Below are 61,712 nucleotides of genomic sequence, written 5' to 3' on the forward strand. Positions count from 1 at the left end.
AAGAAAACACCTTAGGAAATTTGGTCTGTTCAAAGCATGTACAGAGAAAAGGCTCTTTCTGTGGGGTGGCTCTACAAGTTAGATATCAGAAGCCATGCTTAAGTATAGTCAGATTTGTTCATCTTTTATTGTAAGCCTTCTGGGCTTTGTCTAATTCAGAGAAGGCTTCTCTAATCCTGAGCTGCTGCTTGTGGTTTCCTTTTTCCTTTCATGGAGTGATTGTCTTCCATTCAATTTTTGAACTTCAGGGGATTCCTGCTTGTGGAAAGTCTGAGAGATGTATCCAAGCTTTATTTCTGTCCAGTTGGATTTCCACTCACTGCAGTCATCTCATTGAATAAACACATAGACTAGTGTTTCATTTCAGAGGAAAGCATGGGTCAGTTTATTGAGTACAGGCTAAAAATCTCCTTTGCTTTTACTTAGGTTTCTGATGGTCACGAAAAAGCAACGAATCTGTCGCATGAAAATCTCATGATGCAGGATGAAATTGCCACATTAAAACGAGAAATAGACACAATAAAAAATGAGAACCAGGAAAAGGAAAAGAAATATTTAGAGGACATTGACATTGTAAAACAAAAGAATGATGAACTTCAAAAGACAATAAAACTTAATGAGGAAAAATTGACACAGACATACAGTGGACAGCTTCATGATCTGACAGCTGAGAATACAAGGCTGAAGTCTAAACTGAAGAAGGAAAAACAAAAGACAGAAAGCCTGGAAACAGATGTTGCGTTATATTGTTCCAAGCTGACTACTGCCATGAATGACCATCAGCAAAGTCAGACATCAAAAAGAGACCTGGAACTCACCTTTCAGAGAGCAAGAGGTGAGTGGCTATGCTTCCAGGACAAAATGAATTTGGAGATGTCTAACCTGAAAGATCACAACAAGCTACTTTGGCAGCAATTGTCTGAAACCCAACGTAAATTCAGTAGCCTAGACATTGAGATGCATCACACGAGAGATGCTCTCAGAGAAAAGTCTTTGGTGTTAGAAAACAGACAGAGAGAACTGAGCCAAGCACAGTGTCAGAAGAAGGAAAGTGAAGACCCATGTCAATGTGAACAAGGCAAAGTGAGGAAATACATGGGCAAGCAGGAGCGCTTGGAGAAGAGATTAGCCCAACTAGAGAGTGAAAACCTGTTGCTGCGACAACAGCTGGATTATGCACAAAACAAAACTGACAGCAAAGAGAAGAAGGTAATTGATAGCCAAGAACGGTTTCAGGATATCCTGAAGAACCTTCCAGACGAAAGGGAAGAGGAAAGTCTGATGCTGGAGGAAAGCCTGATGCTGGAGAAAAGCCTTAAGAAGTTAACCAATGAGCTTCATCTTCTCAAGGAGAAACTGTCTCCTGCTGAAAATGTGAAAACACAGAGAGCAGTAAGTATCCAGAAAGAGGAGGGATTCTCAGACTTGCTGAAGGGAAGTTCAAAGGAACATTTATGATGACCACAACGGAATCTAGTTGAATGTCAAAACTGATATCTATATGTCTGTATATCTACATAGATATGTATATGCTATCAATCAGCTTAAAAGCCTACCTTGTAATCAGCAAACAAAAATTAGACCTGAGAGGTGCTTGGCTTTGGGTAAAGACATTGTGTCACCTATGCAATTGTAAGAGATGATGGTATAAATTGTTCGTGATATAGACGTTTGTTAACGATGTACTGTTACGGTGCCAAGACGATAATTTCTGTCTCTGTGTCACCACATTGTGAGATCTTGATGGAGAAGATGAATGAAATGCTCATACCTCAAATGAGTATTTTGATATTAAGATTCGGTTGTGTGGATGACCTTGCCAGCCCATCAAGATTTCCCAGAGGGACTCATGTATGAGTGCTGTGTCTCATAGTTCTTTTCCTTCAGTAGCTTTTCAGACCTTTCCCTTTGGTATAGTGTTAGTTTTATTCATGTCCATTTGATGTAAGTTTGGAAATATTTCAATCTCAAATCATGTATTCTTATGGCATCTCAACTCTTTAAAGGCATCTCCTTTTCATCAAACCATAATCTGGCACCCATGGGGTGAGTTTTGGCAGACCTGCATTTGACTTAATCTTCCCACTGCTACTTATAATTTACTTTGGCCATTTTTACGAATGATTGGTTCCTCATTCTCATTTCACGCCTGAGCTGCTCTTATTTGATAGGAGTTTGTCCAACCCAGATTGAACTGTAGCTCTCTGATTGATTAGTTTGGCATTGGATTCCCATTTTCAGCCTAATGCAAGGTGGCAGGATTCATGAGGAGCCTGCATGGAGTGGGTGGGGGGGAGGGCAGCAGGGGCTGCAGTCAGGGAGGCAGGTGGAGGCCAGGTTATCAAGGGCCCTGGAGGCCATGGGCATGGCCTCATTTTTATTCTGAGTAAGGAATCCACTGGAAGGACTTGAGCATGGGATTGAATGTGTGAGGAACTCTGTTTGGGTTTGGTTTCATTTTTAATTGTAGTGAGGTAGAGTTGATTTACAGTGGGAAATCGGAAGGTAATTGGAGCCTCTAAGAAAAAGGAAGGAAGGTGTTACACAGCATGGAATTTACCATTACTCATTCTACCTATACACCTATTTTTTTCTATTTCTTTGGGTTTCTTGGCGGGGGGGGGGGGGGGGGGGCAGGGGCGGTAGACCCAAAAAAATCACTTAATTTGGGGAAATATAAATCCCTCAATGTGTTGAGTCCTGAAACACAGCTTTTCCTATTGTTAAATTTAGTACAAGTAGGAGTTCCTGTCGTGGCACAGTGGTTAACGAATCCGACTAGGAACCATGAGGTTGCGGCTTCGGTCCCTGCCCTTGCTCAGTGGGTTAACGATCTGATGTTGTCGTGAGCTGTGGTGTAGGTTGCAGACGCGGCTCGGATCCCGAGTTGCTGTGGCTTTGGCGTAGGCCGGTGGCTACAGCTCCGATTCGACCCCTAGCCTGGGAACCTCCCTATGCCGCAGGAGCGGCCCAAGAAATAGCAACAACAACAACAACAAAGACAAAAGACAAAAAAAAAAAATAATAACTTAGTACAAGTAGAAGAGGTAGCTTTTTCCTATTCCAGAGGGCAAACTGTTGACTCTCTTATGTCTTGAACCCTGGCCTGTGACCTGAAGTTGAACAGCACCCCATTACTGACCCCAAAACATCAGCTGTTTTTTAGTGACAGCGTTATTGAAATAGAAGCCATTCATTTAAATTGTACAGTCCAGGGACATTTAGTATATTCCAAGGGTTATTCATTTATCACCACAGCCAATTTTAGAACATGTTCATCAGCCTCAAATAAACCCTCTACCTCTTCGCCATCCCCACGTGTGAGTTTCCCATTCCCCTCTCTTCCCAGGCCTTGGGAAGCACAAGTCTTCTCCTGGTCTCTACACATGGATTTGCCTTTTCTGGACATTTCATACGAATAGAATCACAATGTGGGGTCTTTTGTGGCTGCCTTCTTTCATTTAGCATGTTTCCGAGGTACATCTGTTTTGTAGCATGCACTTCATTTCTTTTCATTGCTGTATGTTATTCCATGGTATGGACATACCACATTTTATCTAGCCAATCATCAGCTGATGGACCTTTGGGTTGTTTTTACTTTTTGACTATTGTTGATAATACCACTGTGAACATTTACGTCCAGGTTCTGGTGTAAATATATGTGTTCATTTCTTTGGGGAATATACTTAGGACCGGAATTGCTATATCACATGATAACTCCCTTTCACCTTTTGATAAACAGCCATAATGTTTTTCCAGAGTGGCTTCACCATTTTACATTTTTATCCAAAGTGTGTCAGCATTTCAATTCGATACATGCCTGTCAGTACTTAGCATTCCCCGTCTTTTTTATTACAGCTGTCGCAGTCAGTGTGAAGTGGCATCTCATTGTGGTTTTGATTTGCATTTTTCTGATGACTCATAAGGTTGAGGAGCTAGTCACAAGCTTATGACCCATTTGTGTATCTTCTTTGAAGAACTGTCTGTGCACATTTTTGCCAGTTTTTAAATGGGATTTGCCTTTTATTATCAAAGTGTAAGAGTTCTTTTTGTTTCCTAAATACAGTTGTGTTTTCCCAGATACAGGACTGTCAGATGTTTTCTCCCCTTCAGTTCCTCACCTGTTCACCTTTTTCACAGCATCTTTTGAAGCCCAGAAGCTTTTACTATGTATGAATTGAAGATAATCTCTTTTTTGTTTATTGGTGTCATATCTAAGGAACAATTCTCAAATCCAGTCATGCAAATAACACACCTAGGTTTTCCTCTAAAGAATTCTGCAGATGCAGCTCTTCACTTTGAGTTAGTTTTTACATATGGAATGAGGTAGATGTTTCATTGTCTTCTTTTGTGTGTCAGCATACATTTATCCCACTATCATTTGTTAAAATCAAATTCTTTTGTCACTCTTACTGATAGTCAATTGACAGTAAACATGACGGTTCCTTTTTAGAGCCTCAGTGGTAATGCATTAATCTGTATGTGCCAGTGCTAACTCACATTTTATGAGAACTCTTTTGGTCATCTTGCAGGTTCCCAATTGTTTTCTGTAGTAATAAAAAGCCAGAGTAGTGGAATGCCTTTAAACACATCTGTGGAGATTTTCTGCTTTGGAAGGAACTGTGACCAGCTTCTATGTTGCTGATGCTGTGACGTGATGGGAAGTAGGCTTACAAAGATAAATTCCATTTCTTTTTGCCCCTCAACTCAAACATTTATTCTCTCACCCAGAGCCTCCCACTTTACCCCAGTTTTCATCAAATCCTAGTCACAGGATCTGCTGCCTCAGTCTACTATATACTTCATTATGTTTAACTGTTATAATTCATAGACTCATCCATAAACTTTGCCAGTTAGGAGAAGATTAACTCTGGGCTGTCAGCTTTCCCCTTGGGAAATCTCTTTAATCCAGCATCTTGCAATTCACAATGAAATCATCTCTTGATTTGGTTCATGTAAAACACTGCTCTGACCTTGTTCTTGGCATAGATCCTGCTCTCAGAATCCACAGCCCCTTGAATCTACCTCCTTTTACCTAACAAGAAAGAGATGCAGAGCTATACTTTATAGCGTAATACATAATTAATGGAATAAATATTTCATGCCATCCAAAGAAAAATTATCAAGGGTGCAGCTGTTAAAAGTCAGGTAATATCCAGAATTCCATTGTGGTGCAGCAGTTTAAGCACCCGAGGTTGCTGCTCTGTCACAGGCTGAATCCCAGGCCCAGAAAATTCCCCCTGTCACAGGGGAGGCCCAAACACCACCACCACCACCACCACCACCACCACCACCACCACCACCACCACCACCACAACAGGTAATATTCAACCAGTTTACCAGAGACAGACAATAAATGAGCAGTTTGTACTTCACAGTTTCACAGCCTATCTGTGTGATATGGAGAAGCGTTGTGGTACAACCTAAGATGAGAGCATTTTACCTCCCCATATGGATGAGCCTTGAGGAAAGTAAAGGGAAGACTGTACCGCCCTTAGAGACGGCCAAAGGACTCTCCATTTGTTTTACTACTGAGAAAATTAAAAATGCTTCCACAGGGTTTTATTTCCTCTCTGAGGAAAGGGAACTGAGGATTGAGTGCTAGATTATTAAATACTCAAAGCTGCCTATCTCTAGAATTTCAGTTAATTGAAATGAGTTTGCAAGTCTGATTCTGGCTATTCAATGGACTATTTCTAGTTGTTTCTCAGTTGCTGTACTTCAAATCATGTGTCTCCTTGCATACCAGTCTTCTTTATCCTCAACCATGAGGGGAAATTTTAAGGTGGCATCCCTGTCTGTTTGTAAGAAATTTAATTGAAGGGAACCCTAAACACACTTCTTCCTCAGTAGTTCTTAGGTGTTTCTTCTAGTTATCTTCTTCTTCTCTTCAGTAGAGTTTGTCATTAAGAAATCAGTTGCAGCACTTCTTAGATTCCAGATTACAGGAGACCAGTCTCTACTGTATTTATGTTACATATCTTCTGATCTTTTTTTTAAATCCACTTTCCTGTTTATCTGTATTTCCCTGAGAAACTCTCCAAAGTGCAGTGGTTTAAAGGAACAATGTGTATTTTGTTCACAGTCTACATTTGGGAAGAATGTGGCCAGAACAGCAGGTCTCTGTTCCCCTCAGCTTCATCTGGGGGCTAGAATCACTGGAAGGTCTGTTCCCTCACATGCTGATTGTTGGTATTGGTGGCTGTCTGGACCTTTGGTTGGGGCAGGCAGGTGGAACAACTGCCCTGAATGCCTGGCCTCTCTCTGTGGCCTGAGCTTCCTCACAACAGGGATATGGGATCCAAAGTTTAAGGTCCAGGTGGAAGCTGTACTGTCTTTTCTAACGTAGCCTTGCGGTTCACATAACATCACTTCCACCATATTGTGCTCATTAGGAGCAAGTGACTAAGGTTACCCCGTGTCCCACCATTTTTAGGAGATGAATTTTCTAACACTTATGTTTACATTCAGAAACCAGCGTTATCTACTCGCTGGCCACAATGTTTCATATTCCATCCACGTGAAAATACACTGAACCTTACCAGTTCTCCCATAAGTCTCAACTGTTAGTGTGTCAGGCTCAGGCTCAAGTCCCAGATTTTACCATCTTCATCAGGTACAGAGAGGGACGAGTCAACTTGGTGTGGTTTCTAGAGTTTATCCCTATGAGTGCAGTCCTCTCACCATGAAGACTTGGGAACTATAAGGGTCACGTTATCTACCACCCACACACCCAACATTCTGGTAAGCTGCTCAAGGCTCTCCCATTCTGAAATGGAAAAGGAGAGGCACAGTGGACTACAGCAGTTCTGAAATACAGCCTGATACCTGCTCTTTGATTAGGACTTGGTCCTAACCATGGGAGCGATTCTCCTTTGCTCTACCCTCTGAGCTCTTAGTTCTGTCCTTTTCATGAGCAGTGACCTGGGTTTGTAGCTAAGTAGTTTTCTCAGGCAACTTCCTCCTCGTAGAATTGCTAAGGAAAACCTTTTGAAGTCCTCTTCACATTTTGTAAGGTCTTGGTCTCTTTTAGTCCAACTGTGGTAGCAGTGTTTTTGTTTCCACAGCTCTCTTTATAACTTTGAGTTTCCTGTGAAATTTATTGGGGTTCATTCCTTCAAAAAAGCTACCGTCACAAGAATCTTTTTGAGATAACTCTTCACCTTGGGCTTCCTGTGAAGTTGTCATGAGACAATACCTTTCAAATGCTTATGCTTTTAAGATCCTAAAAGAAGGAATTTGAGGTAGACCTTCAATCTTCCAAGGTCTTAATAAAGTGTTTTACAGACTTGGCTTCATCTTTAGGTCATGTGTTCCTGGGAGCACCCTACATATGCTCTTAGCCCAGAAGCCATTTCTCTATTTTAGTTTTGCTTGACAGGTGGACATGTGGAGGTACTATCAATGGGATACAGATATTTGAACCCAGTGAACCTAGTTTCTTTATGCTTAATAATCTTTTTTTGTTGAATTATCCTTCTCATCAATTTTGCTTTCATCTGTTGCATAGCACACGTCCTGTATGTGTGTGTGTGTGTGTGTATATATATATAATATGTGTATTTATATACATTTTATGTGTGTGTATATATATATATAATATGTGTATTTATATACATTTTATGTGTGTGTATATATATATATAATATGTGTATTCATATACATTTTATGTGTGTGTGTGTATATATATATATGTATACACACACACACATACATTTTCTCACATTATTCTGGCTGCATAGCAGAAGGAATTCTATCCAGCCTTTTGTGATGGAAAGTGAGGGAGGACAATGTTAAATTTTATTTTTCAATTTTTTAAAATGAAAATTGATCCTATGATTCTTTATATTTTCAGATTACATGAGTACTAATATAAGAATGATTCAATTTTGATAATTCAGTTGACATTGATGATAAATATTTTAAGGTTCAGCTTTTTTTTTCGCCTTATTTACAGCTGCTGTCTGAAACATTGACTCCAAATTAAAGGGAGCAAATATACCAGAATTACTAGTTTATAGTTATTTTTACAATGTATTATTTTCATTTGCTTTAGAAACAATCAACATCTCAAGAAACCTTAGTGAAGTTATGGGAAAACAAATCTGTTACAACGAAAAGTGAAATGGAACTCAGAACTAGAGATCTTGAATCTGAACTCTCAACAGTGAAAACTTGTACAGACTATGCTAAGGAAACAGAATTGAAAATGTATAAGCAACTCTACCTAGAAGAAGTAAAAGTTAGAAAGTCATTAGACAATAAACTAAACAAGTAAGTTAAAACCTAGAGTCAGAATTTAAGGGTTTTTGAAGCTTTGCAATTTATTTATTTATTTATTTTAAATTTTTTAATTTTTTTGCCTTTTCTAGGGCTGCTCCTGCGGCATATGGAGGTGCCCAGGCTAGGGGTGGAATTGAAGCTGTGGCCGCAGGCCTACGCCAGAGCCACAGCAACGTGGGATCCGAGCCGCATCTGCAACCTACACCACAGCTCACAGCAATGCCAGACCCTTAACCCACTGAGCAAGGCCAGGGACCGAACCCGCAACCTCATGGTTCCTAGTCTGAGTCACTCTGGTTCCTAGTTGGATTCCCTAACCACTGTGCCACAATGGAAACTCCAGCTTTGCAATTTAGACAGCAATATTATTATAAAATTTCCTTTTGGAATTACTCTAAATAGCGACATTAACACATTGAACTATTTTTTTGGAAGATGACCCCTTCAACTGAAAAGGTCACATTCTAGCTTTTGGTAAATTTAGCTTCTTGATTCTGATGTTCGGTACCATCACTGGATAGCACCCTGAGGCAAACTCTGATGTATGCTGTTAGGTTTTCTGCTCTACACAAAGGTAGGCTTGTGAAATAGGGGAACGTTAATGTAGGGGTGAAGGGCAGCATACTTCACTTGGTGGCTGAACATAAAACAGCGTCCTGCCTAGGGGCATGTGCGGAACACGGAAAGGGCAGATCTCACCTGCAGGTCTTTGGTAAATACTGTTAGAAGGTACAGGATTCCCCGCATCCAAAAGCAGTGGGTGCCTATGTTTGTTTCTGTTTGTTTGTTTGTTTATTTTTGTTTGCTTTTCAGGGCTGTTATTTACAGTATAGGGAAGTTCCTGGGCTTGGGGTCAAATCAGAGCTGGAGCTGCCAGCCTACACCACAACCAGAGCAATGCAGGAGCCGATCCACATCTGGGATATACACCAGAGCCCACGGCAATGCCAGATACTTAACCCACTGAACAAGGCCAGGGATGGAACCCCCATCCTCATGGGTACGAGTCAGGTTCATTCCCACTGAGCCACTATGGGAATTCCGCCATGAAATCTCTTGTAAAACCCAAATGACATAACGCAAAGAAGCAGTGAACTGGAGGACATATCTTGCTAGTGGGTGCCTAAAATAAATAAGCATCAAGAAAGCACAGGTGCTCCCAGGACAGTTCAAAGCTTCAGGGGCTTGATGCTGAGATGCTGAATGTACTTCCTGGGGGAAGAGCTTGGTGGGTGGGCCTGTTCTCCCTGCTTGGGGTGTGGTGCCTCTGAGATGACTCTGTAAAATGCACACTGACTGCTGCTTTGGCTTTTGGCCTTTGTTCCATAACATTAGAAATCCTGTTCAGATTGTTTTTCAGTTATCAAAAACATACTGATGTAACCCTTTCATAAGAGCGAAGAAACATATACTTTCAAGAAGCAGGGGGTATGTTTAGCTTCCTCTGCAGCTGTTTCAGGTCTTTGGGATCACCGACTCCACTATGGCATCCTCCCCTTGAGGTTTGTTGCTCTAAATCATTCCTCTGGGCCACGTGCTTCATTTCTCCAAAGTCATGAATGAAATGTGTGTACAGTGGTGGTGAACACAACCGTTGACCATGTCTTTGAGGGATGGTTTATTTTTTATCCCTGTATTTGTTTACTTAAGAGAAGTTTGTCTAAGTGCAGGCATTCCAGAAGGCAGCAAGTGTCACCTATTACGCCACCTCCATCACTGACATCCTTTCTCTCCTCTCCTGACTTTGAATTACTTGTTGGTTAAGAATCCCTTAGGGGCAGGGGATCTCTTGATGTCATGGTGGCTTAAGGATTCTGCATTGTCAATGCAGTGTCTGGGTCCTGACTGTGGCGCTGGTTCAGTTCCTGGCCAGGGTGCCCCCCCCCCAAAAAAAAATGTCTTAGGCACATATGTACTTCTGCTCTGATACACTTTCAGTGCTAGAACACAGTTCAGTGCATATCATTTAGGAATCATTTAGAAAAAATGAAATAAATGAAATACGCATTTTACAATCTTCACAGGACTGAAGAGAGGCTGGCTGAGACCACTGCTCAACTTCAGGTGGAGACAGAGCTAAATAGACTTCAAACTTTGACTACAAGACCAGTCCTGGAGCCACCTCGTGCTGGAAATCTTCGTAACATTTCAGTGTTTCGTGGAAATCTTACTCCAAGAGAAAACTCAGTGACTTCTACCGCACATTCACATCCTCCAAATAACAGCATCGATGCTTTCTTGACCAAGGTTAGTTATATTATCCTTTCTGTCTCGGGTTTCATATTTCTGATGTAATTCTTGTTTTTAAGTGGTGGAATGGTGAGTTGTTTATTTGACTTTTGCACACTAAGGAAAAGCCATGTTATTGGTGCTAATCAAGAAAGGAGACACATTTTGTAAATTTTTTAAGTCCCTGGATTTCTCATTTTTAAGAGATACACATATCATTAACTTTATTTCAATGAATGTAACTGATTGACAAATTTTAAATGTCTTGAGAACTTGCATTAAAATAACTTTTTTTTTTTTTCTTTTTAGGGCAGCATGTGCAGCATCTGGAAGTTCCCAGGCTAGGGGTCCATTTAGAGCTACAACCGCTGGCTTTTGTCACAGCCACAACAATGCAGGATCCAAGGTGCATCTGTGACCTGTCACAACGCCCTGCAAGACTGGATCCCTGAGGCAATGAGGGAGGCCAGGGCTCAAAAGCCCTTCCTCATAGCTGCTAGTCAGGATCATTACCACTGAGACACAGCAGGAACTCCTTAAATTCCATTTTAGAAATTAAATATTGTTGCCTAATAACCAAAGAAATACTTTCAGATGTTTGGCATACTTTCTAATTGATTTCAGTTTTGCCATAGTTCATCATTTTCAAGTTTGTTGCACTCCAGTTTTTCTACCCCTAAACATTAGTAAATGATTGGCATCCAAACACTTAAGCACATACGGATGTGTTTTACCTTAAAGGAAGCTAAGATAAACCCTTTTAAGAATCAAAAAAACTTGTAACACTGAATAACAAGACTTAGTTCCCATTGTGTCTCAGTGGGTTGTGAACCTGCCACGGTGTCTGTGAGGACGCAGTTTCAATCCCTGGCCTTGCTCATTAAGGATTAAGCATGGCCCCAAGCTGCTGGCATAGGTCACAGAGGTGACTTGGATCAGGCGTTACCCTGATTGCAGTGTAGGCCTCAGCTTTGGCTCTGATTCAACCCTTAGCCTTGAAATATCCATATGCCTCTGGTGCAGCCATAAAAGTACAATAAAATAAAAGATTCACATCTGCTTTTTCTTTTCTTTTTGGCTACCCCACAGCATATAGAGTTTCTGGGCCAGGGTTCAGGTCTGAGCCACACCATAGCTACACCACAGCTACGGCACTGCGGATCCTATAAATCTCTGTGGGGTCTGGGGATTGAACCTGCATCCCGAGGTTGCAGAGATGCCACCCACCCCATTGCACCAAAGCGGGAACTCCTTCACTTCTGTTTAAGTTAAAGCTTTTGTCATTTTCTTATATGAGGGGTACACTCTTACTTTCTATTTTACTTATATCACCTTTAATGCAACTTCTATAAAATGTCTTCCTGAACAATTGTAGAACATTTCTAAGTATGTAGCTAAATAAAGCAAATTTTTATTATTTTTTCATGATTTGTATTTTTGTCCATTCTAGCTGCTTTACAGTGTTCTGTCCATTTTCTACTGTACAGCAAGGTGACCCAGTCACCCATATATGTATACATTCTTTTTACTCCCATGATCACGCTCCATCATAGGTGACCAGGCATAGTTCCCAGTGCTATATAGTGGGATCTCATTGCTGATCCATTCCAAAGGCAAGAGTTTCCATCTATTAACCCCAGACTCCCAGACGTTCCCACTCCCTCCCCCTCGGCAATCCATAAGCCGTTCTCCATGTCCATGATTTTCTCTTCTGTGGAAAGGTTCATTTGTGCCAAGTATGAGATTCCAGATATAAGTGATGTCATGTGGTATCTGTCTATCTCTTTCTGACTTACTTCATTTAGTATGACAGTCTCTAGTTCCATCCGTGGTGCTGCAAATGGCATTATTTTGTTCTTTCTCATGGCTGAGTAGTTTTCCATTGTGTATATATACCACAGCTTCTTAATCCACTCATATATCAATGGAGAGTTAGGTTATTTCCATGTCTTGGCTATTATGAATAGTGCTGCAGTGAACACATGGGTGCATATATCTTTTTCAAGGAAAGTTTTGCCCAAGAGTGGGATTGCTGGGTCATATGGTAGTTCTATGTCTAGTTTTCTAAGGTAGCTCCATACTGTTTTTCATAATGTTGGCAACAACTGACATTTCCACCAACAGTGCAGGAGGGTTCCCTTTTCTCCACACCCCCTCCAGCATTTGCTATTTTTGGACTTATTAATGATGGCCATTCTGACTGGTGCGAGGTGGTACCTCAGTAGCAGTTTTGATTTGCATTTCTCTAATAAACTGTGATGTGGAGCATTTTTTCATGGGCTTGTTGGCCACCTGTGTATCTTCTTTGGAAAAATGTCTATTCAGATCTTTTGCCCATTTTTCCATTGAGTTGTTGGCTCCTTTGCTGTTGAGTTATATAAGTTGTTTGTATATTTTAGAGATTAAGCCCTTGCCAGTTGCATCATTTGAAACTATTTTCTCCCATTCTGTAAGTTTTATTTTTTTTTTATGCTTTCTTTGGCTGGTGAAAGCTTGTCAGTTTGATTAGGTCCCATTGGTTTATCTTTGCCTTTATTTCTGTTGCTTTGGGAGACCGACCTGAGAAAACATTTGTAAGGTTGATGTCAGAGAATGTTTTGCCTATGTTCTCTTCCAGGAGTTCGATGGTGTCTTGTCTTACGTTTAAGTCCTTTAAGCCATTTTGAGTTTATTTTGGTGCATGGTGTTAGGGTGTGTTCCAGTTTCATTGATTTACATGCAGCAGTCCAGTTTCCCCAAGCACCCCTTGCTGAAAAGACTGTCTTTTTCCCATTTTATATTCTTGCCTCCTTTGTTGAAGATTAATTGACCGTAGGAGTCTGGGTTTATTTCCAGGTTCTCTATTCTGCTCCCTTGGTCTGTATGTCTGTTTTGGTACCAGTACCACACTGTCTTGATTAGCATGGCTTTTTAGTATTGCCTCAAGTCTCGGAAAGTTAGGCCTCCTGCTTGGTTTTTGTTCCTCGGTATTGTAAACAAAGCAAAACTTGTCCTCATAACCATTATGGGCAGGATGCCTTGAAAGGGTTCTTATAAAGGTGTTGTTGACAGAATTCTTAGTAAGAGTTACAGAAAGTATGTGCCTTCTAGAATTGCTGGGGATGTAATTATTTCTAGTAGGAAAAGACTAATCCTCAGAGGTGTTAATATACTGTCTAGAATGATAGAAAGGGGTAGGTTTTGATCAAGGAGCTGAAAAATTAAGTACAGCAGGACCTCATTGCTTATCCACTCCAGGTGCAATAGTTGGCATCAACTAACCCCAAACTCCCCATCCATCCCACTCCCATTCCCTCCTCCTTGGCAACCACAGGTGTGTTCTCCATGTCCAAGAGTTTCTTTCTTTTCCATAAATAGATTCATTTCTCCCATATATTAGATTCCAGATAGATTCCAGTGCTATCGTATGGTATTTATCTTTCTCTTTCTAACCTAAAGATGAACTTATAACATGACACAAAACTGTGTCTCAACAGAAGATTGAGTCCCATTTCCTTTATAAACAAAATAAGCCTCCTGTTTAAATCACCCAGGCAGTGCCTTCCACTCTGAATTTTAAGTCTGGTCAAATGATAACAGCATGAAACTAGTTTCTCAGACGGCAGAAGCAGAGTTCAGTAAACCAGGTTATTGTTTCATTTCTGTGACTCACACACTCTCTCATGTCCCCAATTCACTTTGTCCACATAGACCAGGGAGGAGGCATTTTATCTTTGAAAGATAAGGGTAATTACTGCAAATTCTTCCAGTTATTGTTCACTTGTTTTTTTTCCCCTCTGTACTTCATTTTTCAGTGCCTTGATCAACAAAGTCTTCCCCAGTACATTTCTGTGCAGCAAAATACACGTATTTATGTTAACACACTGACACGTGTAATTTCCTTCACACAGTACCCTATTTACACTTGGGTAATGAATTGAAGTGGCTGAAATGGCTTGATTTTTACTACATTTTCCTAGGTGCATTTACTTTTATAACATTCAAAATAGAATGATATCAAAGTTTAACTTAAAAGTATCAGTAATTACTGAAAGTATATGAACTCTGGGAATGAGTGTGTGTGTGGGTGTGTGGTGTGTATGTATTTATCAAATTGGTCTCTAAAAGAGGACAACATTATTTTCCAGCCTGTCATCTCAAGTACCACTTAATGGTAATACAATATGGTTGAATGAATGAGCACCCTATTTGTACTTTCTGCCCTTTGTATTGTGACTGGATCCAATATATATCTCTCTAAAATAGTCCTTTCAACTTCTCCCTGCTTTAAAATAGGGGTGGTGGAGTTCCCCTTGTGGAGCAGCAGCAACAAACCCGACTAGGAACCATGAGGTTTTAGGTTTGATCTCTGGTCCTTGCTCAGTGGGTTAAGGATCTGCCATTGCCATTAGCCAAAGTGTAGGTTGCAGATGCAGCTCAGATTCATGCATTTTGGTGGCTGTGGTGTAGGCTGGCAGCTGTAGTTCTAATTCAGTCCCTAGCCTGGGGACCTCCATATGCTTGCTACAGGTGCAGCCCTGAAGAGCAAAATAAAATAAAATAAAATTAAATAGGGATTGGGATTTCTATGGATCCCATAAGCTCTAGGATAGGTTGCAGCATGCGGCTCAAATTTGACCCCTAACCCAGGAACTTCCTTATGTCCCAGGTGCAGCTAAAAAACAAAGGGGGTTGGGAGAGTATGGGTTGTTTGGAACACTGTACAGTAATTATAAAGTCAGGGAAGAAGAAGACATTTCTATGAGTGTTGTCTGGTCATCGTCCTTGTGGGAGCTGTAGTGGGGTAGGTGGCAAATGACACTTGTCTTGTTTTGTGAGGACAGAATGTGGGAAGGAGTCAGGCAGGTGGAGATCAGCTAAGTAGCTTCATCGCCTACATGTACAGATGAATTGGAGGATGCAGTTTCGATGCTGCAGCCACAGTGGCCATCCGAATACTTCATCCCCACTTGGGCCCTTCCCCTTGGAGGCCTAAGCAGAGGAAGCAAACCTTGACACCTGTCCTGGGGGCAGGCTGCTTACTGCAGATGTGAGACCCAAGTTCACAGTGCTCTGGGCAGACACATGTTTTCAAAGAGATTCGGATCCACACAAGGATTCCTTAGTTCCTTCTTGCAGCTTCAGACTTTGGGTAAATCTCCTCTCCTCTCCCAAAGAGGGTTGAGGGGGTGTGAGTCCTCATGTGGAAACCGGAGGCCAAGGAAAAGAAGTCCACCTGTAATTTCTGACTGACTTCAATTACAGTTGGGCTTAAGCTTCTATCTTGTATACATAGCAGGTAGTGATGAGCGATTGGAGAGAAGGATGCTAGGTGGCCAAGAGACATCTGTTTTGTGCTCTCAATCTTGCCATAAATAAGCCCCAAGGTGGATATTCCTTTGCTGACTCACTCTGGGAAGACAAATTTGACTTGGAGGAAACAAGTATTCTTTTAAGGAAGAATCTCAGTTTTGGTGAGCTTTATTCAGCTAAAGCTTTTCTCCTTCTAGTCCTCTATCCTGTGCTTCAAAAGCTCGGTGCTTCATAAATTGAGCATGTTCACTGCATATAACAGGGGTTATGGTTAATAACTTATTCTTGTTCGTGCCTTCAAAACATAGAATTTAGTCAGAAAGGTACCATTTCATGTCTCGTGCCTCAAATATTATTGAGCTACATGACAGTCTTTCCATACTTATTTTCTCTAAATTATTGTTTAAAATCTGTGTGTTTTGCCCTAATCTGATGAAGTCGCTGGCATACAACTCTAGACAGAGCAAGAAGGCCTTTGGCTTTGTGAGCCCAGGCAAGCTGCATTCTCGCTGGGCCTTTGTTACCTTTTGTCAAGTTACAGGCTGAGTAAATCGATGACTTTTCAACTTTGTTTTTTCAAAAAAAAAATCTGCCTTTTTAAAAAAGAATATACTTTTTTGCATGAAACTGTATTATACAGAACAAAGACAAGCATGGAGCTGTCTAGCCAAAGGAGGGAAGGAGCCTCTGAAGCTGAGACTTCTTTGTCCCTCAATGCTGCAGTGCCCCCATGCCTTTTCAGTGGGACACTGTTTGGAAACTATAGGTTAGGAGGGAATCCTTCTAGTTAAAAATCTTTAGAATTATAACTTGCAGATACAGTCTCTTCCTATCTAATGTTCTCAGCTTTCTTTGTTTTTGTTAAGTGGGAACATTTAAAGAACATTGTGGGTGTGTTCTCTTTGTTAACATTGGATTTCAAACATCTTCCTTCACCTGAACACCATCCTCCCCTAGATATCAACCTCAAGGTCTCAAAAGTACATATTTAGGAAGAGAGCTCTGGGTGGAAAAGATCATGGTCTTACATTGGTCTGTCCCTAATTCAACTCCTGTATAAATGTGATCTACATTTTTGCATAGTGTTTATTAATGTAATATAAAGTTATTTCAATAAAGTGTTCTCCCTTTATCTGTTAGAAGCTATGGCTTTCACAAGATCTATCTAGGAAAGTTGTCACATTATTCATTTTATTCGGCCTCTCTGTAATGCTGTTGTAAGAAAAATGTTGTGGAAAACATTCTGAAAATATTGGAACCTATGTTAGCTAAACCAAGGGTGTTGTCTATCATGTTGTCACTATCAGCACAGTGTTAGGTTCAGGATACTATTTTAGACACTGTTTAGTGAGAGTGCCTTTCATGAGAAAAACCTTAAAAAGGACACTCTAGGTAGAGACACTTGTAATATAGTTTGAAATATTCCCACACATTACAAAATGAAGTAGAGAGCTATCATTTGATGTTGCCGAAAACCGGCCCTAATTTCTAGAATGAAACAAAGTTACAGGTAAAGAATCAAAGAATCCTGTATTGTTTTCCTTGTTTCTAATTCTAGAAAGCCATGAGTCCAAAACCCAGTTTGAAAACTGGTTTTAGCTCCTCTTCTTCCTTTCTTCAAGCAGATTTTTATTTTCATGTTTATTTATTTTTTTGCCAGTAGAGTTTTCACATGCCATTACAACAGAACCACTTTCTTCATTTTATGGATTTAAGATTCGGTGTTGACAAGTTCTTAATTGACATAGGGCATGCCTTAAAATCTTAGTTCCATAAAAGCAGAGGGACGGAGAGCTCATTTTAAGGAAAACTCCTTTGGTTAAACTTTTATAAAGGCCAGTTTTCCTAAGAATTGCAAAGTAAAGCATTTGTTGAAACGCCCTGATACCAGAAAGATCAAACAGCATCCTCTGAAATTATGTATATTCAGGTTGACCAATATATATTGTACTTTTTATCAGATTAATCTTAACAGCATTACATATGTATGTTCTCTACTATCTACAATCCAAATAAGTGGGAATTTATTTTAATTTATTCATGTGACTAATTTTCTATTTGAGCAATCTCTAAGTTAGATCAACTGCTCTAAAAGCATTATTTATAGGCCACATTTCATAAGCTATATGTCATTTATATGATAATGTCTCTTAACCTAAACATTTTAAATACTATTTGACTTATTTCACATTTACCAGGAGTGGGAAGAAAATTTAACCAGAGGACTAGCAGAAGGTATGTTTTCAACATTTATGAATTAAATTTAGATAAGGATTTCTGAAATCAACTGTAAACAGTAAATGGCACCTCAGTTGTTTGCAGAACAGATACTGCATTAAATATTTTCTTATTACCTCATGAAAAATGTGAACGTAAATATTCATCATGAAAAATATTCTTATTACTCCTTTATTCACCATGTTCCATAGCTTCCAAAAAGTCTAGATATTTCTTTTCCTTCCTGGCTATATCCTTCTTCTACTTCTGCCATCCCCATCGACCTGTCGCCTGCACTCTGACACTGTCCTCAGAAAGCATGGGGTTCACCAACTTCTCAAGTTTCTGGTAGTGATTAAGGCAAAAAAAAAAAGAGAGAGAGAGAGAGAGGCTCAGGCAATCAGAGTTCATGCAGCTGTCTCTTGGTGGGTGACATTTACGTTTCCTGTCATTGACTTTGTCATTGGTTTAGTTTTTGCCCTCAGGAAAAATTCTAAATCCCTTAGCATGGAATAAAAACACCCAAGTCAGATTGGTTCCTGGGGAAGTATTCAGCCTTATCTCCCTCCTCCCCGCCTCTGCCCCTTTCCTCTGGCTGGCATCCAGTCAAATAGACAGCTTACAATTCCAAACAGCTCTACCCATTTTTCCTTATCCTTCAGGTATCTACTTCCATATCACCTCCACCAAAAAGCTGTCAATATTAACACCTAAGCTGGATGTCCCTTCTGAGTGTTCCAACTGTGCCCCTTTTTGCACCCCTCATAGGACTTATGACTCTATATGGAAATTCCTGTTGGTCTATTTTCCCAGATTATAATGTGGGATTCTTCAGGGTGGCCCTGTGTCTCCTTCCACTTGTAATTCCAATGCTTGTCACAGTACCTTAGCCCATGGCTGTTAAGTAAATGAGTGAGAAATGAGAAAACCAGAAGCTCTGATACCCAGCCTGGAGAGCAGTTAGCTCAGCAAGGAAACACCAGGGGCGGGGGTGGGGGAATGATGAAATAATCATGGTGTATTTTGTGTTATAGTTGAATATAGATATTTTTTCATTTTTCTTAACATGTTTAAAGGTCTCAGCTGTTCTTACCTAATTTATATTTAGTTAAATAGGAAGTATTTTAGATAAAGGATGTCATTCTTTTTCTCAACAGATGCTAGCTAAATATGGATCTGAACCTTACAGAACTCCCCTCCAAGGTCTCTGTCATGAAGATGGACTTGAAAGAGCAGGCAAAGAATATGTAGAGATACTGAAGAGAAACTACATGCTCTGAATAACAGTGACATTTTTCTGGTTTTACTCCAAGTGTCAATTATAATGTATGGACTCCTGAGTTTTCTATTGGAAAATGACTATATGTGAAATTCTTCATGATCATTTCTCTTTGCACATACCGGCACAGTCAAGAGATGTCTCCAGAGTTGAAAATAAATACTTTTATGGTTCATGATGCCCTAGTTTGAGACTTGGAAATATCTAGCAGCTTTGTAGTTGACTCTAATTCAGATAGGTGCTAGAGTTGTGGTTGTGTCTGAGATGAGAAAAAGACAGCAGCAGGTGGATTTCCCTCTTCGTGAGGTAATAATCGCACATTTCGTGGTTTAGGCTTCATTCCAACTGAGATTACTGAGAGTGATGCAACCAGTTTTACCGCTACACAACGGAGGTTTATTTCAAGGGGCAAGATTCACTAAAAGTTTAACTGCTTTTAGAGTGTAACTCCCAGCACACCTGAAAAACAAGATCAACCACCACCACTTTTCTAGAGCAGGGGTTGGCAACTTCTGGCAAATAGGGCCAGAGAGAGAGTCAGTGTTTTAGATTTGACAATTTCAGCCTCTGTTGTATCTAATCATCCCAGTCATTGTGGCCACAAAGCAGCCACAGATGGAGGGTAAATACAGGAGTAGTAATTGTGTTTCCAGAAAACATTATTTATAGATAATGAAATGTGAATGTCCCATAATTTTCATGTGTTGCAAGGTAATATTTTTAAATTACTTTCAACCACTTAAAAACATAAACCATTCTTAGCTTGTAGATCCTACCAGCACAAGCCAGGGATGGAATTTGGCCCCTGGGATGTAGAAAGCCATGGCCTGTCTAGAGAGTAACCCTGGGACCGCCCCTCCTTAGACACCAGCTTTCCAAAACCAATTGACTGTACTAGCCCTGTGCCAGAAAATATGAAAATTAAATCCAAATGTCAACAAATCACCAAAAGCTGACCAAAGTGAGGAAGGCTCAAGTCTTCCCCTGGAGGGCCCTCACCCCCCCCCCCCAACTGCTCAGCATCTTGGCTCCTCCCTAGAGGAGACTAGAGGGTAAGAGGGTGGTTACTGCACAAATAACTGGGGTGAACAGTCTTAGCCTCTCAGCAAAACCCATACCCACAGCCACATTCTGCCCACCCAGCCCGTCTATCCTAATGTCTGGGGCTCCTCCTGTCTAATCCCTGTGGCAGGACAGCTGCCCACTGGATTCCATGACTGCTCAACAGGGTCCTCTCCTGGCTCACACCTGGTTGTGTGGACCCCACCTGCCCTTCCCCACCTCCTCCTCCATGAAACTGCCCTGACAGGATGTTACCTACATGGAGTCCTTTCCTTGTTTCTTGCTGCTGAACATTTAAGACAGCATTGTTCTAGGCCCATCTATTATGACCCATACTAGTACTCTCATCAGTTTATTATTAGGCAGTGGTGTTTTAGGGGTTGGTTCTCTTATGAACTTGTTAAGAAGCTTCCTTTTGGGGAGGTGCACCTGCAGCATATGGAAATTCCTGGGCCAGAGATACAGAGCCTTGGCTACTGGCCTAGCCCATAGCCACAGCAACATTGGATCCAAGCTCCATCTGCAACCTATGCCACAGCCCATGGAAACGCCAGATCCTTAATCCCCTGAAAAAGATTTTGGTCTCAGAATTCCAGCTATGAGGCACTGGGTTAAGGAAGTGACTGAAAAACCGAGCACAAGGCAGGGATGCCCACTCTCACCACTGTTACTCAACATCTTATTGGAAGTCCTAGCCACAGCAGTCAGACACACAGAAGAAATAAAGGGCACCCAAATTTGAAAAGAAGAGGTAAAATTGTCACTGTATGCAGATGACATGATAGAATGTATAGAAAACCCTAAGGACTCCATACAAAAACTACTTGACCTGAGCAACGAATTCAGCAATGTAGCAGGATACAAGATGAACATTCAGAAATCGGTTGCATTTCTGTATACTAACGGTGAAATATGAGAAAAAAATATGAAAATACAATAACTTTAGAAATCGCACCCCCCAAAAAATAACTGTCTATGAGTAAACCTGACCAAGGAGATGAAAGACTTATATACTGAGAACTATCAAACATTAATCAATGAATTAAAGAATATTCAAAGAAAGGGAAAGATATTCAATGCTCCTGGAATGGAAGAACTAATATCGTAAAAATGGCCATACTGCTCAAAGTAATCTGCAGATGCAATGCAATTCCTATCAAATGACCCATAACATTTTTCACAGAACTAGAACAAGCAATTCAAACATTTATATGGAACCATAAAAGACCCAGAATTGCCAAAGCAATCCTGAGGAACCAAAACGAAGCAGGGGGCATAACTCTCCCAGACTTCAGGCAATATGACAAAGCCACAGTCACCAAGACAGTGTGGTACTGGTACCAAAACAGACAGATGGACCAATGGAACAGAACAAAGAACCCAGAAATAAACCCAGATGCCTACTGTCAATTAATCTCTGACAAAGGAGGCAAGAATATAAAATGGGAAAAAGACAGTCTTTTCAGCAAGGGGTGCTGGGAAAACAGGACAGCCGCATGTAAATCAATGAAACGAGAACACACCCTCACACCATGCACCAAAATAAACTCAAATGGCTTAAAGACTTAAACATAAAACAAGACATCATCAAACTCCTGGAAGAGAACATAGGCAAAACATTCTCTGACATCAACCTTACAAATGATTTCTCAGGTCAGTCTCCCAAGGCAACAGAAATAAAAGCAAAAATAAAGCAATGGGACCTAATCAAACTGACAAGCTTTTGCAAAGAGAAGGGAACCATAAAAAAAAGGATAACCTATGGAATGGGAGAAAATAGTTTCAAGCAATGCACCTGACGAGAACTTAATCTTGACTAAAACATACAAATGACTTATACAACTCAGCAGCAAAACAAAAACAACAAAAACAAAAACCAACTACCCAATTGAAAAATGGGCAAAACACCTGAATACACATTTTCCAAAAAAGGTATACAGATGGCCAAACAGCACATGAAAAAAAAAACAAAAAAAAAAACCTCCACATCACTGTTTATTAGAGAAATGCAAATCAAAACTACCATGAGGTACCACCTCACACCAATCAGAACGGCCATCATTAATAAGTCCACAAATAACAAATGCTGGAGAGGGTGTGGAGAAAAGGGAACCCTCCTACACCCTTGGTGGGAATGTCAATTGGTACAACCACTGCGGAAAACAGTGTGGAGGTACCTTAGAACTACCGTATGACGCAGCAATCCCACTCTTGGGCACATATCCAGACAAAACTTTCCTTGAATAAAATACACGCGTCTGTGTGTTCATGGCAGCACTATTTCACAACAGCCAAGACGTGGAAACAACGTAAATGTCTATCGATGGATGAATGGATTAAGGAGAAGTGGCATATACACACAATGGACTATTAGCCACAAAAAAGAACAAAATAATGCCATTTGCAGCACCATGGAAGGAACTAGAAACTCTCATTCTAAGTACGTCAGAAAGAGAAAGACAAATACCATATGATATCACTTATATCTAAAAACTAATATATGGCACAAATGAACCTTTCCACAGGAAAGAAACTCATGGACTTGGAGAATAGACTAGTGGTTGCCGAGGGGGAGGGGGAGGGAGTGGGATGGATGGGAGTCTGGGATGCAAACCATTCATATTCTTCCAGTTTAAAACCATGGAAACTTTTTTCCATTTATGTGTATCTTCTTCAGGTTTATCATCCATGTTTTGGTTTCTTTCAGTGTGTGGATATTTTACCTACTTGATTTAATTATTAGTGAATGTTCTGTTATTTCTGATGCCATTTTAAATATGATTGCTATTTTTTACTCCATGAATTTTATTACACTTACAGGTGTACAAAATCATCAAGACCCAGTTTTATAGCATTACCGTCCCTAACCCCCAGCCCATCCCCCCACCCCCCAAACTGTCTCCTTTGGAAACCATAATTTTTTCAAAGTCTGTTAAGTTTCTGTTCTGCAAAGAAGTTCATTATGTCCTTTTTTTTAGGTTCCACATGTAAGGGACAGCATATGATGTTTGTGTCTCACTGTCTGACTAACCACACCTAGCATGATAATTTCTAGGTCCATCCATGTTGCTGCAAATGCTGTTCTTCCTTTCCTTTTAATGGCTGAGTAATATTTCATGGTGTATATGTACCATGTCTTCTTTATCCACTCCTCTGTTGATGCACATGTAGGTTGTTTCCACGTCTTGGCTATTGTAAGTAGTGCTGCAATGAACACTGGAGTACACATATCTTTTCGAGTCATGGATTTCTCTAGATCGATGCCCAGGAGTGGGACTGCTGGATCAAATGGGCATTCTATTTTGAGTTTTCTGAGGAATCTCCATACTGTTTTCCACAGTGGTTGCACCAACTTACATTCCCACCAACAGTGTACTAGGGTTCCCTTTTTTCCACACCTTCTCTAGCACTTATTGATTGTAGATTTTGATAATGGCCCTTCTGGCTGGTGTAAGGTCATACCTCATCATAGTTTTGATGTTCATTTCTCTAGTAATTAATTATGTTGAACAACTTTTCATGTGTTTTCATGTGGCCATCCGTATCTCTGCTTTGGACCATTGTCTGTTTATATCAGAAGATGCCCATTTTTGGATGGGCTTTTTTTTTTTTTTTTGGTTTTGAGCTATAGGAAGTGTTTATAAATTTTCTAAGTTAATCCCATGTCTGTTGCTTGATTCTGTGCGTTGTCTTTTTGTTTTGTTTCAGGTTTCCTTTGCTGTGCAGAAACATCTAAGTTTAATTAGTTCCCATTTGTTTATTTTTGCTTTTCTTTTTTTTTCTTAATAATGATTTTTATTTTTTTCCATTAGAGATAGTTTACAGTGTCCTGTCAATTTTCTACTGTACAGCATGGTGACTCAGTTACACATAAATGCATACCTTCCTTTTTCTCACATTATCATGCTCCATCATAAGTGACTAGACATAGTTTTTATTTTGTCATTACTCTAGCAGTTGGATCTGAGAAGATATTGCTGTGATTTATGTTGGAGAGTGTTTGTCCTATGTTTTCCTCCAAGAGTTTGTAGTATCCAGTCTTATATTTAGATCTTGAATCCACTTTGTGTTTCATTTTTAACGGTGTCAGGAAGTGCTCTAATTTCATTCTTCTATGTGTAGCTGTGCAGTTTTTCCAGCAACTCTTGTTGAAGGGTCTGTCTTTTCTCCATTGTATATTCTTGTCTTCTTTGTCATAAATTGTTGACTGCAGGCAACAACCGTGGTTTTCATTCTGCTCTTTCTCAGCCCAGCACTGCCAGAACTGCCTGGCTTCCTACCCTTGGGCTGTTGCTGTGCCAGTCATGTCCTCCTCCTCTCCAGCCATGTGTGCCCTGGCCTGTGCGGCTGCCCCATTAGGGACTTGGTGCTACAAGAGGGGTCAGAGGAGGCGGGGTGTGGGTGCTGTTCCAGCAGCTCCTCCTGCTCCCGAGGCGACTCTTGAGAGACTGAAGCCCATCCAGGAGCTGATGGAGCCTCAGAATGGCCTCAGAATGGAAAAGGGAAGAAAGACTCTGATTCCATGTTGCATCTGTTTCTTTTCCATTAACCATTAACCTTTGTGTCCTGTTGCTAATGCTACAAGTGTATCAGTAAAAGACTTTTGCCAATAGCCTGAAATATATCCGAGAGCCTTGTTCTCAAGACTCTGACCTTTAGTTTTGTTTTTTTTTCTTTTTCTCTTCTCTTTTCAAATTGTGATCAACTGTTATTTCCCCAACAGAATTTTTTTTTTCCTTCTGTACAGCAAGGTGACCCAGTTACACATACATGCATACATTCGTTTTTCTCACATTATCATGTTCCATCTTAAGTGACTAGACATAGGTCCCAGTGCTACACGGCAGGATCTCATTGCTAATCCTTCAAAGTTCTATTCATGTAGAGGTAAATTTGCAAAAGAGGGAGTAACATTTATTCTTTTGGAAGTTTGTAGGCATAGTGTGGCCTGACCTAATGGACAAAGGATTCCTGCAGCAAGCAGTTTGCAACCAACAACCATACCCTCCCCTTCCCCCCACTTTTAAGGATGAAAGAAGCCTGAATTCCACTTGGGGGAAGAGGGTCCTTTGGCTTTTCTGTCCGCTAGCTTTCTGAATAAAAGTGTCATTCCTTGCCCCAACAACTCTCAATGCATTAGCCAGTCAGGGGGCAAAAGGTATGAGCTTGGACTCAGTAACACAAAGGGTGTGATGCTGTCCTCACCACCCTCCTCCACAGTGAGACCAAGGCCCCCTAAAACAGAGCTACCTTACTGAGCTGACCATTCTTCTTGGTGCTGAACACAGTTTTGTGTGCTGAGGCACAGCTAGGGCAAGCAATACCAAAACATGTGGGTTTGGAGCAGAGAAAGCTTTATTGCAGCATCATGCAAGAATGGGGGCCCCTACACCCCAACCCTGAACTCCCCAAAGGGTTTCAGCAAAGTGTTTTCAGGGGCCAGGGGAGAGAGGACCATGGTTAGTTGTTGCAAACTTCTTGGTGCAGGAATTGTTTTAGTAGGTCAAGTCAAGATGTTCCTGTAAACCTCCAACAAAAGACATGCTGTCTTCTGTCCTGCAACTTTTTAAATCTCTTCAGGAATAGAAAAATGCTTTACCTGGAATGGCAGGGTCTTGAGAATGGGCTGCCCTGTACATTGCAGATTATAGGCAACATTCTTCACTGGAAGCAAAAGCAATAGAATACAAAGGTCGGCAGGGATGTCATGCCAGGTTCCCTTCAGAGGAGGCACCAGCTGCATCGGGTCTGCCGCCTGCCTGGTAATGAGGGTAAATTGGTTATGAAGGAAGGCAGTATAGAACTCAATTGTATGAAACGCTTTTGTTAATAAAATGCTCAACTTCTTCCACTGCTTCAGAAAATCTCATGTGAATGCTTCTGTGTAGATGGTTTATTTTTTTTAACAGTGAGATAATAGATTCATTTATTTATTTGTATTTCCACAATATGTTATTTTTTCTACTGTATAGTTTATTTTTGAATGAAGATCATTTATTTGTACTTCCACAATGTTATTTTTTCTACTGTATAGTTTATTTTTGAATGAAGATCTTTCAATAGTAAAAAGACACTCTAGGTGGAGGCACTTGCAATATAGTTTGAAATATCCCCAGGCATTTCAGAATGAAGTGGATAAATATAACTAGATGTTTCCAAAAGCCCGCCCTCATTTCTAGAATGGAAACAAAGTTCCAGAGTTACAATTCAAGAATTCCATATTGTTTTCCTTGTTTCTAATACTAGAAAGTCATGATCAGAAACCCAGGGTGAAAACCAGCTTAGCCCCCCTCTTATTCCCTTCTTCAAGCAGCTTTTTGGGGTTTTTTTGTTTTTGCCACTGAAATTTTCACATGACATTATAACAGAACCACTTTCTTCATTTTATGTATTTAAGATTCTATGTTGAAAAATAAAAAAAAAAGAAAAATTATTACCATGGAACAAAACTTAAAATTTTAGTTTCATAGAAGTATAAGAATGGAAAGCTCATTTTAAGGAAAAATCCATTGACGCCTTTTTCCTACTCCTTGCCACTTATTAAATAGTTGGCAAATCCCAAATTCTAGCCACCCCTCCAAACCACATTTCTTTGTGAGCATCTGCATACAGACACATGTAATTAAATGGTTTTTCCTCAGGCAGTCTGCTTGTATCTAATTTGCAGACTTCCAATCACTGAAACTAAGAGGGTAGAGGAAAAGTTTTCCCCCAACAAATACCAAGAGCTAAAATTCTCTCTTCCCTCGTCTTTCTGTCCTCTCCCCGTACTTGGCCAAACTCCAGCTCACAAGACATTGATTATCATTCCTCCCCTCTTACCTCACCCAGTGCTGTAGGTTCCCGGATGTCTTGGCCATCTGCCTGCAGGCGGCGCTCCTTCTGCTCCTGCTGCCTATGCTGGCCTTGCTGGGCAGCCTGATGGAGTCGGTGGCCGGTGGCCAGTGCGTGGGGCCCGCAGACAGGGCGCCCTGGGAGGGACTGCATCCAGCTCCGCAGGCGTAAGTGGCGTTTCTCCACAGCCTGCAGCGACCATTGATCAGCGAGGTGAGGCTGGACCTTCTGCATTGGCTGTAGTGTCCTCAAGGTTGCCCCCAGGCAGGCCCTCACTTGGTGTTTTCTCCCAGGAGTTAACTGCTGTCATGTAGACTGATGTGGCTTTGCCCTAATTTAGGACCCTGACACATTGTTCTCGGCAGCCCAGGTGCCCAGGGTAGAATCTGGCACTCAGGAGAAACAGTCAACAAGTAGATGGTGATGGGAGTTCCCGTTGTGGTGCAGCAGAAACGAATCTGACTAGGAACCATGAGGTTGTGGGTTTGATCCCTGGCCTTGCTCAGAGGGTTAAGGATCCGGCGTTGCTGTGAGCTGTCGTGTAGGTCACAGACGAGGCTTGGGATCTGCCGTTGCTGTGGCTCTGGTGTAGGCCGGCGGCTACAGCTCCGATTGGACCCCTAGCCTGGGAACCTCCATATGCCTCGGGTATGACCCTAGAAAAAAGACGAAACAGATTGTCCTCCATGGTGCCAGGAATGGATGGTGCAGGACTCAAAATAGCAAATGTTAAATTCAAGTACTTGAGATTTGCAGTCCAGGTCTGCCAGCATGCCAGCCTTTATTTATTTATTTATTTATTTATTTATTTAATTATTTATTTATTTATTAAATGGCTGCACCGTGGCATATGGAACTTCCCAGGCTAGGGGTTGAATTGGAGCTGCAGCTACTGGCCTACACCACGGCCACCGCAACTTGGGATCTGAGCCACAACCTACAGACAACCTACGCCACAGCTTGCAGCAACAATGGATCCTTAACCCACTAAGCAAGCCTCATGGACACTACATTGAGTTCTTAACTGGCTGAGCCACAACAGGAACTCTGAATCCCCACCCTGAGAAGGGCTCAGGTGAGGGTTGAGATGCGCATGGTATGTGTAGGTAGGGGTGGGAATGGTAGGAGAAAACTGAGTCACAAAATTTCCAATGCAGATTCTCAGTCGTTCCATGGATCTTTGGGGGAAAGAGCTTTTGGAAGACGATGACAATGTTAGTATGTCAGTGAACTTCAGCCTATGGGAGAAGAACAATGAGCCTGTATTATACACTTGGCAGTACTTCTTTTCTGACTTTAGGTCAAAATCAGAGTCATGGTCTTAGAAGTTCCATCTCTCCCTATCCATTTTAGAGGGAGAAAACTTGAGGCCGATTGAGGGAAATTGGCTTGTCTGGACTCACACAGTTGAGTCTGAATAATCTGGTGAGAAGGAAGGGTGACCCAAGCCTCATTGTTTTATTCTGGGTTCATTTGTGTAGTTGGCATCATGGGCCTTTTCCCACAGGTATGGCTAAGTAGATGCACCTGATGAGAATTAGATGACTGGATGGAGTTTCTAGGGGTTCTGAGCGCTGCTGTCCCCATCCTATCCCCAGAACCCCAGAAATAAATATCCTTAATAGAGGCTCCCCCAGAGACCCAGAATGAGTGCTCTCCACTGGGGTCCTGTCTGACTTTGTTCACAGTTCTGGCTGCCTGGTGGGGTGAGGGGGTGGCCTAGGTGGCAGGTGACTACACAGCCAGCCACTCCTGCCCTGCCCACCAGATGGTGATGGCTGTGCTGAGGCTTCTCCCAAGTGCTGGAGTCAAAATGTACAAGCTCTAAGGCTCATTCTTCTCTGACACCAGAGATAAGCTTGAAGGAGTGGGAGACTGATTGTGGGAGATGGTACCAGGTTGTCTAGTCTCCAGGCAGCCAGTTCTCACGAACTGGTATGCCGAGCAGAGGCGGGGGCCCAGGACATCTGAGTGGGCTGTGCTGATGGGGCTGACCTGACTGTGAGGAAATGACCTTGAGGGAATGAAATAGTAATGGGCTGAGATTCTTGTTCATTTTTCTATTGAGGCATCCCTTGATGGCAGTACAATTTTAGCATGAACTTTGTAGAATGCTTGGAATTGAAGAAACACAAACAAAAACAGGAGTTCCCTTTGTGGTTCAGCAGAAATGAACCTGACTAGCATCCAGGAGGATGCCAGTTCAATCCCTGGCCTTGTTCAGGGGGTTAAGGATCCGGCGTTGCCATGAGCTGTGGTATAGGATGAAGATGCCGCTCAGATCACATGTTGCTATGGCTGTGGTGTAGGTCACTTTGCTGCACATCAGAAATTGGCACAACATTCTAAATCAACTATGCTTTAATGGGAAATTTTAAAAAATTCAAGAAAATAAAATGAGGACTCAGTGAGGAGCAAGACTGGGACCCTGCCCTCAAGCACTTTCCAGTCTAGAAGGGGCAGAAAGAAAACAACCCCCAACAGTGTGAGTTTACTATCACGTCCATCCCAAGTGGCTGAAGTGTGAGCTTTGCTGGCTCAGGGCTGGTGTCTGGCCTAGTCACTGCCGTGCTCCAGGGTCTGGTAGTACCTGCACACGGTACATGCTGAGGAAAGATTTGCTGAATGAATAAGTGCTTATTAACTCTGTCCTCCTCTTCTGTTCCTGATCAGTTATAATTCCTATTTTGGGATTTTTCACAGAAGAACAGTCAGCCTGTATGTTGATTTAGATTTCTAATATGTTAAATAAAATTCTTCAAAAAGCAATAGTGTTCTAGCAGAAACAAAGCAATGGTCTGGCATTTTATGGAGCTTGACTGTTATTTATTCCCCATTGCTGTAGTCACAGGCACGTGAAGTTAGGGTTAACGTAACCCCATTTCTTCATTTTGTGGGATGAGGAAGTACATGCCATCCAATAATCATAAAAACATGTGCTGGAGTTCCCGTCATGGCTCAGTGGTTAACAAATCTGACTAGGAACCATGAGGTTGTGGGTTCAATCCCTGGCCTTGCTCAATGGGTTAAGGATCCAGCGTTGCCGTGAGCTGTGGTGTAGGTCACAGACACGGCTCAGATCCCCAAGTGCTGTAGCTCTGGCGTAGGCTGGTGGCTATAGCTCCAATTAGACCCATGTCCTGGGAACCTCCATATGCCATGGGAGCGGCCCTGGAAATGGCAAAAAGACAAAAAAAAAAAAATGTTCTCAACATCATGACTCACCCTGGGAAGGCAAATTTAAATCACAGTGAGCTATAGTACCCACCCACCAGAATGGCCATAATGAAAAAGACTTAGGAGTTGGTGGCATCTCTGTGGTCCCAGGATGCCACCAGCACTGGCACAGTGGGTTAAAGGATCCGGCCTCACTGCAGCTGTGGCTGGGATCTGATCCCTGGCCTGGAAACTCCATATGCTTCAGAGTAGCCAAAAAAGAAGAAAAAAAAAAAGAAAGAAAGAAAAGAAAAAGACCGACAGTACCAAGTTTGGGGGAAGATGTGGAGCGGCTAGAAGTCTTTTTTAAATTTTAATAAAAGTATAGTTGATTAACAATATTGTGTTAATATCTGCTGTACAACAAAGTGATTCAGTTATGCATATAACTTTTAAATATATATCCTTTTCCATTATGGTTTATCATAGGATATTGGATGTAGTTCTCTGCACAATACAGTAGGGCCTTGTTGTTTATCCTCTCTTACATCTGTTAACCCCAACCTCCCACTCCATCTCTCCTCCAACCACATCTTCCTTGGCAACCGCAAGTCTGTCCTCCTTGTCCGTGAGTCTGTTTTTGTTTCAGAGATGGGTTTGTTTGTACCCTATTTTAGAGTCCACACATAAGTGATGTCATATGGTATTTGTCTGTCTCTTTCTGATTTCATTTAGTACAAATCTCTAGTTGCCTCACATTGCTGCAAAAGGGCATTGCTTTTTTAAAAAATTCAATCATTTTATTATATTTATAGTTGTATAACCATCATCACAACCTGATTTAATTTTTGTAATTTTTTGTCTATTTAGGGCCTCACTCACGGCATATGGAGGTTCCCAGGCTAAGGGTTGAATCAAAGCTATATCTGCCGACCTACGCCACAACCACAGCAATGCCAGATCCAAGCCATGTCCGAGATCTACAGCACAGCTCATGGCAATGCCGTCTTTAACCTACTGAGCAAGGCCAGGGATCGAACCTGCATCCTCATGGCTATTAATCAGATTCGTTCCCGCTGAGCCACAAGGGCACCTCCACAACCTAATTTTAGAACATTTCCATCCCAAACTCTCATCCTTCCCCCACAACCTGGATCCTTTGGTAACCATAAGTATTTCAAAGTCTATGAGTTTCTGTTCTGCAAATGAGTTCTTTGGATCCTTTTTTAAGCTTCTACATATAAGTGATATCTTATGACGTTTGTGTTTCATGGTCTGACTAACTTCACTTGGCATGATAATTTCTAGGTCCATCCATGTTGCTGCAAATGCCATTAGTTCATTCCTTTTTATGGCTGAGTGATGTTCCATTGTGTATATGTACCATATCTTCCTCAATCTCTCCTCTGTTGGTGGACATTTAGGTTGCTTCCATGTCTTGGCAATTGTATAGAGCGCTGCAATGAACATTGGGGTATATGTATCTTTCTAAGTCATTCTTTTCTCTAGATAGATGCCCAGGAGTGTGACTGCTAGATCATATCATAATTCTATTTTCAGTTTTTCGAGGAATCTCCATACTATTTTCCATAGTGGTTGCACCAATTTACATTCCCACCAACAGTGTAAGAGGGTTCCCTCTTCTCCACACCCTCTCCAGGGTTTATTGTTTGTAGACTTTTGATGATGGTCATTCTGGCTGGTGTAAGGTGGTAGTAGTTTTGATTTGAATTTCTCTAATAATTAGTGATGTTGAACATCTTTTCACATCTGTATGTCTTCTTTGGAGAATTGTCTGTTTAGATCTTCTGCCAATTTTTTTTGATGGGGTTGTTTATTTTTTTGATAGTGAGTTTAGGGAGATGTTTATATAATTTGGAGATTAATCCCTTGCCAGTTGCTTCATTTGCAAATATTTCCTCCCATTCTGTTGGGTGGTCATTTGGTTTTGTTTAGGGTTTCCTTTGCCATGTAAAAAGTTTTAAGTTTAATTAGGTCCCATTTGGGAGTTCCCTTTGTGGTTCAAGTGGAAACAAATCTGACTAGTTTCCATGAGGATATGGCTTCGATCCCTGGCCTCACTCAGTGGGTAAGCATCAATTAAGGATTACACCTCCTTGCTGTCAGCAGCTTGGTCCACATGGGGACCCTCTTACCTCAAATCAGACTGTCTAGGAAGGGCATCCTAGGAGCAAGAACCTCTGTGAGCCTGGCTGAGGCCTTTGTAGAAAGGCCTTTGAAACGGCTTTGCAGTTTAGCCTGCTCTTTTGTCCTGCCCTGTTGTGGGCACATCCTTACAAATTTGTTCCTAAGATCACGTCCCTCCTCCAATCTTTACAGGTTTTTTTGTTTGTTTGTTTGTTTGTTTTGCTTTTTAGGGCTGCCCCTGCAGCATGTAGAGGTTCCCAGGCTAGGGCTTGAATTGAAGCTGTAGCCACTGGGCTATGCCACAGCAATGCAGGATCCAAGCCACATCTGTGACCTACACCACAGCTCACGACAACGCCGGATCCTTAACCCACTGAGCGAGGCCAGGGATCAAACCCGCAACCTCATGGTTCCTAGTTGGATTCGTTAACCACTGCACCATGATGGGAACTCCTCCTGTATGTATCTTTGACAGTCCAGATCCCCTTGGGCTAAGGAGGGATCATTCATTCGCTGATCACTGGAGAAAATCTGTCACTCTGAGCCCCTATTTAGTGTCAGAAATCCCTGGTACTATAGCGAGAAGTAAGAACTATTCACAGTGCTGCTGTTGCAGACTGTGGGGTCGTGTCAGAAGAACACTGGTAAGAGCCAACATGAAAGGGCGGTTTTAATCATTAAAAAAGAATCAGGAGGAGTTCCCTGGTGGTGCAGCAGGTTAAGGGCCAGGCACTGTCACTGCAGTGGCTCCTGTTGCTGCTGTGCTATGGGTTCAATGCCTGTTTCAGGAACTTCCACATGCTGTGGATGCAGCCAAAAAAAAAAAAAAGGGATCGAGAATAACGAATGTAATTGATGGAAATACATTGAACATTCAAAAACCAAAGAGTTCATTATGAAGCTAAAAGGCACAAGGTCCCCTTACCCAAACAAAAGTAAAAGCAATACTTTGGTTGCTTTTGGAGAGAACAAGTACACAAGGATACCTGATGTTAACTGGTATGATTTAAAGTTATCACTTGAGGAGTTCCCGTCATGGCTGAGCAGTAACAAATTCGACTAGTATCCGTGAGGATGCAGGTTTGGTCTCTGGCCTAGCTCAGTGGGTTAAGGGTCCTGTGTTGCTGTGAGCTGTGGTGTGGGTCACAGATGCAGCTGGGATCCTAACTTGCTGTGCCTGCGGTACAGGTCAGCAGCTGTAGCTCTGATTCAACTGCTAGCCTGGGAACTTCCATAGGCCGTTAGTGCAGCCCTAAAAAGCAAAAAAGAAAAGTTGTCACTTGAATTCCCACTGTGGCTCACTGGGTTAAGAACCCAACATAGTGTGTGTGTGTGTGTGTGTGTGTGTGTTTATGACTGAATCTCTTTGCTATACAGCAGAAATTTACATAACATTGTAAATCAATTGTACATTAAATTTTTTTTTAAATAAAGGCAGAAAAAAAATAAATTTGTCACTTGAAAGGAAGGATCCTCTGTCCCACCAGTCCTGTTTTGACTGTATTTTTATGATAAGGAAATAGTCCTAGATGGTGAAGGTAGATCCTTTACAGAAAAGCCCAGCTAATAAATGTGGCAGAATGGCAGAATATTTTGCATCAACTAATGACCTAATTGTTTCAAGGAAAAATCATGAGTGGGTGGAATCACTGGATGAAAGGGGAACTTTACGGGCAGGCTATCCCCAGCTGGATGCATGTGTCAGGCACATGGCCAGAAGCAGGAAGTTCTCTCCTGGTGGGAAAGAGCCCCTGCACAGTGTTGCCGGGGAGCTTCTCAGCCGAGGCTTGACAGCTCATCTCCCACTTACAGAACACTTGGAGGATGGAGGAACAAACAAGCCCAGGCACAAGTGTCCTGGCAGATCAAGAGTGTGAATGATATGCACTGATAGGGGACCGTGGCTGCTGATGGATGCATGAGATTTAAGACACTTTACTAATACAAACCTCGCTTGGATCCTGATCTGAATACAGGGATTACAAAAAGCATTTTTTTTTTTTTTAGGGGCACGACTGTGGCATATGGAAATTCCCAGGCTAGGGGCTGAATTGGAGCTGCAGCTGCCAGTCTACACCACAGCCATAGCAACTTGGGATCTGAGCCACGTCTGCGACCTACACCACAGCTCACAGCACTGCCGATCCCTGACCCACTGAGTGAGGCCAGGGATCGAACCTGCATCCTCAAGGAGACTGGTCGGGTTCATTACTGCTGAGCAACAACAGGAACTCCTGACCTTGACATTTTTGAGGAGAACTGGCCAATGTTGTTACTTGGGTTTGCCTGCTGCCCTCTCGTGACTGGGAAGAGGCTGGGCGTCTCTGGTGGAGTGTCTCGAGGGGAGTCCTGCAGAAGTGACTCCACTCATCATTGTGCTGTCCTTTCTAAGGTTCCTGATGAGGTGAGCAGGGGTTTGGGTGGACACGTTGGGAAAAATAGAATATAGGAAAAATATGTTCAGGAAGTTCCCTTGTGCTGCACTGGATTAAGGGTCCAGTGTTGTCATTGCTGTGGCTCAGGTTGCTGCTGTGGTGTGGATTCGAGCCCTGGCCCAGGAACCTCCACATGCCGCAGGTACACCCTTCCTAAAATATATATATATTTTTATGACTGGATATATGGATCATGTTTAGATACTGATTTGAGCAATTAAACTGTAGAAAAGATAGGAAAATTGAACTGGATATTTGATAATGTTGAGGATTTTTTTTTCTTTAATGGCTGTACCCACAGCATATGGAAGTTTCCAGGCTAGGGGCTGAGTCAGAGGTGCAGCTGCGACCTATGCCACAGCCACAGCAATATCAGATCCTTAACCCACTGCATCGGGCTGCAGGTTGAACCAGTGCCTCTGCAGAGACAAGCCAGATCATTAACCCACTGCACTGGGAACTCCCAAGGAATTATTGGTAATATTTTAAAATGTGGTAATAGTATGGTAGTTACATTTAAAAATAAAGAATCCTTACATTTAAAAATAAAGAATTCCTTGGGAACTCCGAAGTAATTATTGATAATATTTTAAAATGTGGTAATAGTATGGTAGTTACATTTAAAAATAAAGAATCCTTATCTTTTAGTAATAGTAAAGGTATTTATGGTGAAGTATTTCTGGGTGAAATGGTATGATGTCTGTGACTTTTCTTTAAAATAATAAAGCCCAGGGAGTTCCCCGGCGGCCCAGCAGTTAAGGATCTGGCATTGTCACTGCTGTGGCTCAGGTTTGGTCCCTGGCCCAGGAATTTCCGCATATGCAGTTGCAGCCAAAAAAGTGATAATAATCAAGCCAAGGCAGGAGAAAGGGGCAGTGGGCGGGAGCATAGATGAAGTAAGACTGACACTTGTTGAGGTAGGTGATGGGTCCATGCAGGGTCGTTATACTGGAGTGTCTGCTTATGCGTATGTATATGTGTGGAACTGTCCATGACCAAAAATAAGAAAAGGAAAAAATCCTATGATTTATTGAATAACTCAAATGTGCAAACTTTATGCAAAACATGCTTTTTTTTTTTTTTTTTGGCTGTCCCACGGCATATGGAGTTCCCAGGCAAGGGATCAGGGGATCAGATCCAAGCCACAGTTGCAACCTAAGCTATAGCTGTGGCAATGCCAGATCCTCAACCCGCTGTGCTGGGCTAGGGATTGAACCTGCTTCCCAGTGCTCCAGAGACACTGCCGATCCCATTGCACCACAGCAGGAACTCCAAAACATGGATTTTTTTTTTGCCAGGCTAACATATACTTTTTTTTTTAATAGAAGATTTATTTTCAATGTCTCCAAATCTGGTAACATAAAGTTTATTACATGTTTCAGTATCAAGAGAGCTAGAAGCACACAGTACATAAAAGGACTCAGTTTTTAGAAATGTTTTGTGTAATTTCCACTGGAAAGCCCTTGATGATTTATACTCAAAGATATGCATTCTCTTGATTTTCTCATCAAAGACATGTACCTACTAAAATGATAAATTTAATTGCTCTCATATTCCAAATAAAAAATGCAAGGTAATCATTATTATTTGAAAAAGAACAAATTGGCCTGGGGCTCTGAGTTTGCCATGGTTGTTGAGTTTGAGAAAGGATTTGTGGATTTTAATCATCAAATGTGGGGACATAAACTTGGAAAGTTCTTGTTTTTTTTTAAATTTTTTTGACCATGCCGTGGCATATGGACATTCCTGGGCCAGGGGTTGAACCTGAGCCACAGCAGTGACAATGCCAAGTCCTTAATCCCTAGGGCACCAGGGAATTCCTCCTGTTCTTATTCTTAGGGGCACAAAATGAAAGTGAAACCATCCTAGAAAATTTCAGGGGTTGTAAATAACAAATGATATTACCCCATCAGGTCACTAAGCAATCTTTAGTGTCTTAGAAATCAGGATTCGTTTCCACTGAAAAATTTAAAAAAAGAGAAGGGGAGAAGTAAACTAACTCAGAGTGAAAATATTGTGTGAAAGAGCTAAGATAAACTGTTTTATTTTTCCTAAGAACTCTCGTTTTTTTAAAGAAAAACGAGTTAATGTATTTATCTTTTGTTACTCGTGTAAATCAATTTAAAATCTTATCTGGATATTTTCGGGCACTAAACCACTGATCCAAGAGGAGAGACCCCAGCCACAAGTAACTGTACCTGAATCACTCCAAGGTCACTTTCAGACTTTCTCAGTTTGCATACACGCATTTTTATTTATTTTGCCATTGAGTCTGGAATACTGGGTTTTGCAGTTTGTATTTATATTTCTTTTTTTCTTTCTTTCTTTCTTTTTTTTTTTTGTCTTTTTTTGTTTTTTGCCTGTCCTAGGGCCAGCTCCCCGCTGCAACATGGAGATTTCCCAGGCTAGGGTCAATCATAGCTGTAGCCACCAGCCTACGCCAGAGCCACAGCAACTCGGGGTCCAAGCCTCGTCTGCAACCTACACCACAGTTCATGGCAACGCTGGATCCTTAACCCACTGAGCAAAGCCAGGGATCCTACGCCAGAGCCACAGCAACGCGGGATCTGAGCCGCATCTGCGACCTACACCACAGCTCACAGCAATGCCGGATCCGTAACCCACTGAGCGAGGCCAGGGATCGAACCCGCAACCTCATGGTTCTTAGTTGGATTCGTTAACCACTGAGCCACGATGGGAACTCCCTGTTTGTATTTATATTTTTTTGTATGGACATTCTTTTTTTTTTTTTTTCCAGAGCAGACAAATATTAATAAAATCAGGGTTGAGAGAAAGTCAGCTGTACACCTTGACTGTCCTGTTCCTACTGTTTTATTTTTTACATTTTTACTTTTTTAAAATTTATTTTCTTGATGTATACTTTATTTACAATGTTGTGTTAATTATTGCTGTAAACTATTAGAATGGATGAGCAATGCGGTCCTACAACACAGCACAGGGAACTGTATCCAATCTCTCGGGATCAAACATGGTGAAAGATATTATGAGAAAAAGAATATGTTAGTTGTGACTGGGTCAACTATGCTCTACAGTAGAAATTGGTATAACATTGTAATCAGCATATACTTGAATAAGAATATTTAAGCAAATTTCGGCTGTACGGCAGAGTGACTCAGTTATACACATATATACATTCCTTTTAAAATTCTTTTCCACTATGGTCTATCCCAGGATAGTAAATAGAGCTCACTGTGTTGTATAGTAGGGCCTTGTTGCTTATCCATCCTGTATGTAGTAATTTGCCATCTAACCCCAAACCCCCAGTCCCTCCCACTTCCTTCCTCTTCCCCCTTGGCAACCACAAGTCTGTTCTGTATGTACGTCTGTGAGTCTGTTTCTGTCTCATAGGTAGGTTCCTTTGTGTCGTGTTTTAGATTCCACACGTAAGTGTTTGTCATTGACTCACTCCATGATCCTCTCTAGGTCCATCCACGTTGCTGCACTGTCCTGCTGTTTTAACAGCCGTAGCTCATCTCTTACAGCTTGCAGACACTGTGATCAGTCATTGCTGCATTGAGCACGTGTGGTTATTTGCAGCCTTTTGCTGTCCTGACTTTAACATGTTGTCAATCAGAATTCTAGTCATGGGGAATAATGATCACCTCTCATCCTCACGACACTGTTGAATGAAGGCTCCTTTTTTTTTTTTTCTTTTGGTTTTAAGTTCTTTTATTCTCCAAAGTAATTTTTTCAAACAGGATAATATGGTATATTTTAAAGACAAACACATAGGGAATTATCTTCAACACAGGTTTGATTTCCAGTTCTCAACATATAACTTTTTTTTTTTTTTGTCTTTTTAGGGCTGCACCTGAGGCATATGGAAATTCCTAGGCTAAAGGTCGAATTGGAGCTGCAGCTGCTGGCCTACACCACAGCCACAGCCATAGCAACACAGGATCTTAGCTGAGTCTGCAACCTACACCACAGCTCAAAGCAATGCCAGATCCCCAACCTACTGATCAAGGCCAGGGATCGAACCTGCATCCTCCTGCATACTAGTCAGATTCCTTACCACTGGGCCAAATGGGAATTCCGTAATTTCTTTTATATCCAGCAGAGATGGTGGCTTCAGCCTTTCTTTTTTTAATCATTGAAACCTAGTTTATTTTATTATTTTGTTTTTAGGGCCATATCTGCAGCATTTGGAAGTTCCCAGACTAGGGGTCGAATTGGAGCTACAGTTGCCAGCCCACTCCACAGCCAGAGCAACTCAGAATCCGAGCAGATTCTGTGACCTACACAACAGCTCGTGGCAACGCCGGATCCCTAACTCAATGAGGGAGGCCAGGGATTAAACCTGCATCCTCATGGCTATTAGTCGGGATTGTTACCTCTGAGCCACAGTTGTTGCCTCTGAGCCATGGATACTAGTCAGGATTGTTACCTCAATAACTCCTGTTTTATTTTTTTATTAAAGTATAGTTGATTTACAGTGGTGCCAAGTTTGTGCCATTTCTATAGTACAGCATAGTTGACCCAGTCATACACACACACACACACACACACACACACACACACACATTTTCTTGTACTGTCTCACATTATATTCTGTCCCAAGAGATTGAATATAGTTCCCTGGGCTGTACGGCAGGACCTCATTGCTTATCCATTCTCAATGGAATAGTTTGCATCTATAACCCCAAACTCCCCGTCCATCCCACTCCTTCCTCCTCCTCCTTGGCAATTGTCTTTATTCCTCTTTCACTAATGAGGAACCCATGCTGTCAGGGTTGAGCATTTGAAAGTACTGCTATTATAAACTTTGATTCCTACTTTTGCTTCATTAAAAAAACTTTAAAATGTCTAATTCTTTAACTTGTATAGAATGTGAACTTTAATTTTCTTTCAAATTGATATCATTCTGAAAATGCTGCCAAAGAAAGTCAGTTAACCGAGCCTTTTATTTATTTACAGTTTGGAAGACTTTCATAATTGGATTTCTAAAGCAATAAACATGCGGGAAACCGATCGCCTCATCAATTCTGTGAGTTATTGGAGCACATCATGTGTGCTCTGGGTAGTTTCCTAGATTTGGAATTGAAAGTTCCCCATTGAATAATCCTTATTATCTTATGTTTTGGAAGGCCAGGTTGTGTGTCCTGCATTCTTTTTTTTTTTTTTTTTTTTTAGGGCTGCACCTGTGGCATACGAAAGTTTCCAAGGTAGGGGTCCAGTCGGAGCTGCAGCTGCCAGCCTATGCCGTAGCTACAGCAGTGCAGAATCTGAGCTGCATCTGTGACCTATACCACAGCTCATGGCAACTCCAGATCCCCTGAACCACAGAGTGAAGCCAGGGACCGAACTTGCATCCTCATGGATACTAGTCGGATTCATTTCTGTTGAGCCACAAGGGGAACTTCCAGTGTCTTGCATTCTTAATAAATAGCAGTCTCCTCTGGCCTCTGTAAAGGGTGCAGTCCTTTCTCTTTCTTTGTGAGGCTGGAGCTTGGGCTTCATCGTGATGCTGGGTGTGCAGATTGTTTTCACTCTGCCAGCAGCACTATTAATTCGTCCAGTTAAGTAGAGAGTATCAAGATGAAAACAAAAGAATAAGAGGCACCAATAGTAAAATCTATAGAGAGTTCCCTGGTGGCTCAGGGGGTAAGGACCTAGTATTGTCACTGCTTTTGCTGCTGTAGCATGGGTTCAATCCCTGGCCTGGAAACTTCTTTCTCTCCTTTTTTTTTTTTTTTTTTCATTTCAAGGCCGTACCTGCGGCTCATGGAAGTTCCTGGGCTAGGGGTCAAATCAGAGCAGCAATTGCAGGCCTGCAGCACAGCCACAGCAGTACCAGATCTGAGCTTCATCTGTGACCTACACCACAGCTACTGGTAATGTCAGATCCTAATCCTCTGGGCAAGGCCAGGGATGGAACCTGCATCTTCACAGACACTATGTTGGGTTCTTAATCTGCTGAGCCACAGTGGAAACGCCAGGCCTAGGAACTTCTGCATGCCACGGGCATGGCCAGAAAAAAAAAAAATCTATAAAAGTGATGGCTTGCTGTGATGACTGAACATGTTTTTCGTGTTAATCATTTCCTGTGGCCATATTTATGTCCATTTACGGCCATACTTGCTCTTACCTTGTTCCTGATGTCCCTTGTGGTCGTTGATCGGCTTGGCCACTGCCAGGTCAGCAGGAAGCACAAAACCAAATAAGATGAAAAACCAAACCTCTAGGTGGGGTCTTACAGAAGCAAATTACAGTGTTGTCCAGAAGAGCCATCCTTGCCTTCCACTTTGCTCATTTCTTCCCTAATAAATCAGAAAAGTGTAGTTGACACTTTAGCATTCTGAACCATCTAGTCTTTCTCCCCTTTTCCGGAAGGAGCTGGGCTCTCCAAGCAGGGCAGCTGACCCTCAACCGGAGGCCCGGCGACTGTCGGCAGCCCCACTGCACCTCCGCTGCGTGGACACATTCCAGGGGTATGTGGGGCCCCTGGGGACCCAGCGGGGGGCAGGGCACAGGACACCTCAGGTGGCAGGTTCACACATACGCACACTGCCAACCTAAGGCATTTGATGAATTGTTTACTTTCTGGGCTAGAAAGGAGTTCCTGCTGTAGAGATAAATCAGCAGCTGCTCCTAACTTGGAAGCTGTCCCAAGATCCTGTGTGACATGTCCCTAGGCAGGAACAGGGGGGTGGGGGGGCCAGAATAGGCTCCATGGGGACCTGAGAAACCTCTCACGTTAGTACAGAGCTTCCTGTGGGCCCAAGTCTGGGCAGGTGGCCGCCCTCTTCCTCACCCGCACTGGCCAGGCAGCTGGAACGTCAGGCCCTTTGGGTAGCAGACCCAGGATCACAGGGGATAGCTGTTACTCTCTAATTCTGGGTCGAGGATGAAGGCCAGGACCGAACTCTGAACAGAAAGCCTATAACTGTATGCCTAAAAAGAAATACGTAGGTGCCAAGTCATCTGTTCCTACCCACTGAGGCCTTGTAGACCCTGTGACAACCTGAGAGCTCTGGACCAGCCTCCCCAGAGCCCTGAGTGCTCCTGGTGTGTCCCTGAAGCCAGGGACCAACCTCAGTAATGATACTAGTCCTAGCGATGGCTGACAGCGGGTTTCTCCCTGTGTGCCCAGCCCCACTCCAACTTGTCCTCATTTATTTTATCTCTTAGGGATCCTGTGAGGTACGTAGTCTTTTTTTTTAGGGCTGTACCCACAGCATATGGAGGTTCCCAGGCTAGAGGCTGAATATGGAAATTCCCAGCCTCCACCACAGCCACAGCCACACCAGATCCGAGCCTTGTCTATGACCTACACCACGGCTCACTGCAACACTGGATCCTTAACTCACTGAGTGAGGTGAAGGTTCAAACCTGTGTCCTTATGGAAACCAGTCGAGTTCATTACTGCTGAGCCACAACAGGGACTTGAAGTATTCTTTTTTTTTTTTTTGTCTTTTTGCCTTTTCTAGGGCCACTCCCGCGGCATATGGAGGTTCCCAGGCTAGGAGTTGAATCAGAGCTATAGCTGCCGGCCTACCCAGAGCCACAGCAACGCAGGATCCGAGCCACATATGCGACCTACAGCACAGCTCACGGCAACACCGGATCCTTAACCCACTGAGCAAGGCCAGGGATCGAACCCGCAACCTCATGGTTCCTAGTCAGATTCGTTAACTACTGCACCATGATGGAAACTCCTCGAAGTATTCTTAATATGCCCACTTCCCTGGTGAAGACATTGAGCTACAGCATTGAGTAACTTGCCTGAGGTCCCTCAGGAACTAGGTGGGTTTTGAATCCTGGCAGGTGGGCTCCAGAGTTCCTGCAAATCACCCCACTGACACATTAAGGTCTTTGTTCCCCATGTTCTGCAGAATTAGTGTCATACAACAGCATATGCAGAATCTATTTATTTATTTATTTACTTTTCAGGGCTGCATCTGTGGCATATGGAAGTTCTCAGACTAGGAGTTGAATTGGAGCTGCAGCTGCAGGCCTACATCACAGGATCTGAGCTGCATCTTTTTTTTTTTTTTTGTCTTTTTAGGGCTGCACCCTTGGCATACGGAGGTTCCCAGGCTAGGGGTCGAATCGGAGCCGCAGCCGCAGCCGCCAGCCTACTCCAGAGCCACAGCAACGCGGGATCCAAGTCGCATCTGCAACCTACACCACAGCTCACGGCAACGCCGGATCCTTAACCCACTGAGCGAGGCCAGGGATCGAACCCACAACCTCATGTTCCTAGTCAGATTCGTTAACCACTGAGTCACGACAGGAACTCCTGAGCTGCATCTTTGACCTACTCTGCAGCTTGTAGCAATGCCAGATCCTTAACCCACTGAGTGAGGCCAGGAATCGAACCCACATCCTCATGAACACTACGTCAGGTTCCTAACCTGCTGACCTGCAACGGGAACTCCTGCAGAATCTATCATCCTCTTTCGTTCAGAGATGCTCACAGGTGGACAGGAGCTGACATTGATTAAGTGCCAAAGATGTTTCAAGGATCAGTTAGGGGCTGTGATGCATGTTACTCACCATCGTGTTGCCTGTGGCCCCTGGGTTAGGGGTCTCCCTCCTTCACAGAGAACTGATGGGAGGCTTGTCCCAGGGTGAATGACCCCTCTCTCTTAAGAGAGGGGCCAAGGGCTTAACCCTAAAGACTGTCCCCTCCTGCTACAGGTCTTTAACCCGAGACACGCAAAGAATTAGCACAAAACGGAGGTGATGGGGAATGCTTTGCTGTTTCAATGTTACGTGGTTTAGTGTTAGCATAAAGTTTTCTTAAGACATCATGTCTCGGAGTTCCTGTTGTGGCTCAGTGGGTTAAGAACTTGACTCCTGACTAGTATCAGTGAGGATGTAGGTTCCATCCTTGGCCTCACTCAGTGGGTTAAGGATTTGGCATTGCCATGAGCTGCAGTATGGGTCCACGCCACAGCTCAGATCCCGCATTGCTTTGGATGTGGCATATGGGCCTCAGCTGTAGCTCCGCTTCAATCCCTGGCCCAGGAGCTTCCATATGCCACAGGTGTGCCCTGAAAAGAAGAAAAAAGATAACCATGTTGGAAATGTTGTAGCAGCGCTTTAGTGTGGGGTCCTAACTAGTGATTCGAGGTGGTAGTTTCTCGCTCTTTCGGTGTCTGCTTGTATCGTGACGACACATGGTGAGCAGAACATGTCGCCTGCAGCTGGGCCATCTTTGTCACCCACACCAGCCCTGAGAGTGCGTCTCTGTCTGCTTTGCAGGATAGCGCTCATCCTCATGGTCTTTGTCAACTACGAAGGGGGGAAGTACTGGTACTTCAAGCATGCCAGCTGGAATGGTAAGATGCTGCTTAGAGGGAGCCTTACTCACGTGGGGCCCCAAGCACAGTGGGTGGGAGAACCCCTGGGCACCCCCCAGAGCTCCAGAGAGCAGTCCCCACGGGAGGCCTCTGAGATCATTCAGTCAGCTTTCGGTTTTGTCCCTTCTGGGTGTCTGGCTCGGAGATGCTTCAGTATAACTGAGTCTTGGAAGGTCTCAGCTGTGGAGCCACAGGGCTCTACAGAAGGAACTAGGTTGTAAATGGCCCTCATCCTGTTATGGATTTGCCTTAGAAACGGTAGTTTCTTGCTCTTTCAGTGTCTGTTTGTAACATGAGGGCACCTGGTGAGCAGCATGTGTCACCTGCAGCCGAGCCGTCCTAGTCACCTGTACCAGCCCCAAGAGCACATCTCTGTTGCTTTATAGGGTAGCCACATGGGCGTCCTGCTCATGGTCCCCCTGGGGTGTTGTGGGCTGGGCTGTGAATATGGCTCGGTGGTCAGTTTAGGATGGATTTCTGTTTGTTTTGACTGTGCCCTTGGCAGGTGGGAATTCCTGGGCCAGGAATTGAACTTGAGCCACAGCAGTGACAACACCTAATCTTAACCACTGGGCCGCCGGGGAGCTCCCTAGGATGGATTTTGAATAGTGCTGCTTAAGATAGCACACTGCTGGGGCTCCCACTATGTCGCAGGAGGATCGCCAGTATCTTGGGAGCTCTAGGACACAGGTTTGATCCCCAGCCCGGCACAGTAGGTTAAGGATCCATGCAGCTGTGGCTTAGGTCACAATTGCGGCTCAGATCTGATCCCTGGCCTGGGAACTCCATATGCTATGGGGCAGCCCAAAAAGAAAAAAATGGGGAAAAAAAAGCACACTGTCTACACACTTCTGCCTGGTGTCCCAACTCTGGGCTCTCAGGAGTCCCTCCCCCTCAGTGGGAGCAGGAAGCCACCCAGGGGAGGAATCACCCATGTTCAGGTCCTTTGCTCACCGCCTGCCTGTGTTTCCGCAGGGCTGCCCGTGGCTGACCTCGTCTTCCCATGGTGAGTTGCAAATCCGCCACCTGCTCTTTGCGGCCTGTCTGTAGGGTTTTGTTTTCAGCTGATGCTGGACTTTCCCCACGGTAGCCCTGAGTTCCGGGCCACAGGCCTGTGCTGCCCATGGGTTATCAGTTCCTGCTGGAAGCCGTGCTCCAGAAGCACACTCCCGCTTGGCCTCGCGCTTATATAAGACATGTGCAAATAAAAGAGGAGTGACTTTGGTGGAAACATTTTGTTAGTGTGGAGGTGATAGACAAGATCCTGGCATCTTGTAGGAAATCAGGAATTCTCAATGTGTAGTTAAAAACCACTAATTTTGAAAAATTAGTGTAAGAATCGTCTCTCCTAAAGAAAAGGCAGTGTATTGGTATCAGGGAATTCTGAGAAATATGTGACAAGCTGTGACAGTAGTAAGTTACAATTTATTTTTATGTATTTATTTTTTGCTTTTTTTTTTTTTTAAGGGCCGTACCTGCAGCATATGGAAGTTCCCAGGCTAGTGGTCGAATCGGAGCTGCAGCAGCTAGGTCTGCTCCACAGCCACGGCAAGCCCAGATCTGAGCTAAGTCTGCAACCTACACCAAGCTCATGGCAATGCTGGATCCTTAACCCTCTGAGGGAGGCCAGAGATTGAACCCACGTCCTCATGGATATTAGTCCATTTCCATTGAGCCACAGTGGGAACTCCCCATAGCAGCCTGTCTTTGGTGACCAAATGGGAGGGTTGTTCCTGGGAAACTGCAGCTGAGTTGCAAAGGATTTCCTCCTAAGACAGGATATGAAGGCACACAGCAGCCCAATGTGTGATTCTTCCCCTGCTGCTACACCTGATGATATTTCTGTTTTTGTTTATTACTTATTTTTTTGGCTGGGCCATGACATGCAGAAGTTCCTGGGCCAGGTATTGGACCTGTGCCACAGCAGTGACAACACCAGATCCTCAACCCACTGAGCCACCAGGGAACTCCCTGATGTTGTTCCAGTGATTGATTACTTAAAAAAAAAAAAAATCACATGTTGCTTCTCTGTGCAGTGGGTTATAAAATACCAATAATGCGGAGACAGAAGCAACTGGAAGTGTCCACCTAGTAACAGCTGTTGTTGTTGTAGGTTTGTATTTATCATGGGAACTTCGATTTTTCTTGTCAATGACTTCCATCCTGCAGCGGGGGATGTTCCAAATTCAGATTGCTGGGGAAAATTGTGTGGAGGAGTTTCCTGTTAATCTGCATCGGAATTGTCATTGTGAACCCCAACTACTGCCTTGGTCCACGTAAGTATTTTTTTCCCTCTATCAGAATAGATTCAGGTTGAAATACATGTTATAATTTGAAAGAGATGTAGTTCCTGCATCTCAGGGACCTGCCAAAAGAACAGTTAACAGAAAAGTATATATAACGCATGTGTGACTGCGGGCATTTTTTGTTTGCTTGTCTTTTTAGTGCTGCACCTGGGGCATATTGGAAGTTCGGAGGCTAGAGGTCAAATCAGAGCTACAGCTGCTGGCCTTTGTCACAGCCACAGCAACGCCAGACCCAAGCCATATCTGTGACCTACACCACAGTTCACAGCAACACCGGATCCCTGACCCACTGAGCGAAGCCAGGGATCAAACCTGTGTCTTCATGGATACTAGTCAGATTGGTTTCCACTGAGCCACAAAGGGAACTCCCCGACTTCGGGTATTACTGTCTTGGAATTTTAGACCCAGGAGGTGCGTCTGAGTCCCTCACACCCTTCATTTGTACAAAGGGAGACTGCGTGACAGGGGGCGAGTGAGGGGCTCCCGCCGAGTGTAGTGGTGGCAGGCAGGGTAGGGACCAGACTAGGCTGCTGGAGCTCAGACCCTCCCTCCCACACTGGGGTTTTGTTATTTTGTTCACAAGCCCACCTGCTCATCACCTGGACTGCCCCGGCCGCCAGGAAGGAGTGACATCTCTGTCATTGTCCGAGCGTGTGGGAGGCACAGGGAGCTGCGGGGAGGATGTGAGCCCTGTGCTTGGGACCAGTGTCAGGATCCAGGAAGACGCTAGTCACTGTCCTCAAGGGACTGACAGTGTCATTAGCAAGAGAGGACAAAGTTACCCAGCTGGTGGCCAGATGAACCTGTCACACAGAAGGCACCAGACTTTAGAGAAGAAGAGGGGGTGAGGTTATAAGGGGAGGGGGCACAGAAAAGCTGACTTGATGGCTCTTCAGAGAGTAGGCTGGTGCTCCCAGCAAGACCCATGTGGAGGTCCTCATAGGGTGACTCGCAGGGCTGTAGGTACCTGACTTGTGCTGGGTCTGTGGGTTGCTGCTGGATGGCGGGAGTTGAATGCACACTGCTGATGGCAAAGGCCAGGGGGGTGACGTAAGGGCTGGGGGCATCCCCATTTTATCCCCAAACCAAGCAGGATCCTTGCTCTCAGCCCAGCCTCCCGCTGGCCCACTCCTGGGTGTTCGAGCTCCTGACCACGTGGCTTCCACCTTCAGGAGCTGAAAAAGACATAGGGCACGTGAGGTGTTCTCTTCCCTTAGGGGGAAGTGGGGGGAAGCGAGGAGGCTGGCTCACACCCCCTTCTGGTATCCCCTGCAGTGTCCTGGGAGAAGGCACGCATCCCCGGCGTGCTCCAGCGGCTGGGGGTGACCTACTTTGTGGTCGCGGTGTTGGAGCTGTTCTTTGCCAAGCCTGTGCCTGAGAGCTGCGCCTCGGTGAGAAACCCTGCTTTCAACAAGGGGGAAGTGTCTCTGTAGAGCTGTTAGAACTTCAGTTCTGACTGCAGGATGAGAGTACCAGACTCTGTTAGTTAAAAGCATTCTTTTTTCTCTTCAGTTAGTTTTTCTTTCTTTCTTTTTTTTTAGGGCCCCACCCACAGCACATGGAAGTTCCCAGGCTAGGGGTTGAATTGGAACTGCAACTGCCAGCCTAGGCCACAGGAACAGCAATGCCAGATCCGAGCTGCGTCCGAGACTCAGGCAATAGCGGATCCTTAATAACCCACTGAGCAAGGCCAGGGATTGAACCCACATCTTCATGGATACCAGTCTGGTTTGTTATTGCTGAGCTACAGTGGGAACTCCAGTTTTGTTTTTTTTTCCTGGCCGCATCCATGGTGTATGGAAGTTCCCAGGCCAGGGATTGAATCCAAGCTGCTGCAGTCAGGTTCTTCGCCCTCTGTACCACAGTGGGAACTCCTTCAATTAGTTATTTTTACTTAATACTTAATATAAAAAGATTATATCAGGTTTTTTTGGCCATGCCTGTGGCATGCAGAAGTTACTAGGCCAGGGACTGGACCCATGCCACAGTAGTGACACTGCCAGATCCTTAACTGCTAGGCCACCAGGGAACTCCTATGTCCATCTTTTTTTTATTGTGGTAGAAAGCACATAACATGAGAGCTACCCTCCTAATAAATGTTTGTTTCTTTTAATCAAATGCATTTTGATGACATTAAATAACATCACGTCTGGTTTGCTGGTTCAGCCTCTTGGGGGCATTTCTGCCCATTTTTACATTTCTTTGTGGTACAAGATACACAAACTCTGGGAATGTTTCTGTGTCTATAAAGTGCTGCCAAGGTTTAACTTGGAGGGAAGGAGCTGAGGTAGGGATAGAAGGAAGGAAATAATAAAGATCAGAGGAAAAATAAATGAAACAGAGACCAGAAAATCAATAGGAAAGATCAGTGAAACTAAGATTTTTTTTTTAAAGAAAAGCCAAAAAAAAAAAAAGGGTTGTTGAGATATAATTCACATACCATAAAACTCACACATTTGAGGTGTAAAGTTGAGTGGAATTCAGTATATTCAGAGTCAGTCATCGCTACTGTCTGATTCTAGAACATTTTCATTGCTCTCCAAAATACCCTGTCCTCACTACCAGTTGCTTCCCAGCGCCCAGGTCTCCCACCCCTGGGGAACCCCTGATCTACTTTCTGTCTCCAGGGCTTCCTGTTCTGGACCTTTCATACACATAGAATTGTAGGTAGCTTTTTGATTCTGGTTTTTTTTCCTTTAACATGATATTTTTCAAGGTTTATCCATGTTATGCCATCAGTGCCTGATTTCTTTTTATTCCTGAATAATACTCCATTTTATGAATATACCACATTTTGTATCCATTCATCAGTTGATGGATATCTGACTTGTCTCCACTTTTTGGCTGTTGTGAGTAATGATTCCCTGTCCATTCATGTACAAGATTTTGTATGAACATCTCTTTTCAAATATCTTGGATATAGGAGTAGAATTGTGATTTTTTGTTTTTTAGCCACACCCTCAGCAGTGGAAGTTTCTGGGCTAGGGATTGAACCTGTGCCGCAGCAGTGACAATGCCAGATCCTTGGCCCACGGAGCCACCAGGGAACTCCTGTCCACTGATTTCTTACCTGACATTTCACTGTGATGTTTCATAGAGCTGGAAACCTCTAGACCACATACTACATGTGAAACAAACATGCAGCTAGTTTGTGTTACTGCCATAAGGGCCGAGAGAAGCATGCCTGGCAATTTCCCAGTATGCGTGCTGTGTGTTAGTTCACACCCGTTCCACCTGCCTTTAGTTCACATGTGTTTTATCCTCCTGCCCCCCATCCCCACCCTGTGGCCCTGGTCAGGAGAGAAGCTGCTTTTCTCTGCTGGACGTCACATCCAGTTGGCCCCAGTGGCTCTTTGTGCTGGTGCTGGAAGGTGTTTGGCTGGCCTTGACGTTCTTCTTACCTGTTCCCGGCTGCCCAACGTGAGTGAGCCCGTGGGGATGCCCTTTCTGCATGTCATTTTCTGCCGAGTCAGAGCCCCTGGGTTGTGGCGGTCAGGGCTCCCACGTCCAGAGTTCCCTTCTTCTCTGCTCCTGAGATGTACCTCATGTGGGAGGGGAGGCTGGTGCCTGTGGGAGGACTGTCTCTGTGAGGTTTTGGGAGTCGGTGTGGAGGAAGCTGGGTCTCTCCTGGGCCTTTCCGTGTGGGCTGCTGTCCAGTCAGGGGCGCCCAGAGATCGTCGGGTTGCCAGGTATGCAAGAGTCTCTGGTGGCCTGTGCAGATCGCCAGCATGTTCCCTCCTCCCTTCTGAAGTCTGGTTGGTGAAGTTCATGTTCTCGATCCCCCAGGGGTTATCTGGGCCCCGGCGGCATTGGCGACCTGGGCAAGTATCCAAATTGTACCGGAGGAGCTGCTGGCTACATTGACCGCCTGCTTCTGGGGGACGATCACCTTTACCAACACCCTTCCCCAGCGGTGAGTGAGCCCACCTCGTCCTCGGAGCTGGGTGCTTAGGGGTTCTGGAGAGAAAGGGCCAATCTTGGAGCTGGTCCATGAAATAGAACGGGATGGGAACCAATCTTTTCTGCAGAGTTGGCTGACTTTATTTATTCATTTATTTATTTTGCCATGGTTGTGGCACGAGGAAGTTCCCGGGCCAGGGACTGAACCCGAGTCACAGCAGTGACAATGTTAAGTCCTTAACTGCTAGGCCACCAGGGAACTCCAAAGCTGACTGACTCTAGAGATGTCAGTTTAATGCAGGTTGTGGGCAGAATGGAAACCATTCTTTGGCTTTTAAAGTGAGAATGTGTGGCATCCAGCATGGAGCCTAGTGCCTCCCTGGACATCTCAGGTCCTGGGGCAGACCTTCCCTGTGGGAGGTTTGCCAGGTGGTGCTTTGGGGTTGGCACCTGGCAATGAAGGCCCTGCTTGGTCTCCTGGGGGATGGAGTGGCCCCTCAGAATTGCTGTCAGTGGGGCGAGGGGTCCAGCCCTTGACATCCTGGGTTGGATGTGAGCTGTCCCAGCAAGGTGGTATCTCCTGCAGAGGCAGCTGTCTTCAGCAGGGACAAAGCCAGAGGTGGCTGAGAGCTTCAGGCCATTAGTCCCCTCTGGTGGCTGTGGCTGCCATAGTCCTTAAAGGGTTGGGTGGAGGGAGGGGGTAGCAGTGTGGTGCCATAATGCCCCCTGTCCCCTGGCATTCACTATAATGTGTAGTTCCAGATTTCTACAGTTTCTACAGTAACACTTTTCTTTAATAATAAAATAATATGGATTTTTTTTTTCCTCTTTTTAGGGCCGCTCCTGCTGCATATGGAAGTTCCCAGGCTAGGGGTTGAATTGGAGCTGCAGCTGCCGGCCTACGCCTCAGCCACAGCAACACAGGGTCCAAGCTGCGTCTGCAACCTACACTACAGTTCACAGCAACGCTGGATCCTTAACCCACTGAGTGAGGCCAGGAATTGAACCCATGTCCTCATGGATACTCGTCAGGTTCATTATTGCAGAGCCATGATGGGAATTCCAATATGAATGTATTTTTGAATGTTATTTGCTTAAAAGAAGAAAGGAAGCTGTTGATGTTACAGTGGGGTTGACCACAAAGACTAAACCTCAAAATTAGACATGTTCTATCCTGGTTAGAGAGGCATCATTTGGGGGGTGCGGGGCCCAGCACTATCTCCTGAGCCCCCGGAAGCTGAGGTGGCTGTGCTGGGCCAGGCTCACATCTCTGTTCCCTTCCTGAGTGTCACATGCCATACACGTTCTTAGGCTGGAATCATTGTTTAAAAAAAAAAAAAAAAAAAGCATTCTGCCTGTAATTCCCACAAGTGGGACAATGAATTTCTGCATCAAAAACAAACCTGTGGAGTCTGGGGGCACCTGTGTTTGTATTTTGCCTCCAAGTTGCTTGTGTGCTGCTGCAGACAGGGCTGCCTTCTTGTTCTTGTTCAGGTGCTTTATCACACCAAGGTGGCCTACGACCCTGAAGGCATCCTGGGGACCATCAACTCCATCTTGATGGCATATTTAGGAGTTCAGGTATTTGTTTCCTTCAGATGCACTTTTCTGACAGTTAGGGATGACTGATTTATCACTAAAGCAAAACCATTTGATTAAAATAAGTAATTGGAAGCATATCTTCTGTGTATTTCAGGCCTGATAAATTGTGTTTATAATTTGCTGCATCCCATAGATCTTGTATGGTTGTGTTTGTGTTTTTAATTTTTTTTTATACTCAATGAATTTATTACATTTATAGTTGTACAATGATCTTCACAATCCAATTTTATAGGATTTCCAACCTACAACCCCAGCGCATCCCTCCACCTTCCCAAACCATAAGTTTGAAGACCATAAGTTTTTTTGTTTTGTTTTTTTTAACTTTTATTACCAGTTTATTAGGTGTCAGCCCTTTTTCTAGGTATTCTGGATTGGAGGCTGTAAGTTTTTAAAAGTTTGTAAGTCAGTATCTGCAAAGAAGTTAATTCTGTCCTTTTTTCAGATTCCACATGGACGGTGAAAGCATTTGATGTTGGTGTCTCATTGTCTGACTGGCTTCACTTAGCATGATAATGTCTAGGTCCATCCATGTTGCTGCAAATGCCATTATTTCGTTCCTTTTAATGGCTGAGTAGTATGGTTGTGTTTTAATTGCCATTTGCCTCAAGGTATTTTTAATTTCTTCTTTAATTTCATCAGTGCCCTGTTGTTGTTGTTGTTGTTGTTTGTAGCATGCTCTTTAGTCTCCTAATTTTTCATGTATATTCCTGTGGTTGATTTCTAGTTTCATGCTGTTGTGGTCAGAAAAGATGCTTGAAATAATTTTTATACTCTTAAATTTGTTGAGGCTTGTTTTGTGCCCTAGCAAGTGGTTAATCCTAGAGACTGTTCCATGTGCACTTGAAAAGAAGGTGTATTTTGCTTTTTTTGGATATAACATCCTAACAATATCAAGTCTAATTGTTTCATGGTGTATCCTTTAGGATCTCTGTTGCCTTATTGATTTCCTGTCTAAAAGATCTGTTCATTGATGTGAGTGGGAATGTTAAAGCCTCCTACTATTATTGTATTTCTATCAATGTCTCCCTTTATGTCTGTTAGTATTTGTTTTATGTATTTGGATGCATATATATTGACAAGTATAACATCCTCTCCATGTAATGATCCTTTTATCATTATATAGTGTCCTTCTTTATCTTTCTTTACAGCCTTTATTTTAAAGTCTACTGTGTCTCATCTGAGTATTGCAACCCTTGCTTTCTTGTCATTTCCATTTGTGTGAAATATCTTTTCCCATCCCCTCATTTTCAATCTGTGTGTCCTTTGCCCTAAGGTGGGTTTCTTGTAGGTAGCATAGTGTAGGCTCTTGGTTTTTTGTTTTTTAATCCAGTCTGCTACTCTCTGTCTTTTGATTGTGTCATTTAGTCCATTGATATTTAAGATAATTATTGATAGATGTATATTGCCATTTTAAACTTTGTTTTCCTATTAATTTTATATTTCTTCTTTGTCCCTTTTTCCTTTTGCAGCTTGATGATTTTCTTTTGTATTATGCTTATGTTCTCTTCCTTTTGTTTTTTGTGAATCTATTGTATATTTTTTGGGTTGTGGTTATCTGTTTTTCAAGCATGTTAACCCCTTTTTATATCTACTTGCCTTAGTCATATAGGCTCAAACCCATTCTAGGAAAAAAAAAAGTTTTCTTTCCTTCCTCCCCTACATTAATGATTTGGATGTCCTCTTTTACATCTTCATGTATATCTTTTTGCTATTCATCATGGTTATCATCACTTTCACAGAAATTTTTAAAAAAAAATCTTTGTAGGAGTTTCCATCGTGGTGCAGTGGAAACAAATCCGACTAGGAACCATGAGGTTGCAGGTTTGATCCCTGGCGTTACTCAGTGGGTTAAGGATCCGGCATTGCCATGAACTGTGGTGTAGGTCACAGACTCAGTTCGGATCTGGTGTTTCTGTGGCTGTGGCAAAGGCTAGCAGCTGTAGCTCTGATTTGACCCCTAGCCTGGGAACCTCCATATGCCACGGGTGCAGCCCTAAAAAGCAACAACAACAGCAAATCTTTGTACTGGCTTATGTAAGTGATGGATTTTCCAATTGTGATTTTCTCTTTCCTATAGATTCTTACTTCTTTTCCACGTAGAGAAGACCTTTCAATATTTCCTGTAGGACAGGTTTAATATTGCAGTATTCTTTCAGTTTTTGCTTGTATGAGAAATTCTTTATCTCCCCTTCTACTCTAAATGATAATCTCGACGGGTAGAATATCCTAGGTTGCAGATTTTCCCCTTTCAGAACTTTGATTGTATCCTTCCATTTACTCCCTTCTGGCCTGTGACATTTCTGTAGAGAAATAAGTTGATAGCCTTATGGGGATGCCCTTGTAACTAACCCTTTGTGTTTCTCTTGACGCCTTTAGAATCCTCTCTTTAACTTTTGCCATTTTCATTATAGTATGTCTTGGTGTGGGTCTTTTTGGGTTCATCTTGTTGGGGATCCTCTGTGGCTCCTGTATCTGGATGTTTTCTTCTTTAGATTTGGAAGTTTTCAGCCATAATTTCTTTTTTGGCCACTCCACGGCATATGGAGTTCCTGGGCTAGGGGTCAGATTCAAGCTGTGGTTGTGACCCCTCCAACAGCTGTGGCAATGCCAGATCCTTAACCCACTGTGCTAGGCCAGGGATCAAACCTGAGTCCCAGTGCTCCTCAGATGTCGCCGACCCTGTTGCACTATAGTGGGATCTCCAGCCATGATTTATTTCTTTTTTTTTTTCCAGCCATGATTTCTTCAAATACATTTTCTTTTTTTTTGGTCTTTTTGTTGTTGTTGTTGTTGTTGTTGTTGTTGCTATTTCTTGGGCCGCTCCCGTGGCATATGGAGGTTCCTAGGCTAGGGGTTGAATCGGAGCTGTAGCCACCGGCCTACGCCAGAGCCACAGCAATGCGGGATCCGAGCCGCATCTGCAACCTATACCACAGCTCACGGCAACGCCGGATCATCAACCCACTGAGCAAGGGCAGGGACTGAACCCGCAACCTCATGGTTCCTAGTCAGATTCGTTAACCACTGCGCCACGACGGGAACTCCTCAAATACATTTTCAATCCCCCTTTCTCCTTCTTCTCCTTCTGAGATGCCTATTATGCATAGGTTGGCATATTTTATATTATCCCATAGGTTTTTTATATTACTTTGACTTTTTCTTTTTCATTTGGCTTTCTGTCTACCATTCTGATTCAATGATTTCTATTATTCTATCTTCCAGATCACTTATCTGTTCTTCTGCATTATTCATTCTGCTATTCATCATCTTTAGCTCAGCTTTCATTTCAGCAAATGAATTTTGTAATTTATCTTGGCTCCTCATGATTTCTAGCTCCTTTTTTTTTTTTTAACGGTAATCTGCATTTTTATCAATAGTCCTAATTCCTTCAGTATTTTTATCTCCTGTTTGGACTCAGTGTCTATCACACTGAAAGGTCTATTTCATTGTTTTTTCAGGGGAATTTTTTGATCCTTTAATTGGGAGTGGTTCCTATGTGTCTTCATTTAATTTATATTTTTCTTACTGTATGAGTTTAGGGGAAGCAGTTATTTATGCTGGTCCTGGAGGGCTATTTTTATGGGGAGTGTCCCTGTGTAGGTTTAATATTTTTGTTGCAAGAGCTGTTTTTTTTTTAAATTTTTTAATTTTTTTGTCTTTTTGCCTTTTCTAGGGCCACTCCTGTGGCATATGGAGGTTCCCAGGCTAGGGGTCTAATCAGAGCTATAGCTGCCAGCCTATGCCAGAGCCACAGCAACGCAGGATCTGAGCCAGTGTCTGCAACCTACACCACAGCTCTGGCAATGCTGACTCCTTAGCCCACTGAGCAAGGCCAGGGATCGAACCTGAAACCTCATGGTTCCTAGTCGGATTCATTAACCACTGAGCCACGACAGGAACTCTGCAAGAGCTGTTTTTAGTGTGGATGCCTGCCACTCCTTTCTTCAGTTTATGCTGGCCATTATCACCTTGGTAGGAGGTGTGACTGGTGTGGTGACCAGAGCCTGCAGTGGATATGGGCAGGACCTCCTCTTTGCTCTGTGGTTTTTCACTGCCCTGTCAGGGACCAGATTTGTTCCCTAGTTTTAGGGTAGAAGCCCCCAGTTCCATTTCTGAGCTACATTTATGAGCTGGAGCATGAGGTAGGTGGGATTGGAGCACTCCCACTGGGAGAGGAGCCCCTGAGTATTCCTCTGCCCGAGCTGTTCACCTGTGAGTGTGCTCTGTTGTGCCATCTGTCTCCCACTATGCAGGCACACAAAGTACACTGTTGTTGGCACCACCCTTGGACCCACCCAACCATGGGAATGCCAGCAATCAGCCGTGGTGTCCCTTGCATTGTTTTCACAAGGCCACCAGCACAGATCTCCTGAAGTCAGGTCCCAGGGCTGCAGTTGTTGCACATCTGGACCTGCTATGGGAGTGATAGAGGCAGTTCAGACCCTGGCCCAGCCCAGCCCCCATGTGCATGTTGTGGGGGCTGGGCTGGGCCAGGGTCTGAGCTGCCTCTATGGCTCCCATAGCGGGTCCAGATGTGTCCCACAAAAGCCCATAGCTGCTAAGTCTAGGCCCATCCCATCCGTGGGAGCACCCACTGTCCACTCAGAGTCTGCAGCTTGCACAGCCTCAGGGAGAGATTTCAGCCCTGCTTCCTAAGCTGTGTGGCCTCTGAGGCTCAGCTCTGGTTTTAGACGTGCCTCTGCATGCGAGCAACCCAGTGGCATCTGCCTCCAGAGCTGCGGAGGCAGAGGTTGGTCCAGGGAGAAAGAAGCTGTTATGGAAGCCCCCGCCCCCCGCTTCAAGCGCCACTTAACATTGGCACTTTGCCTCTATGACAAGTCTGGGCTTCTTCTGTAAACACTCCCAGTTACGACTGTACCACACTCCAGCCCTTCAGACTGTCTCTGTGCAGCCAACGCCAGTCCTCTCCCCCGTCTGTCCTCTACACCCCAAGTTCCAGCCTCCCTCTCCCCCCTACCTCTGTACTAGCAGATGCTTCTATCAGGCTGGGGTGTGCAGGGCGGTGGCACAGGCCTTCCATGCTGGTCTCTGTCTCACCCGCCACAACTCAGCTGTTGAGCTCTTCTCTGAGCCTCTGAAGCTCCCTTTCAGTCCCGGCTGATCCCCCCAGCAGTGAGGGGGCTTCCCAGGGTACAGGAACCTCTCCTCTCCTTTAGCTCCCTCTCAGGGGTGCAGGTCCCGTCCTGTTTCCTCTTTTGTTTTCCTTCCGTCCTACCGCATTCCGTGGAGGTCTTTCCTGTCCTTTCAGGTGTTTGAAGTCTTCTGCTAGTGCTCAGGAGGTGTTCTGTATTCTGGGAGAACTGTTCCACCAGTAGATGTATTTTTGGATGCATTTGTGGGAGGAGGCGGGTCCCACATCCTACTCCACCACCTTGATTGGAGCCCCGATAAATTATTATTGACACTTTCTTCAGCGTTTTCAGAAGTTAATTCCTACTTTGGAGGGATTTTTATGCCAAGCCCAGATTTTTCTGTTTTTAAAAATGTTTCCCGGCCTCCAGGTCCACCCTGCCCCTGTCCCCCTTCTGTGTCCCTGCCAGACGGGACTATCCAGCAGGCCAGCCTGAGCTGGTCCCTTGTTACGTGGGGAGAAAAAGTGACTTTCCTTGGCTCCCCTCCCCTAGGGGAGAAAGCTTGTGCCTTAAAGTAAGACCTGCAGGCCCACCTCTCCCCACCTCAGCCCTTCTGAACTACCCAGGGAGGCTGTGTTTCCCCCTATATGACATGCTTCCGTGCTCGCTGTTCCACCCTGCCCAAGTGCTGGTCCTGCTTCGTGCCCATATCCTCAGTGGGTCAGCACCTCCTCTGCATGCCTCCCCCACCTCCCTCCCGAGGGGTCCCTATGCCTCTCGGCCTGCACTTAGCCACAGGCAGGGGCCTCGTTCACTCTCCTTGTGACCCCACTACCTGCAGCTGAGTCTGTCTGTTGAGTGGTTAGGATGGTGGATGAATCTGAAGTAAGAAGACCCCGTAAGTGGGTCTCTTGGTCACACTGTGTTCTCTTCTGCAGGCAGGGAAAATACTCTTGTATTACAAGGATCGGACCAAAGGCATCCTGATCAGATTCGCCGCCTGGAGGTGTTTTCTGGTGAGTGACCCATGTTCTTCACTGAAATTCCTTCTTTTCACACACATTTATTTCACACTGGGCAGCAGTGGGATAGAGCTGTCACGTCATGATTGTTACATCCTTCCTCTGAGTATCAGAGAGGAAAAAACTCTACAGCCCAATTCTCAGGAAAAATGTTTTATAAATAAATCCATGCATGCACGAAGAAATGGAGCTGGGGTGTGGGTTTCTGGGACCTTTTCCAGAAGGACCAGGCCAATGATAACAGGTTCACAGGTAGTAAAAGATAAAGCTCTTCCTTCAACCCTCGACCTTGCAGGTAGGTTTCCTCCCAGGATTCATTCTCATTGATCTGTTCATTTACCTTCAGCTCAGAGCAATGCTGGAGAGGTATTTTTTGGAGAATAGTTTTAGTTATACAACATTTATTTATTTATTTTTTATTTATTTTTCTTTTTAGCTGCACTTGTGGCATATGGAGGTTCCCAGGCTAGGGGTCAAATCAGAGCTGTAGCCGGCCTACACCAGAGCCACAGCAAGTCAGGATCCAAGCCGCGTCTGCAACCTACACCACGGCTCATGGCAACACTGGATCCTTAACCCACTGAGCAAGGCCAGGGATCGAACCCGCAACCTCATGGATACTATGTTGGATTCTTAACCTGCTGAGCCACACAGGGAACTCAGTTGTACAACTTTAAAATGTTTTTCCAATTAAAAGAAAATGGCAAGCACGATTTTCAGTCCTCCCCAAGCAACTTAGTGGCTCATATTTTTCAGTTGTGAACCACAGTGGTTTCTTTTAAAAAATTTTTTTATTGTCATTGATTTACAATGTCCTATCAATTTGTGCTGTACAGCAAAGTGACCTGCAATTGTTTCCTGAGATGATGTAAGAAACTTTAACACCTCTCTCCCCTCACAGGGGCTTATTTCTGTTGCTTTGACGAAAGCATCTGAAAATGAAGGCTTTATTCCAGTGAACAAAAATCTCTGGTAGGTACAGCAGACGTGTCATGTGCACATCCAATTGGGCTGACGTCAGAAGTGCTCTCCGGAGCCCTGAGACGCCCGCTGTCCCCCAGGTCCACCTCCTACGTCACCACGCTGAGCTCCTTTGCCTTCTTGATCCTGCTGGTCCTGTACCCCATTGTGGATGTGAAGGGACTGTGGACAGGAACCCCGTTCTTCTACCCGGGTGAGCCCCCTGCCCCAGGCCATGCGGAGGAGGGGACCTGCAAGCAGCTGGGGCTGGGTGTGTCCGAGGGGGGCCCAAGCAGGGTGTCCCTGGTGTGTTCCCGGGCAGCACCCCCTCGTTTTACCATTTAGGTTGTGGGGTTGTAAACAATGCTCCGATGGCTTCTTCAGTCACGTCATCCAGTTCCGAAGGCTTCAGAAATGGGGCCACACTTTCTGATGGAAATGTCTGCTTTACACCTGATGCGTGAGAGATGCCCCCAGGGATGCGAGGGTTTCGCCTGAGACGAGTGCAGCAGATAATTTCAAGACTCGCCTGAGCCTCCGAGTCCAATAATAGTTTCTTTGGTCTATAAATTAATAATCTGGCATTCCTTTCAGATTAAATATTCCACAATTACATCTCCAATGTGAATAGTTTCTATTTTTTTTTTTTTTTTTTTTTTTTTTTTTAGGGCCACATCCACGGCATATGGAAGTTCCCAGGCTAGGGGTCTCATCGGAGCTTCTGCTGCCAGCGTACGCTACAGCCACAGCGACTTGGGATCCAGGCCGCATCTGTGACTTACACCACGGCATGTGGCAATGCCAGATCCTTAACTCACTGAGTGAGGCCAGGGATAGAACCCGCATCCTCATGGATACTAATCGGATTCGTTTCTGCTGCACCACAGTGGGAACGCCTCTGATACTTTTCTTGATATAGTTTGCACTTCAGTAGCTAAGATACACACCACTTACTTTTGGAGGTAGCCCGTAACAGAAGTGGGCGCCTTTTCTTTTTTCACTGAAGTCAGATTTCCCGAGTGAGACTGATGACCGCTGTGTCTCCCCAGGCATGAACTCAATCCTGGTGTACGTGGGCCACGAGGTGTTTGCCAACTACTTCCCCTTCCAGTGGAGGCTGGGGGACAGCCAGTCCCACAGGGAGCATCTGGTGCAGAACGTAGTCGCCACTGCACTCTGGGTGTTCATCGCCTACGTCCTCTACAAGAAGAACGTCTTTTGGAAAATCTGAGGCCCCAGCTGAGATGAGATGTGTGACTGGCAGACGACAGGGCCTGGGAGTCATTCGTTAAAACAGCGGCTGGGCTGTGAATTTCCAGATTATCAACAAGGAGGCTGACGTGGCTCCTGCGAATCTGCCTGTGGACGTGGGACTTAAGTACCTGAAACGTAATTGTCTTGTCTTCTCCGTCTTCTATGGAAATGGATGCATTTGGAACGTCTCATTTAATTTTTCAAAAGGGAATTCACCAGGCCATTTTGCTTATGTGATGGGCAACACAATCCACAGTCTGCTGCTCACTGATGTTCTTTGCCTGCACCTGCCTCTCCTCGCATATCCACACCGACCAAGGTGCCACCTTCGCCGCCGTGGCTGACTGACGCTCACTGGGTGTATGTGCAGTAGCACAGTCTAATAGATTTTTGGTGAAGTACAGCTTAATAGTTCAAGAAAGTCCAAGCGATTTCCTTTCAGCTCTGTAGGGCACTGGTGGGGCCAAATAAAAAGCCTTTCTTTTTTTTTAAGCAGTAGGGAAGAAACTTTATTAATTGAATGACAGCATATTTTTTAAAAGGCTCAAATTAGGGAAAACGCTGTAGGATACGCACCAACCATAGCGATGTTGTATCAAAAACCAGAGTGGGGGCTCCCGCTGTGGCGCAACAGGGTCAGCAGCATCTCTGGAGCCCTAGGATGTAAGTTCAATCCCTGGCCCCGAACAGTGGGTTAAAGGATCTGGTGTTGCTACAGTTGTGGTGTAGGTGCAACTGTGGCTTAGATCTGACCCCTGGCCTGGCCAAAAAAATGAAAACAAACCAAAAAGCCAGGTTGAATTAAAGTTATGATCATATTCAAAAAAGGCTTTTTTTTTTTTTTTTTAAAGGGCTGCACCCAGGCTGGGGGTCAAATCAGAGTCACTGACCTACAGCACAGCCACAGCAATGTAGGATCCGAGCCAAGTCTGCAACCTTCACCACAGCTCATGGCGACGCTGGATCTTTAACCCACTGAGCGAGGCCAGGGGTTGAACCCACGTCCTCTGGATACTAGTCGGGTTTGTTACCACTGAGCCAAAACAGGAACTCCCCCAAAATGCCTTTCTATCAGAAGCTGTTTTTTCTCCTTTTCTCCATTTTAAAAACAGTTAAAACCGTAGATGTATTATTTGCAGCCACTCTTGCTTACAGTTAACTACTTAGGTGCCTACCTGTCAGCCTACCCACTCACCTCCTACCTGGGGGCCTTTCTCTCCGTGTATCTGGATGGTATCTGGTCCCCAGGGCCAGCCTCTGTCCCTAGGAAGAGAGGAGTTTGCGGTCTCTCCTGGGCTCCTGCTTTGCCAT

The 61,712-nt window shown here is 43.8% G+C and overlaps 1 protein-coding gene and 1 pseudogene across 1 annotated transcript; both read left to right on the forward strand.

Annotated features, from left to right (window-relative positions):
* Positions 1–18,373, forward strand: part of LOC125121900 (ankyrin repeat domain-containing protein 26-like) — a 176,209-nt pseudogene extending 157,836 nt beyond the window's left edge.
* Positions 18,374–26,064: 7,691 nt separating this feature from the next.
* LOC125121901 (heparan-alpha-glucosaminide N-acetyltransferase-like) lies at positions 26,065–60,420 on the forward strand. Its single transcript, XM_047770209.1, is given in 18 exon segments — positions 26,065–26,124; positions 27,194–27,363; positions 34,812–34,904; positions 39,874–39,943; positions 41,290–41,387; positions 44,167–44,243; positions 45,240–45,270; positions 46,378–46,405; positions 46,407–46,436; positions 46,438–46,540; positions 47,846–47,961; positions 49,869–49,990; positions 50,357–50,483; positions 51,965–52,051; positions 58,104–58,181; positions 59,089–59,159; positions 59,249–59,361; positions 60,197–60,420. Coding segments are annotated over 18 exon segments (1,656 nt in total). The 3' UTR covers positions 60,379–60,420.
* The last annotated feature ends 1,292 nt before the right edge of the window (positions 60,421–61,712 follow it).

The sequence above is a fragment of the Phacochoerus africanus genome, chromosome 3 (assembly GCF_016906955.1).
Source record: "Phacochoerus africanus isolate WHEZ1 chromosome 3, ROS_Pafr_v1, whole genome shotgun sequence".
Lineage (NCBI taxonomy): Eukaryota > Metazoa > Chordata > Mammalia > Artiodactyla > Suidae > Phacochoerus > Phacochoerus africanus.